Source organism: Scatophagus argus, chromosome 12 (genome assembly GCF_020382885.2).
Source record: "Scatophagus argus isolate fScaArg1 chromosome 12, fScaArg1.pri, whole genome shotgun sequence".
NCBI classification, from domain to species: domain Eukaryota; kingdom Metazoa; phylum Chordata; class Actinopteri; family Scatophagidae; genus Scatophagus; species Scatophagus argus.
This window is the reverse complement of record NC_058504.1, coordinates 16923390-16995114: the sequence shown is the minus strand read 5'-3', so window position 1 is coordinate 16995114 and position 71725 is coordinate 16923390. Positions and strand designations below refer to the sequence as shown.

Below are 71725 nucleotides of genomic sequence, written 5' to 3'. Positions count from 1 at the left end.
ATCAGCTGATCGCACGTTAACGAGCCACGCGCCGACTTTGTTCAGGACGAAAACAAAGTTTGTTAACTTTTTCACCGGTGATTTTCTCCGCTGCCGCCGAGAGATCAACACTCCGCATCATCAGAATAACGGACCGCCAGCATCCCGCCGAGGACGACGCTGCGAACGTTTAAGCGGATCATTATTTCAAACTCCGAATGATCGGAGCAACGCAACGTAAGAGGCTTATGTCTGGGCAGAGATAGTGTAACGTAGGGTTGTTTACACATGATTTCTGTAACTTTTAAGTGCTGCATTCATTGATTTTAGTTTCCGGTCGGTCATTTCCGCCGTTTCAGCGAGACCGCGCGTCACCAGTTAAAGGACCAATAGCTGAGCAGATAAGCTCCGGTTTACTGACTCCGCTATTGTGTGGTGACACGCGAGTTTCTAAAGAATTAGAGTGGATTATTTTATTGGGTTGTGTTTTCTTGTATTTTCATTTCTATCTTTCCTCACACTCTTCTTTCTGAACGGTGAAGCGAAAGTCCGAGCACGCGATCACGAACCGTAACCAAGGGGTACGTGGCGCTCAAAGGCTTCCGCCCATCGTTCCCTTCTGTGACCACATAAGCAACATCACGTTGGTTATCACCATCTTGGCTCTGAATAATACGGCCGGCGTATTCTTCGGTAGTCATTTGAAGTTTTGCTGAGTCATCACATGCGTGTGACTAGTTTTGTTTGCTGAGTCATCCTTCATGTGGTTGTTCATCCTGGTGTGCTGACCCCTCCTCATGTAGTCCTCCACCATTTTGGTTGTAGTTTCCCCACTCGCCATTCTGGTTGTAGCTCCTCCCCTCATGTGGCCATCCGCCATCTTAATTGTAGTCAGCCACTAGCTTGTTGTTAGCTGCTATCTTGTTAGCTGCTATCTTGCTAACCGCCATTTTGTTTGTTTTTAGCCTGTAGCTTGTTAGCCACCCTCTGGCTAGCTTGCTAACCGCCATCTTGTTTGTTTTTAGCCACTAGCTTGTTAGCCGCTGCCTGGCTAGCTTGTTAGCCTCCATACTATTATCATCTCTCTCTCTCACACACACCCACACACACACACACACACACACTCCTGTATATAGATATACTCTTGTTGCTGTACCTGTGTTATCTTTAGTTAATAGTTAATGTGTGTTGATAAAACTTAGATTATAATAGTGTTTATTATAAAGTGATACTTATCTATGGATGGTTGTTGCTGTTTAATAAATCCTGTTATAGTTTAACCTGTCGTTGTCTGTGGTTATTGTGTATGTACTTGTGATAACAGCTGAATTCATGACAGCCAGTGCTCGGATTCATCCTTCACAATTTTAAGAGACTGTTTTTCCTATTAATTAATTTGGCTATTGGTCCCTGGTGACAGGGTGGTGCCCCGATATTTATGTGTATTAAGCATACACTGATTTTACTTTAATGATTATTTCCCATAATCATTGACTCTTTGCCAATAACCAAATTGCTCCTACTAAGTCGCACAACACATCAGAACAGCAATTCTTTTCTGACAAGCTTTTGATGCGAAAATTGTGCTAAAACTTAAATCAAGTCGCTTTTCTCCAGTGTTAGAAAAGAGACTTTGTAGGCAGCCTGGGAAAAGGTGATATAATGCTTGAGAACGTCCCTCCACCTAACCTTTATCTCCGCCAGGCTACCCCTCACTGACCCTGTTCTTCTGGGGGAGGATGATAAACGGGAAGCACTAGCCTATATTCTCCTGACAGCACATGATAGAGACTTTGGCACTGCGGGACACTGGTTTCATTAATAACTCTTTATCAGCAGCAAACGTCTCTCTTTAAAACTTATTGAACCTGCTGAACTCTCTTATTTACAGTGAAACAGGCTTTGGTATTTGTACCCTTCTGCTTGATTCCTGTCAAAAGAACATCCGATATAAAATTAAGTAATCTAAGAGTTACTGATTGTAGTGTGAATCAATTAACTGATTAATCAACTGTCTTTAGAGGAAAGTGCCACTGTTTGGCATTTCACACTGGAGATCAAATATACGATGTGTGGATGGACGCAAGGCCATTTAATAGAGATGCTGAATGCACTCACTGACAAATCTCTCATATAAAAGGACAGAGGTGATACTGAATAATTGGCAATTATTCAATGTGACATGTGAAAATTGAGTTTTTATTTGTGCACTTAGCAGACATGAGGAAGTCCTTGCTTGGCCCTTGCTATCTGGCTCATTTGGATTCAGTAAGATGCGTCTACACAAGGGGCATTGCAACAAGCGTACACTCTGCTGCATCATCTGAATCTGCACCGAAAAGCTCAGAGAGGCAGCTTTCAGTCATTTTAAATGTTTCTATGCGTGTAGTAATGCCGCTGCAGCAAATACTATGGGACACATTAGACCCTGGCCAATCCTTTTAAAAGCACCTGGCTTTTAAAGGGAGGTGTCACTGTGATTGGTTTAATTCATGTTACGCCCGAAACACACACATAAATAATTAAGGGACTAAATGTAACCCCTCTGTGCCTTGTGCCTTAATTTGTGTGCAAATTATGTGGTTATTAACTATCAAAAGGGACTGAGACATGCCCTGTATGTACTTTCGCCCTGCACTTTAGACCAGCGCAATAGATCATTTAAATATGGTCCTTTAGGCTTGTTTTATGACAAGCACTGGTGGTGCAGTGGCGGCTGAAAGTTTAGAGATACAAGCTCATGACTGAGGTCACTGGTTCAATCCCACTGAAGAATAAATCTGGCTTTAGAAACCTTGGAGGGACGTTTTAAAAGCTTGGCCCCTCCCTAATTATCACCACTGACATGCCTGTGAGGAAGGCCCAACTGCTCTAGTGTTCAGTGACCCAGTAGATCAGACTGTGGTTGTGTGCAGCAGCGTAAAGTTTACACGTTAAATTTAAAGATAGACATAGCATATTTTAGCGAAAGAGTGATTCAGTAAAGAACAACCAGTTAAATGGCACAGAGTTCTGTCCTGAGTCTCTGAGAGTGTTCAGTCTGGGATCAAAATACCCGAGGAATGAATGGGAATCTGCCTTCTAGTCAAGCCTCCTCTGACTTTCAGAATAGTTCACAATGCTGGAAATTCCTCACTCGACAGTTTGACTTTATTGTTATGAAAACAGTCAATCTGGTCTCGAAGTTATAAGCACTTCTGCTAAGAGGAATATTAAGAGCATAAGCCAGTTGGAGAAACATCCATGAATCTGTGTATCCTTATAAAAGTCAGTGAGTCTCAATATTACCCACAATATTTTATAAGAGATTCCAAAGTGAACATGCATAAACACAGACACACACAAACCAGCAAAGCGGGCAACAGTCTCAGCAGGGAGGTTCAGACTGTCCTGTCCCTGGCTACTTCCACCAGCTTGTCTTGAGGGGGGGCACTGAGGCATTCCCAGCCCAGGCAAGAGACACAGTCCCTCCATCGTGTCCTGGTTCAGCCGTGGGGTCCTCTCCCAGATGGACATGCCTGAAACACCTCTGAAGGGAGACGTCCAGGAGGCATCCTTACCAGATGCCACCTCAACATCCGCCTGTCATTCTCCCACTGCATTCTACCTTCACTCGTGAACAAGACCCTGAGATACTTGAACTCCTCCTCCTGAGGCAGCAACTCTCCTCTGCCCCGGAGTTGGCAATCTGTCCTTTTCCGGCTGAGAACCATAGCCTCGGATTTAGAGGTAATGATCTTCATCCCAGCCATCTCACACTCGCCTGCAAGCAGTTCCAGTGCGAGCTGGAGGTCAATGCTCGATGAAACCAACAGAACGATGTCATCTCCAAAGAGCAGGGACAGAATCCTAAGGTCAAACCTGACACCCACTGCCACTTAACTGCACCTACAAATTCTGTCCATAAAGATTAAACAAATCAGTGACAAATGGCAGCCCTGGCAGAGTCCAACCCCAACTGCCCATACTGAAAATCTGCTGTTGCTAAAATGAGCTGTAGATGAGGGCACAGAATCCTGTACATTGTATAGTATGACATGAGCTCTCTCTATATCTATCTATCTATCTGTCTATCTCTCTGTTAGTGTCACACACACACATTACATCATTACTTTCTTTTCTCCTTTTTGTTTTTCTCCTTTCCATCCCTCACACAGATGAGATCATTGCACTGATTTCATTCCAGCTGTTACAGTTTGGGGGCATCTGGTAGAAATTCCAGCGCAGAGCCACAGATCACAAGACCATGCAGAGCATCTTGTCCAGCCGTGTAATTCTCAACAGCTGCAGAACATCGAGTTATAACACTTGAGCACAAACACCAGCCACACTCAATTAAATCTGAAGCAATGTGCTGCAGCGCGTGTGATGTAATTATTTTTTTTAGACTGTGTTGGCTGCATAACTGACCAAACCACATGGATTTAACACATGGAATTTCTTAAGTATTACTTCAACTGAAAAGCAAGGCTCCCATTTCAAATGGAAACTGCTATGAAGAAAAAGACTTAGGTACAGCAGACACCTGTAACCCTCTGAGGACATCTAGTGGTCAGACAGAAATACTAATATTAATATATTCATATATACATATATATATATACATTTTTAATTTTATTTACTTTATTAATCCCAAGCTGGGAAATTACTTCTCTGCATTTAACCCATCAGTGATTGAAACACGCACACATGCAACATGCAGTAAAAATACACAGGAGCAGTGGCCTGCAACTATCAAGTGCCCGGGGAGCAAATTGGGGGTTAAGTGCCTTGCTCAAAGGCACATCAGTCAGCTGGCTAATGGGGGGCCATTTTTACATATATATATGTGTGTGTGTGTGTGTGTGTGTGTGTGTGTGTGTGTGTGTGTATATGTATATATACACACACATGCACACACACACACAGAACTAATTCATTTTCTCTAAAGGACTTTAATAGTTCAGTGTTAAATGGGATTGTTCTTGGGCTGACTGACTGACCCCTAGACTTCATACAACAAAACCTCATGTGATCTTCTGTAAGATTATTATATTCAGCCCAAGATATGCTATGCCAACAGGGAATAGGAGGAGACGAAAGCAGTAATGAGTTTATGTTCAAGCCAGCCATAAACAGTAGAGATTATGACTAAAACTGAATGTTTCACTTCTGCACATTTATGATGTTGCCTGACATTACATACACTAAAATATACAACAGGTCATCACTGATCCTTGGCCATAATCAACTGGTTGTTTGTGTTTACAGTGTTGTGTCATGACTATGTTGAGAGTGAAGAGGTACTGGCCTACACTGGGAAGTACACAGAAAAAGAGAGAAACTGCTTGCTTTTGAACTTGTATCACTCAAAACCAGATTTGTCCAGTGGACACAAAGCAGACATTGATTTGGGAGACCACCATGAAACCAAAGGGAACCGGAGAAAATTTCTTCATTTTTCAGTTTTTATTATATATCCTGTTTTGTATCCACCTGTCAATCATTAAACCTCTCATTTCTGCAAACTGTCTATGTATACTGGCTGATTTCTTCAATTACTTCTGCAGTTTTATAAATTTTCAGTTGTGCTGCGCTGTTTGCCTAACTTTGTAAGGAACTAACTTTTGCCTTTCTACCTATTTGGATAAAGTCCCACCATCTGACCTGCTTCTGTTTTTTTTTGTTTGTTTGTTTTGTTTTCCATTTTTCATTTCTCAATCTCTTTGTCCTATTTGTCATCTGCTTTACAATTTTATCATAAATCTGCCTTGTTATCAGCCCTCTGGGAGCAGTATTGTTCTTTCACATCATTTGTTTTCTTCCCTTCCCTGAGTTCTCATACAGTTGTCATGAATGGGGTAATTACCTATAAAATGAGAAACTTTTTTTTTTTTTTGTACCAGACTGTAAACATCTTTATTTCTACTCTAAAGTGGATTCAGTGGGGACTGACTTGCTTTTGGAGCCAGCTTCAAGTGTTTGAACTACTTGCCTAACCCTAACCTTAACTAAATCCCAGCATTAACCACTGAGTAAAAATATACTGAAACATCATTGATGAGGCTGGCCAGTGTTTGTTGTTGTTATGTTAGTGTACGGCAGGGGGCCCATTGTGACCAGAGCATCTGTACTGTATGAGAACAGTATGGGCAGACAAACCATGATTAAGTTTTTCATTCAACTATATTACATGAGGAAAACATTAAAAGCCTGCATAAGAAAAAAAATGATTTTAATTTTTCTTTTTTATCATTTAGATTTGTAAACTGAACATAAAGAATGCTTTAGGGCACAAATTATGCAGTTTTGCGGCAAAAGATAGTCTTGTAGAAATAGCCTTTTATTCTGTAGGATTTGGGCCTGATTTCTTAATGCTGGTGAGAACAAACAATTAAAGATCCACCTTATTTCACAGGAAAATGCTAGGTTTTCTTGGGAGAACACAAATATTGTGTCACAGAAGGTGAAAGTAGATTTTTTTTTTTCTTCCAGTCATAACAATAAGTTTTGTGAAAGCCAGCTTCCACCAATGTGATGAAACAAATTGTGTAGGTCGTCATGATGAAGAACGTTCTTGAAATACTGACTTAGTATCACAAAATAATAACTTACCTCACTATTTCAGAATAAGATACCAAGTAATTATTTTGAGAAATGCTCTTAATTTGAGATATTAAGTCCTTATTTGACAAAGTTTCTTATGCTAAGTCGTTATTTTCAGATGCTAAGTCGTTATTCCCAGAAGATTTCTCAGTGTCATAACTTAACTTTTGTTAGTTTGAACCTTGCTCTCATACAATAATGTGACAACCTGAAACAATGTCGTCACGGGGAGCCCCGCGTGCTGGGGACAGTTCATAGAGTCTATCAGAAACTTCGGAAGGCTTGGCACTGAACAGGTAGCCTGTCGGTCGCAGCTAATGGGTTTTTGGCAGCCAGTGAAACCGAAAAGTGAAATGTGAAACCTGCCAGCCTGAAAGCGAACAAACAGGTTAGTGCTAATACAAGCTGCGGCTACCAAACGACGTAAACATTAAAGAGTCCAGATATCCACGAATACGCCTATCTATACTTAGACTGTGCAGACCTTTAAGGGCAATGAGGAAGAACTGCTGCATCATCAGCGCGGCACATGAAGTGGAAGTGAGAAAAAGGTGGCTGAATACCTCTGCTCAGTTAGAGGTCTGGTTGGAAAGCGAAGTTCCTCTGGACTTTTTTGTACTCGAGGCGATGTGGGGAAATTCGTCCCTGAGGTGTCTCACATGTCACTCGCATAAAGCTCGCTCACCATCGCGATGATCGCCATTATGCCCGGAAATTAATGTCAAGGTAAGATGCCTGATTTGTTAAACCTATTTGTCTGGAAATTAATTGATAGAAAAGCTGTGAGATGGATCCAACCAGGCAGGGATTCAACAGTGTGGAGCTACATGATAACCATATGTGATCATATCCAAGTAGGATTAATGAAAACTTATATTGTTAATAAATGTAGTTTATTTGTTGTTACATAATTTTTTTCTTTTTTTCTTTTTGAGGTGATTAAACACAGATAAGTTTTATTCTGCACTTTTCGTCAGTGATTCAGTGTTGTTTTGCTGAATTTATTGAGTTACTGTTTAGATAATTCCCGTGTATTTTGTTGTTGTATTTATGAACTCAAATTATCCTATTAACTAATGACAACAGCAGTTTTATGGATTTTGTGTGTGTTATTACCTCAGTATGTCTTTGGGCGAGTGTTCAACAGTCACATCTGTACTAATTTTGTTATTCATCTTGTTCTGTTTTTTTTTCTTCTCAATTTCCTTTCTTAATGTGTGTGCTTCATATTAATATCCCCACCCCTCTTTCTCCCTCTCTGTTTTCTCTTTGTTGCTCAGATGAAGTTATTTATTTTCAGCATTGTCTGTGCGTTTCTACAAGTCAGTCAGCAAAATCCCAAGAGCCACTGGACACTGCTGCCACACAGTATGTTGGATCTCTTTCAAATCACAAAACTCACTCCAAATTGGAAAACAAAACTAACTTCCTTAACCTCTTTCAATTCCAATGTTTCCTCTGGTTAGTTTTGGTTGCGGAAGTGGATGGCACTTTGGGCCAGCTGCCCCTGAGCTGCTGGGCGCAGGAAGAGGAGCTTAAAAGGAGAAGCAACAATAGTCAGGACATTTTTTGGAAGAAGAATGGAGAGGAGGAAGCACAAAGAGGAAACTCATTCTTAGTGAAGCTGGAAGAAAGCTTAGGAGGGGGCAACTACACCTGCCACAGCAAAGACGGATCACTCCTCAATCATACTGTGGTCCTGATCCAGGAGGATGAAACAAAGAGGAGGAAGATTCTTGTGAAAAATGACGAAGGTACGATGTGATTTAAGACTTTGCTCTGTCAATGTCATACAGCAGCTAGAATTGGGGAAGTAAAAAAATATATATAGTTCAACTGATAAAGGACCGCTTGTTTGTTTTTTGGGTTTTTGTGTGTGTGTGTGTGTGTGTGTGTGTGTGTTCCCATCTCTGTGTTTTTTCTGCCTTTTTCTAATTAGGAGATTATCTGAGGTGCTCTGCTCAAAATTTCAACGGAAAGTTCTCCTGCTCTTGGACCTGGCACAGCAGTCGAGTTGGCAAAGTAGCATTCGTCAAAGCTCGACGGTACGTTCACAAACTGCTGATATGTCTTCTCTTTTGCTCTCCAATAATAGAACAGTGTTCAGACTCATGTCAGAGCCAAGGCAACACAGTGGTACCCACAAATACTTCCTCATGAAAGGAAATACTGCAGTGTACTTTTTTAAATGTCAAATCAGTGTGTCATCTGAATAAAAACACACATTTTTATGCTATTTTCTGCAGCACTTCAGATGACAGTGTCACCCACTGTTCTGTGGATGCCAGTGGCAGGCACTGGACATGCTCTGCAGGTCAGAGTAACTTGGTCTGTTCAGTGGACGACGTTGGATTCAGGATCTCGTGCGTGGACAAACAGCACTGTCCCTACGCCGAGGAGAGCCAGCAGATCCACATCACCATCTACGTGAGGACTCAGCACTTCCTGGTGGAGAACTACTCTCTGCGCTTTTTCCTGTCAGAGATAGGTGAGACGTCTCTGGGACTATGAGACATTTTCTCCTCTTTAATCTGTTTATCGTTCTTCTTCTTTCTGTCTTTGTTTCTATTTTACTGTATCTTTTGCTTTTACCCTTTATAGTGAAACCTGACAAGGTGAGGATCAGTAAAGTCAACACTACGATGATAGAGTGGAGTTACCCAAGCTCCTGGAGCAGTCCCTTCTCCTACTTCCCCCTCAGTTTCCAAATTGCACTACTCAAAGGGCGATGCACAAGATGTGACAGTCCATGCACAGACTCAAAATCCACAAAGGTTAGAGGACCCTGTTTACTGTAATGTAATTCTAAAGCTGAGTCTAAATGAATCAGATTGCAGCAAAATATTTGTGTCGAATGACAGGAAATCCATAGCCATAAAAAAAGTACACACAAAAAAAAATCACAAGAAAAGGGTAAATGTTGCATAATTACTTTTTTTTTTTTTCTTAGACCTTGACAGTCCACTCCCCAAACATTTGTCAGTTTGAAGTCAAGCACAATACTAGAGCCGTCTGTGTCCGAGCTCAGGATGCCTTCTGCAACTCACAGTGGAGCGAGTGGAGCCACTTCAGGTCAGTGGTTTTACAATCAAAGACATTTCACTGCTCCCTTAAAACTGTCTGTCTGTCTGTCTGTCTGTCTATCTGTCTATGACAGTAGTGAAATAATGTTTGATTTGATGTGATCGCAATAAGGTGTACGTGTTAGATGTGATGCTTACTTATTTGACTTGGTTGCCTTCTTGACAGCATCAAACTAGATCTCAGGAACATACATACAACTTTTCAAAGGTTGCAGTATGAAGATACTGATCTTTCATAGAATAAGATGGAAAAATATTTTAATTATATGTCAGATTAATATCCTTATTTGAATTCCATTGCAGATTGAGAAGAGGCAAGAAGAACAAGAAGAACAAAAAGAACCAACGTCTGCAAAATGGAGAATGAGCCTAACGGGGGCAGAGACGATGCCTCAAAAAATGTCATGTTTGTTACATTCTTTTATGTATATGTATTAATCTTATATCATGGGGTGTGTAATGATAAGTGAAGAAATAAAATGAAATTTAACAGTCTTTCTTGGTTCATGGCTAATGTTGGACATCAATGCTGGCCTTTCGTTTGTTTCACAGGTACAATGAACAGCTTCTCCTTGTCCCAATCACAATTTAAAGAAGTATTAAAAAACCTGAACAGGACCGTTGTCAAAGTCTTTCCTAAAGTCTTTGTGGAAATTTTGTGCAAATTTTTTATAGTACCGCATTTCTGTATTTCCTCCAGCATATCCTGAAATGCGTATACATACAAACACCAGACCCTGTACCTCTTTAGTAGGGAACAGAAACCTCTCTTGTTGTTTCTATTTGACCAATAAAAAAGGTTTTCAGCTGCTCTGAGTGTTCTGGCCCTTCCCTAACCAGTTAGGTGAGAATTTGGCTCTGCTCCTCACACTGCCACAAATAACAACTGTCGTTCAGCTTGGAGGTGATCTGCCTGCTCTCTGGAAGAAAACGGGGCACGCACGGTATTTCCTCGGTTACAAGCCAAGAAAAGCATGTCGGTTTTGTTTCGCGTTCTCCTCGAATCTCTTGCTCTCTCTCGGTTGCCCTGTCCTTCTCTTGGGTGCATCTGCAGATTCATTTGCCAAATCAAGAAGTTCCAATATGCATTTCACATTATCAAACACATTGGAGTAGTGAACACCTACACTGGATCATCTGACAAACAGGCACTAAATAGAGACAGTACAGCAAAAATGAAAATGAGCTTTGAGATGGAGTTCCTCCACATCTGTCTTTTGTCTCAGACATCGCTGGGGAACCTCACATGCATATATTGATGGTTAAGTGTTAACAGCAGCGCACTGACCTCCAAACCACAACAGGGCTGATGTGGTTGCTTTTACTGACCGACACCAGACACTGCTGGCATCTGCAGTGCCAGGAACGTTTCCCTCTGGCAGCAAAGGAATTGTCTTGTGTTACTCAGCCTCATAGGAATAAGAATGCATTTTTTTTTATTTAAGAATGTAGACTTTAGAAAACAAAAAGCAACAAGTTCAGTGAAGGCATAGCAATGATAAATTTGTAACAGCAATATTGCTTTTTGCTGCTCATCGTACAACACTGAGTCACCCTTCACACACTTGAGTATTTCAATTTTACCCTACTTCATACTTTCTACTGACATTTCAGAGGGAAATAATGCATCTTTTTACTGCCTTACATTTATTGGACGAAAGATCAGTTTCAGGTTAATAAGTGATAAGTGAAACATCTGCTTTAAAAAAAACAAAAAAAAACATGCATTGTCGTACATTAGGCTACCCAGCAAACAAGTCAAAATGTGAAATTTGGTAAAATTAGCCCCACGTTGACAGCATTATAGCAAAAGGTCCTGGAAATTATTCTCATGTACACACTGAAAACATTGTGGCTTTTCACTCTGCTAACGTATGAAGACAGAATGCACTGCACTATTATTTTATAGGAACCATAAAAAAAAAGAAATAATACAGATGACCTGAAATTCCAGCACAGTTGCTAACAAATTATATACATAGGTGTATTTACTACTAAAATTCCACATCACATGTACGAAAAGCCCAAACAAACAACATCACGCCTACGGAAGAGCGAGCCAGTCTTTCCAGTATTGGTGTATGGCTGGTCAGGAGTTTGTGGTGAACCTTCACTTCACTTCCCTATCACAAAAAGCAGAAGAGGTCAACTGATGTAAGCGCTTTCAGGGTCCAATATGTTGCTCATGTTAAATGTTAACCCCCTGACCTTTTGATTTTAGTTTTTTGGCCCTGTGTTACGCTGATCATTTGACACATGTTCGGGAAATGTTTCTACTTTTGACCTTCCATTTTCCCCTGTACAAAATGCCAAAGGGAGGAACAACATGATCTACTGTAACTGTTGTCATGCTGTGTTGCACTTCTGAATGGAAAACTTTGAACATTAGATCTCATCAATATCAGTATGTCCACATATGTCACGGTTCAAATCACAGATTAAGCAGGTGGTCAGCATCAGGTCATTTAGCAGTTTGGCTTCTGATGGTAAATACTTAAAACATGTATTAGCAGGAGTACAGATGAGCTGCAACTAATGATTACTTTATTGGTGATTCATCTGTAAATTGTTTTCACTTTTGATCATATAAAATAATTGTCTGTAAACTGTCAGAAAATAGTGGAAAATACCCATTCCAACTCCCCAAGAGCCCAGAGGGTTATATTGAAACTGACTGTTTTATCTGACCAGCAAAACCCAAAGATTTTTAGTTTACTGTCATACAGGGAAAAAAATATAAAAAATTCCCTTACATTTATAAAGCAGGAACCAGCAAGCTTTTGGATTTTGTTTAGAAAAAACAAACATTTTATTAATCAAGTAGTCTTTTCATTTCTGGGTTACAGTATGTTTAAACAGATAACATTAATGAAAAAATGAAAAAAATCCATATTTCACCACACTGATGTGAGCCCATTGTCCATCAAAACTTGTACTATATAGACAAAAGTATTGCCCCCCCTGATCATTACACCAACAGGGACTTTAATGACATCATATTCTAAATACACAGACAGGCCTGGCTCACAATCTCCACCCCAGTTCATCCCAAAGGTGTTGGATGGGGTTGAGGTCAGGACTCTGTGTGGGCCAGTCAAGTTCTTCAACACCAAAATCATCCAACCATGTCTTTATGGAGCTTTGCTTTGTGCACTGGGACACAGTCAGGCTGGAATAGAAAAGGCCCTTCCCAAAAACTGTTGTCACAAAGATGAAAGCATAGCATTGTCCAAAATGTCTTGGTATGCTGAAGCATCAAAATTTCCCTTCACGGGAAGAAAGGGGCCGAGTCCAACCTCTGATAAACAGCCCCATCCCAATACTTTTGTCTATACAATGTAGCTCATCTTGGATCAAACCAAGGGAAGTGATGATGTAATTAAACAGGGGGAAATGAGATCGAACAGACAGTGATGATGATAATTAATTATACATAGTGGTAAATCAGCCATGACTTTGGTTTCATTCTCATTATAATGATGTTTTATGTACAGCTCGTCTCGCGTGAGCCACATAATTTTTGATAGTGGATAAATCAGCGTTTGTTTTATGCAGCCATCACTTCACAGCATGTTCAGTAATCTGAAGATTCACAGTCTTAACATGTGGAGCTCCTCTTGTTGAAGAGTCAAACAGAAGAAATATGAGGTCATTGTGGTCAAACCACAGAACATGAAATTTGGGAGAAATGTTCTAATTACAAGTAACTTTGTTTTAGTACATAAAACGTGGTCAAAAAGAAAAATTCCAGTTTTATGTGTTGTGGGACTGAGCACAACTTCACAGAAAGAAGCTATTAACTCAATAATCATAAAGAACTTGCAAGGCTTCTGAGTACGCTGAGAAGAAATGCTGTGTCTCCATGTTAACAGAACAGCATGGAGAAGGTTAGTTATAACTGTAACTCATGTATCTTCAGAAATAACTGACTTTGTAAATCTGATCAGTCATGGCAAAAAAAAAAAAAAACAACAACACACAAAACAAAACCTATCACTGCTACACTGTTGTGTTCTCTTTTTCAGGTTGTCCTCTAATCTAAACTTTTATTAATTGCTTGATTACTTGGTAAATTTTGGTTTCCTAGGCCTCAAAAATCACTGAATCATTGACAATAGATAATTACCGTAGTCTTTGGCTAAACAAGTTATGTGGAGCTGCAAAACTAGTCCAAATGCAGCGTGTATGAGAGTGTGTGAAGAGTATATGAAATTGTATTCAATAAATGCAAAACCATTTAGGCATTAAGTTTGGACACATAGGGGTCCATTTCATAAGCATTTTGAACTTAAACTCATAGCTGAAAAAAACTGAGAAGATCTAGAAAATTCTACTTTAGCTGATTGAAACTGATTTCACATGATTTATTCCACCAGTTTATCTTCTAATGCCGCCTACAAGATTAATTACATTTACAACTTGTTCTTGAGAATCAAAAGTCTCATTGAACTTGTCCGCATTTGTTGACCAATTAATGGGCACACAAAACAGCAATCTGGGCAGATGGCAATTGTCTGCATTCTATTCACTATGCAAGTGCCACATTTGGGAATGCAAGTTAGTGAGAGACAATATTTTACATTTAGTCGTGCAGTGCTCTTCTACAGCCACTAGATGGCATTATTGGACCAAATACGGTGACGAGGGTTTCCGCGTTACAGGTCTGCAAGTCACCTCGAATAAAGTGAGATACGTTAACAGCAGGAAGTGTCACAGATGTGTCACAGTGAAAGTGGAAAAAGTCATTACAATTTCTCATTGTTTGCCCCTGGTTTCGACTTTAAATTCGGGTTTTTTTCTGTCAGTTTAGCGGCAATGAAAAAATTTCTTTCATGGTTTAGAAACTATTTAAGTCCGCACACTCCTGATAACATTGTTTTTTATGCTGGTATCAATAAATGCTGCTGCTGTCTTGTCTACATACATAAATGGTTAACATCTATATTTGTCTTTTATGTCTACTAGAGAGCATATTGTTAGACATAAGGCTCATGCTCATAAGCATATGCCTGTATTTTTTACAACTAGTCATTTTTATGAGTCTTCAATTCCATCAGGCCATTATTATCATCAGCCCAACCTTTTGATTTACGAGAACATCTGGTGGTTGTACGGGAGGCGGACGGCAGCTCCTACAACTCTTTTCTGATCCGTTACTTCAAAATGTCTAATAGAGTTATAACGTGGAGGGGGTTTAATAGCCTTCCCATATGTGGGCACTTGAATAAAAGTCATACACACACACACATACACACCTTTCCATCGTTTACATGGCGGGCGCATTCCTGCCTGTGCGTAATGGACAAAGATATGTCGCAAACCTTTTATGTCTGGGTGCCATGGAGTTAGTAAATCACCGTATTAACATGACTGGATCATCGGGTCCCAGCTGACAGCTCTGTTTTTGGATAGTGAGACAGTGATATTTGGGCTAACAGTGTGTGTTGGTGCTCGGGGATATAAATACATGCCACCTCAGGGGCCTGGAGTGTTCGCGCTGGTCCGCATGCCGACCAAGGCAGACAGATCGTGGCGAGAGTAGAGACGGTCACAATCAAACAAATGTGCTGAAGGATAACTCTGAACGTGTGTGTGTGTGTGTGTGTGTGTGTCGGTGCGTAAAAGTGAGGTACTGTGAGTGTGAGAGACATTTTATCTCACGTTGCTTTTATTTAGCACTATTTATTATGTCGTGTACTCACGTGGTGGGGTCCTCACATTTCTCCTCCCACAGCAGGAGACATAAATAAACAGCTATAGACAATGACGAGATGATTGCGGAGGTGTGGTGTCAAACCTTGACCGTTTATGGTATTTATTAGACTCCGTCACCGGCTGAGAGTCCTGTGCCTGATTCTGCTGGCTGCACAGTAGGAGGGCATTTATACAGCTGAAAAATGTCACATCATCACTAGGATTAAAATAACAATCGTGTTTTTTTTTTTCTAATTATTCGAATAATAAAAACATAATTATATTCTGCAAAACAGCGCATAGGTTTTGTCAGAATTTCATTTGACCTTTCTTCTCAGGCTCGGAAATGTGCACTAACGTGTCAAACTGATTCATTTCAACAATTCTTGATAAAATCTTAATTTTCAAAGCTGCTCCCTGATAACGATGATAATGATAATAATAAAAACGACTCTCTCGTTCTTTCATTTTCATTATGATAAACCAAACAGTACTTATTGAACAGATGGCCCCCAGACGATTCAATTTGACAATTTAGAATTTTCTCCGTACTGATGGAGGGGAAGCCAGAGCTGATGGGGAACATGAGGAGAGTTGCTGCAAAATCTTTTCACTTCATCATGCAAGCTGTCTTGGCTGTGCAGTTTCACGCTTCTGTGAGCAACCATGCAAATTTTTTAACTTCACTTCGGTTTTATTTTTTACTTTTTTTTTGTTGTTGTTTTTGAGCAGTTATTTTAAACTGTTTGCAATTTTTTGGACAAGGGGACAGAGCGCGCTTTAGCTGTAATCCTCCTATTTATGTTGGATTCAGCACTTAGTCCCGCAAGATTTATGTAATGCATCTAATCAAAGCTAATTTCAAACCATCGGGCTGTAACAGAAAAATGTACGCAGTGGCTGCCAGACTTTTTGGTGAATTGAAACTTTCTTAAGCTCATAATCTGCCCGAGTTGATACTCAGAATGAGCGCTGCTCACCACAGTTGGTTCAGTTCTTTTCTTGTGAGAAAACACAACATTTACGTTTTGAAATCTTCAAATTAAGTCGACTTTTTTTTTTTTGCATTGTTTTTCAGAACAGGTTCATTCAGAAACACCCGTGCACAGTGTTGAAAATGAAAACATGGATGCTCATTTGCTGATGTTGATTTAACTTGACACATACGCAAGGTAAAAAACAAAAAAGCACAATGAATTCTGCACACGAGTGCTGCAACTACTCCTCCAACTGTCTCCTCTCGTTGTGCTGTTGCATGTTTCTGTCACATAATAATGAGACAAATATCTGTTGTATTTGATGCCCGTGGAATAAAATGCCATCGGGTTCTGTTTCGTCTTGTTTTGCACAGACGTGGGCACATTTTGCATAGCTGCAGCTCAAATGACAACGCAGCAAACAGACGTGAGATGTTAAAGCCGCAGCAGTCTCCTCTCCACGCTGCCCTTTAATCTCAGCGGGCAAACTACATGGATAAAACTATAACGTCCTCCCATGAGCTGACGTTTGATAGTCGTGAATTAATCGTCAACTTTAAACACTGGCGCGCGCACGGACACACACACACACACGCACGCGCTGGCACACACAAACACACATCGTGCGCAGCTTCTGGTTAAGTGGCCGGGGCGGGACACTGCGTGGGACGAGGCGGGGACAGCAGGCAGGCGGGCGGACGGCGTGTTGGTCGGGTTGGTGGACAGCTGATTGTCCGTGTTATTAACTTTGCGCTGGGGAAAAGGGGAGGGGGGGCGTTCCTGCTCGCCTTGTAGACCACGCCTCCCTCACCTACTAGTTCTCTCCTGTTTGGCATCCCAGAGATGGTCCAAAGTGATTCCTCAGGGAAGAATAGAGCGCAAATCACCCGAGCAGGAGCTGACGAGGAGCGGAGCTGCTGTTGCCCAGGACTGCCTCTTAATTGCGCGTCATCTCCCGTTTCATTCATCTGAGCAGAGGAGAAGAATTTGCAAAATAAAGACCGGGGCGAACTGGGGTGAAACGTGCTTCATCTTCCTGGTTTTCCCTCTCGCTGTGGACCGTTTGTTGCAGAAACTGACATTTTTGCTTCTGTTTTTGTAAAGCTGCACGTTGCGCCGGCGGTCTGTCGCCAACTCAGTGCAGTTTCTCATCCTGCGCTTCCCCTTTCATCGCTCTCACGTTGTTCATCTTCATAGCTGCTGCTCCCCTCCCCTCCCCACCCCACACACTCCTCTGTTTCTTCTGGAGTCGCTGACATGAGTTGCAGCTAACCCTGGATGCTGACAGCTCCCCTTTTCCTTCCGCATGTCGCATATTTTGTTTACTTTGAGAAACACACGCGCAACTAAACGCCAAGTGAAATAGACCACGCCACTTTGCTCCTCTGACAGCGCGATCAAACGGACGCAAGAGGAGGGGAGGCAGGAGAAAAGGAGGGAGCCAAGGAGAGGAGGATAGAGAGAGAGAGGAGAGAGAGAGAGAGGGTGTGTGTGTGTGTAAGGGAGAGAGAGAGAGAGAGAGACAGCGACAGAGTGAAGGTGCGTTTTGATGTTTGGCATCCACGAGAGCATCCAGAGGAGTGGGAGTAGTATGAAAGAAGAGCCCATGGTGGCCGGGATGAACGCGGTTCGGACATGGATGCAGGGCGCCGGAGTGCTGGACGCCAACACAGCCGCCCAGAGGTGAGCCTGAGGCGGCCTTGGCGCTGCGCTGACACCGGGGGCTCGCGGACCGGGGGGAAGAGCGGTGCTAAAAGACGGAGCGGCCGAATCACTTGGGGCAGCGCGCGTTCCCAGAGGACGTAATTGTTGGATAAACCACCGTTCCTGCTGGCTTTAATTTTAACTCTTAAGTACAACGCGATTAAATACAGCGTGGGGCTCAAGTGCTTGAACATATTTCTGGACGGAAAGCAAATTTAATAAAGCACTTTTAAGGTCGCAGGCGTTGATTGTGAGCTCAGCTTAACTTGCGTGTGTGTGTGTGTGTGTGTGTGTTGCGCGGAAAGTGCTGAGAGTTTGTCTTTAAGATCTTCAGCTGTTTTCGGTGCTTGTCTTTCTTCTTGGTTGTGATGAAGCAGAGTAGGTTACTTTTCATAGACTGCATGCATAAATCGAACTATTTTTAAATGTGGTAGTTTTTCATTAAAAAAAACATAAAAATACATATATTTATTATTAACCAACTTGTTCAAGTTTAAAATAAAAATAGGCCGATCAGTCCTGCCATCATGAAAGTAACTGATATGTTTGTAATATAAATGAATACATTTATTTTTAGACCTTTAGCTCAATATTTTAACTTATTTGTTTCATCACAGCTGATCGAACTACAAAGGCCGTGAGCGCGCGTTAGAAAAGGTGCTAATTAAATTTCTGCCCATGCGGTTAGGAACGGACAGGGACTGCGGCTCGGAGGTTAACAGACAGATCTCTGTTGTTGTTGCTGTTTGTGTTGACTGGATTTATTTTTAATTGCCTTCGTTGTGGCTCGTGCTGGTTTTGTGCTTGTGTCCGCAGCGGAGTGGGTCTCGCTCGGGCACACTTTGAGAAACAGCCGCCCTCCAACCTTCGCAAGTCCAACTTCTTCCACTTCGTGTTGGCCTTATACGACAGGCAGGGTCAGCCCGTGGAAATAGAGAGAACCACCTTCGTGGACTTTGTGGAAAAGGAAAAGGTGAGTTTGCACATTTCACCAAGAAAAGAAAATAATAATGTAAAAATATTTCCACCATATGAGAGTTTTACATAAAATCTGTAAAACAAGCTTATATTGTTGGAGCGTTTAGCGGGCTGCTGCCTGACACAGTGCACTGGACTGTTAAGTCGAAGTCATAAATTACCAGGCGTGTGTTAACAAAGTGGCCAGACGCACACAGCAGGGTCCGTGGGTTCCTGAAGGCTTCCCTGATGTGATTTTTAGTCGTGGTTTCCTGAGAGACGTAAAGACTTCTGATTATTTTTCCTTTTCTTTATAATTACAAAACCTTCGAAATCAGTCTTGGACTGCTTGAATCACTGTTGTCCTCAGCTGCCAATAATAATATTGAATCACATTTTCATACACTTGAGCACAGCGTGTTGCCTGCATACCTGCAGGTTTTGTCAGACAAGATCTTTAATTTTTTAATGAGCATCAATATTGGTGTTTGATGCGTCCATTAAGTGTAATATTGATCTGCTCGCCAGTGGAGTTAAAAGTGTTTTTACAAATGTTTGTTTTATTCATCAGCATTTAGTATCGGCTTGTTTATTATTTATTAGGTACAAATGTCCCTATGCTGTGGCTCAGTATTAATAACTCATTTTAATATAATGCCGATTTATCAAATACAGAAATAATTGATATGTCAATTTATAATTATTTTGAAATTTGATAAATGTGCTAAACAATTTAGGTATAAGTTGATAAAATCGATGACATCCCTATTTGTAAATAAAGTTGTTTTAATACCAGATGATTCATAAGTTGAGTGTGCAAAATATATTTAGTCAGACGACACGAAAAAAAAGTTGTTCAAGTTACAAACAGAGCCTTCTTTCTTTCCTTTGGCTGTGTGGGTGACAGAAGTGCAGTGATTTAAATTTGATCGCAGTTTTGTAAAATGTTAATAATCTAAAAATGTCAAGTTGTGGACCCGCGGGAAAAAGTCCCAGGAGGAGCTGGATTGCTTTCTCTGACCGGGTCTGTTTGGTTTAATTTTCATAGGAAACGACGGGGGAAAAGACCAACAATGGGATCCATTATAGACTTCAGCTCCTCTACAGTAACGGTGAGTTCACTTTAAATATTATTTTATGGAGCAATAACAAAAGCACTGAGTCAATGATACGTTGAACCAAAGTGAAGAAACTCAGAGAAACACGTTTTAGGTCACACCGTTGAACGTCATTTTCGAGTGTCCTGTTATATGTATTTATTTTTGTTCATCGTCAAGGATCAGTGCTTCATGTGATTAATAAAATACGTTAGATGATTATTAGTATTATTATTACGCTTCCTACATTAAAAATATTTTGGCAGCAGTAAATAACCCAAGGCAGCAAGAATAAAATGTTTCCCATCCTCCTTTTAACGTTTAGTTTATTTATTTATCTATTTTAGTCTTTGTGTTTCAATTGAATAATTTAATTACATTGATTAAAATAATAAAAAAATAAACTCCTTTGTGCATTTTCAGTTAAGTTCTTTAATAAATGTTTTTAGAGACAACGTCATTAGGAGCAAACAAAAGTAAATTACATTTTCAGGTCCCAAGCAAACTGACAGCTTGCAACAAATAGTGAAAGTCATTAGTGACACACTCAAACTCATTGTGTTCCCCTCACAGGGGAAGTCAGAATGAATGAAACTTGTGATCTGAAATGTCCCCCGAAATGGGGAAAGCTTTGCCTCAGATGTGATATGAATCCTGCGATCTGTCTCTCTGTCTCTGCAGGGATCAGGACAGAGCAGGACTTGTACGTTCGTCTCATTGACTCCATGACTAAACAGGTGAGATGTTTGCATTAAACTGTCCACGAGTTCAGGTGGCCGTGTTGGTGTAAACGTTGCCTCCGCACCAAATGCCCCCTTCTCCTCCTCCTCCTCCTCCTCCTCCTCCTCCTCCCCCCACTCCCTCACCCCTCTGCATGCCTGTGTCTGAGACCCTCAACTTCAGCGCAGTACAGCCGGTTTGATAAACGACCTGTCTTACCTGTGGAATACATTTACAGAGGCCCAGAAAAGTAGAGGACATGTGTCCTCATACTTTACCTTTGCACAGCAGCCTGTAAGTGGAGTGGTGTGTGTTTTTATATGCGTCAGGCAGTATGTGTGTGTGTGAGGCTGTGTAATGGTGCGCATATAGTGTGTGAATATCTCTGAGGTGCAGAAGCTATTGTGTGTTAGTGTTAGTGTTAGTGTTTGAGAGAGACAGTGATGCATGCCAGCTCACTTTTTGAGGACCTTGACCCTCATTTCCTCAATGTGAAACAGAACAAACTATCCCTGAGTGTGTTATGGCCAATTCAATCACACAAAGAAATACAGAGCAGCACATGTGGGCTGGCACACACTGAGGGAATTCTTCATTTGGATGAATTAGATAACGAAGAAAATAAGCTGTTTCAACGCTGTTTTGATATCAGGTCTTTTGTTTTGCCAATTCTGCCTCTAGTGCCATTAGGCTTGAAGAGAGTTTGCCTTAGAATGAAAGGAGTAGGAGGGGATATTGTTTGTGCGAGTGTGTTTGCATGTTTATTAGTGTGTGTGTGTGTGTGTGTGTGTGCAGGGTGATCACAGCCCTGGAGAGCATGTTGAGTGGGGTTGGAGGGGTAACCAGACTAGAATTTTGGACGCTGTGCTGTATGGACCAGATGGTGCACTATACTCCAGTCTGGCAGTCCAACTGCTCACTGTACACAGCATATAAACATACGTGCACGCACAAACACATATGCACACGCAGGAGTACAGACACGCACAAGCACACACACAAATGCTTTCTCTCTCACTGTCTCTGTCAGAACAGAGCGTTCCTGTTCAGGAGGACTGGATTCCCACGATACACACATTTGCCAGATAGACAACACTACTCCCAGATGAAAGACACACACATTTTTCTGTTTTTTATTTGCCCCTGCAGCAGCAGCTCACTTTTTTTCCTTGCAGTATGCCACATAAAAAAATCACAGTTATTTTAATTTTTTTTGTGATTTATCTTTTTCTTCTTCTATCCTTTAGGCAATTGTCTATGAGGGCCAAGATAAAAACCCAGAGATGTGTCGGGTCCTGTTGACCCACGAGATCATGTGCAGGTAAGACAACAAACACTGTCGGTGTGTTGGTCTGGCCAACGTTTCATAGTCTGCATCGAGATGAACACTGGAGGTGTCGTGTAAAGAGAAGGCAAAGGCATGAGGAGCACTGCTAAATTACAATAGAAATCTTATAATTTTTCTCAAAGTGGGTTGGGGAGATGGGCCCTGGCCTATTTCTGTTGATAGGGATGTGTGTGTGTGTGTTTATGTGTCTGTGTGCATCCCTCTCATGTTCAGCTAATTAGGACAAGGAAAAGCTCATTACTCAAACCCATCCTCCTTAGTCTGTGTAATACATGCAGTTTGCTGTGTCCTGACAGTGAGCTATGTGCAGAGGGGGACAGACTCAAATTACACATAATGTACACACATTCACACACACACACACAGAGTCAAACGTACTAAAGTAAGCACAGATATCGTACATTCAAAAATCGATAAAAGCGTCAAGCAGCATGTGACTGACCCTCACAAACTGCAGCCATTTAGAAATGCATGTAGGGTTACATGCAGAAAAATGGCTAGTGGCAAAGTGTAGCCACTTCCTGGTTATCACACATGGCAATTTAGACCACTTGTTTTCATATGCTGCAGGAAACGGTCGAAATCAGAAATCTGATCTGGCTCTCCAAGCCTCCTGTCCTGAGGGACTCAAGAAAGAAGGGGGGGGAGGGTCAGTCTCGCTCCCCCCTTCTTCCACTCTCTTTTGTGTCTTTCTCCATCTCCCCCCTCTCTCTCTCACTCGCACACACTCACAAACAAACACAGTGGATGCACACAGGTACACGTAGACATGCGTACTGTACACACAGACAAGCAGACAGAGAGGAAAAGGTAGACGGGATGATACTTTTTGGGGGGTACTGGGTGGCGGGGGGTTTTGATGGCACACAACACACTGTTAGATTGTAGTGCAGTCAAATGATTCAGAAAGGACTCGTCACATCAGTATGCAACCCCCTTCTACCCAGCATGCACTACTCCCCAGGTCCAGTGGGACCACTCTGTGACCCACTTCTGAGAGAGAGAAAGAGCGAAAGAGAGAGAGAGAGGCGGGATAGAGGGAGGGGACGAGCACTGAGGAAAAATAGAGAACATAAGATGTCTGGTTGTGTGATGTCTGACAGAAATGGAGCTAACCTGAGCCCTGGAGGCTAATTCAAGTTTGTATCCAGCCACATTCAAGCTCGCTGCTTTTGCACTTCTCCTCCAAACTTTTCCTAAAATCGCCCCGCTGATCTCACCTACCGTAGAGCTAGAGCCTCAGTCTTACGCTGATAAGCCCGACAGAAATCCAATCCACACTGTTTCTTAAACTCTACCAAAATCTCACGCCTTTTACTCCTCTTTCTCTTTCCTGTAACACTCATCTGACTTCCACTCCCTCTCCGTACTGTAACTTATCTTGCTTTCTCTGTTGTTCACACGTCTGTGACTAACTCCTCTTTGTCTCTGCCCCCTCCACCGACCTCCTCCTCTCTCACCTCCCTGCAGTCGATGCTGTGATAAGAAGAGTTGTGGCAACAGGAACGAGACCCCATCAGACCCTGTCATCATCGACAGGTAAGCAAAGTTTGCCCTTTAACCTCGCCCGACATGAACGCAAACGCAAGACACGTCATGTATGGCTGTGTGTGGGTGCAAGCAGGAACCGACAGGCAGTAAATGTGGCAGAAACATACTGTAGATGCAAAAATCATGACCAAATTGAAAAGTAAGCTGATGAATGCTATTACTGACATGTGATTTGGTTGAGAAAATAAAACCTGCAGGCCTAATAAAAGGAGGCCACAGGTTGTTTAAATCTCACAACCATAATCGACTGTGTAAGCAAAACGTGTGAAACAGCAGTAAATAATCTTCCAGTGGTATGTGTGTGAAGTGGAGGAGCAATCACAGAGCAGTGGAGTTCTGCTTCAGCTGTGGTCAAACAGTGTTTGTGTGGTCGGGCTGATGACTTAGCTGATGAGCAGTTAGGGTTACAGCTACAGCCTTGTGTGTGTGTTTCTATGTATAAATCTCACTCTGGGAGCCAAGCATGGCACTGAAGCTCGTCTGCCGCTTTTGACGCTGGTAGACACACTCCTGCACACACTTTTCTTTGAGCGTTCACCTTTCTCCTGCCGTCATAAACCACCTCTGACCGATGCAGCAGCTCTCATGATTTACGGCCAGTCGGAATAAAGAAAAACCCTGTAGATTTATAGGTCAGCCTGCACTGTGTGCGTGCGTGTCGCACACGTGTGGAAGTACAGTGTGAGGGAAATTATTTGTTTATACTTGAGTGATTGTTGGAGCGTGCAGATTTTGTGCAACTTGGGACAGAATGAGAGAAAAAAACTTTTGATGCTGAAGTGATTTTTTCTTTTTTCACCACCTTTTCTGTGATTTGTGATCTATTACATGTCCAGACTGCTGCATTATCAGGTAAAGCAAAATGCATTGCAGTTTAGGGTTTTATGTCCAATTTGAATTTGTCACATTTGAGTGTATTTTTCTGTGTGTTAATGAGGCAATGACCTGTGCTATCTGATGAACACAGCTGTCCCGTTCTCGCTGCTGCTCTGTCAAAAGCTACCTGTGTATGTGTGTGTGTTTGAGTGAGTGAGTTTGTGTCTGTGAACGCCACCTTCGTTCCGCTCCAGTGAAGCAGAAAGCCTCAACTCAGCGCTCCCTAAGACAGCTGCACCCCACCACGTGGCCTCAGACAACACGCCTGCCCATCACTCTGTGCCATATTTCTGATTGTTGTTTTCAAGGGTGTGTACTTGTTGAGTTTCACATCTGTGCACTACGTCACTATGTACCTTTTTTTTGTTTTGTTTTTTTGTTTATTTTTTTTGCTTTTTGTTTGTTGTTGGCACCATCCTGACTTGCTATGGTTAAACTTTCCCTTCAGTTTGCCACAGTTTGAGCAGAGCCACCTTGACGAAACAGGCTGAGCTATGCAGTGAACAGCTTTCTCACACTGAGCATGTGTTGAGGTTGCTCGCTGGCGGTATTCCCCTGACACCCAATGGCTCAGGTGTGAGGGCAGCATTAACGAACAACAAATTAGAACAGGGGGAGGGAAAACAACAGCAGTATCTCCGTTTTCCTCTCCAGCGAGCACTCTTTCTGGACAGGAAAATAGGTCAGGTGAGAGGAGAGCGATTGGGGGGATGTTGGCTTGTTTTAAAGAGGGGGAATAAGGAGAGGAGGATTTATACGTTTGCTCATTTAGTACCAATATATTCTTGGCAGTTGTAATAATCAGGGATTCATAAACAAACAAACAACAGTGAGGGTGAAACTGACTCAATTACCATGAGTTCCCCTCCTTCAAATTCATAAAGAAATACCATCAGCAGCCCCTCTCCACCCTTGAAGTTATTTAGTTCGTTAAATAAGGGCTCGTTAGCCCTCTGCTGTTTCGCAGAGATGATTAGATTTTACAGCCCTAATTAGCTGGGCTAGCTCTAACTCTTCTGGAAGAGTAATGGGTCTGATTGCCTAATTAGCTCTCTCTCGTTAAGATGGGAGAAACAGGCCACTGCAGCAAAACCGCAGGAATGAGGAAAAATAAAGTCAGCTAATGAGAAACTTATTTGATTGTTAGGAGAACAAATCTGGTACAGTGTGGATCGGCAGCGCTCTGGGTACTGTACTCGCTCACTCCCTCACCCCTCTCTTTATCTTGCCTCCTGTTGCAAAGAGAATTTGTTTGGGCTTTAAAGCGCCTACAAGGAGCAATGTGATACAGATTTTAATTATGAAGCGTATTTGTTTGGGCTATGATAGCAAAGAGCATTTAAACATTTCTTAGATTTTCACTGGAGTTGAACAAAACATCCCCCACAACTTCTTTTCATGCTGTTGTGCCATTCAGTCTTACAAGAAGCGTCATCATCTTTAACTGACTCGGACAGATTTCAAAATCCATCTGATCTGCATCAGCCAGTGCTGAAGATGAAGACAACTCATGCCAGATTTTTATGTATCTAGCCTCTCCGATGGTGAGTACAGGAAGACCTTGGCATGACATGTGCTTGTCACTGGGCAAGGGAAGCAGCTGAAAGATGAGAAGCTCTTGTGCACCTCTCTGTGTCTTCCCTGGGAAACATGTGTGGTCCGCCTTGGCCTCTTACAGAGGCAGGATAATATTAGAGGAGCCCTTAACTCCCCCACCTCCACTTCCACCTCTCTCTCCATCATTCTTAGTTGGAGTGGGGTTAATCATATGCAGCCACTGCTTGTCAGTGTAGCCTAGATGGGCCTCAAATCACAAACACATTTCCCTCTCTGCCATGTACACCTTGGCTATCACTCTGCCTTGCTTTTCTTAAACTCAACTCCCACAGACCTGTTTTGGTTAATTTACTTGCTGCATCCATATGATTGTGGCCTAATCTCTCAGTCCTACTCGCTTTGGGGGTATGACTGTCCCTCCGGCCCTAAGTGTCCTCTCTTGTCTCCAACCACCTGTGTCCCATGGCCTTTTCCTGCCCGTCCAGCTCCCCCAAGGCCTACCACCGGGTGTCCCCCAGGCAGGGAGAGCCTCTCTGGAGGGGGGGACTCTCTGTGACCAGAGATAAGGATCCACTGGATAACCCTGCGTATCCCATGAATCCTCTCTCCAGTCACAGCGTGGGGACAGATGGGGCAGTGTCAAGTTTACATGGACAGACGATGTTATTTCAGGTTTATAGCTGTTTTGGAGTGTGTGCTTCTGTGTGTTTGTGTTTGCACACACTCCTGCAGCCTGCCGTTGATGTGGCCCATTTCCTTGCATGCGTGTCTGTGCTTGTGCAGCCACGTCGATGTTGGTTATTTCCCCAGGAGTGTGTATGTGTGTTGATAGAGGCCATTTCCTGGCGAGTGTATGTTGTGTGTGTCTTGAGTGAAGAATGCTGGACAGGAAGTGCTCCTCCCGGGTAGCATGATGTCATGGCCGACAGTTTCCTGTTCTGGAGTGGAATGGACTGACTCTCAGCTTCACAGTGGGTAAGCAGCACTTGTGGACCTGGTTTTGGTTCACCCCTGCCCTGCCTTAGGCCTTCACCTGATTTGATTTTACTCAGGTTAAACTTTGGGGCCAGTGGTGTTTTGAGGAGTGTATTTTCCAAGCTAATGCACGTTGCTGCACAGCTTGTTTGTCACTCTCCCCCTCTTTGTCTCCCTCTGTAGTGGGGAACCCCCTCATTGTTTTGGTTGTTATGTTTGGATGCACTTCCTGGGGGTGAGAGGTCATGTGTTGCCTTGGCTGGGCTAACGTGCGCTAGTGAATAATGTATGCCATTGACTTTATGTCAGCCCTGCCAGCCCCCCAAACCGAGCCCACCCATGTTTAATTCATCCATCTCATTTGTGTGTGTGTGTGCTATTGAATGTGTGTGTGTGTGTGTCATTTAGAGGCCCAGTCTGCACCTGTCCAGCTATTAGCCCCCTTCTCATTTGCATTTGATGCTAATGTGGTTTACTGGCAGGGCCTCTGCTTAGTTTCACTTTCACATCCATGAATGCGTTGGTGAGGATGTGGAAACACACTTACAGTACAGCTTTGTTCGTCTGACTGTATCTGCTGTGTCTGACATCTGAACATTGAGGTCTCCATTAATGTTTTTTTTTCCTTCCCATGTCCTGAGTTCTTCGTTTCCCCCTCTATTTCATTATTTTCCTCACAAACTGGTTTCCCGCTGTGACCACCTATCACTGACTTTATATTTTTCTCCAGGACAACGACAAGCTAAAAACAGATAGTAGCTCTCTTTCTTGATCTTTTGGGAGAAAGGGGATATTCTCACATTGTGCCTTGGCTTTAGGAACAGCCCTTTTCTTTTTGTAAGATTTTAGTTTGGTTATTTTTTCTTGTAGATGTGCTCTTTCTTTTATGCACTGTTAAGGTGTGTGTGTGTGTGTGTGTGTGTGTGTGTGTGTGTGTGTGTGTGTTTAGGGAGGGGGCGTGAGGGGGCAGCTGCATCAGATGTTATGGGAGGCTTTGAAAAGGACTGGCCCTGAGCTGGTTGCGGTGTTTGTGCAGGGCTCAGGGGCAAAGAGGCAGAGTTGCTGGCTCATCGATATGCAGGCAGAACTCCCCTCCCTCAGGTGGTGGCTGCTTCACAAATCTGCCTTTCACACACACACACACACACACACACACAAACACACACAGATGCAGCTCTCACTCTCAGATACACTCATACACAGTACACAAATATATATGCAGACAGACGCATGCGCAGTTTTAAGAATCCACAGGCGTACAAAAATATAACGCGACACACACACACGCACACACACACACACACGCACACTCACACTGACCTGCAGCTCTCTGCATCTGTTTGGCTGTGTTCTTTTTTTTTTCTCCCTGCGGTGGTATCCCCCCCAGGGTTGGAGGAAAGCGCAGCCCCAGGGGATGGACGGCTGCGCTGATTGACAGCAGGGAGTTTGGAGGTCGAGGAGCCTCCAAAACAGTGCTGCATCTCTCTCTCTCTCTCTCTCTCACACACACACAAACACACACATCCAGACCTTCAGCACTCTCAGCCCCAACAACTGGTTTGCTTTCATAGACAAACACCTTAAGAAAAATTAACACACCATTCTCAGAGTAAACCTTTTTTTTTTCTACAATAAGAAAAGTCAAATTAATTCAAGCTGTTTTTGTTTTGTGCTAAGGAAACAATGAGGAACACGCTGCAAATAAGTGTTTTTAATGCTTAAGTTTGAGTGTGTGTTGCATTGTTGGGTTTTAATTCTTTTCCCAATAAACTAACCTGAGCTGCTATAACAATTTATAGGTAGTTATTCTAATGCTTCCCAGCTGAATACAGGTAACAAACAGTTTATTAGGCCGTATAAACTGTAATTTACAATTGTCATAACACTGAAAAGTTCTGGGTTTCATGACATGAGGAGTCTTTTTTTTCTTTTTCTTTTTTTTTTTTTTTTTTGCTAGAACTAAATAGCGTTGTTCTGGCTCTATTTTCTGCTTTGTCATTGCTGCTTGACATTCCCTGCTTGACCTGGCCGCTCTCCTTTTGCCTTTGTGTCAGTGTTTGTTCTGTCCCAGAATGAAAGGGTTTGGCCAGCCAAATCTGACCCAAATGAGTAGCGTCCTACTTCTCTGAGAGCTATTTAAGACATTTTTTGGTGTTGAAAATTGCAGGACGGAGAGATGGAGATAGTAGGGGATTTAAATAGAATGCAGATATATTTACCATATGAAAGGTCTCATGTATGGCGTGTGTGCGTGCGTGTGTTTGTGTGGTACTGCAAGTGAGGAAAGCGTAACGTTTTCCAGGATTCAGTCCCTGACTCGCCCCAGAAGATGCGCTCAATTTGCTTTTCAAATGAGGCGTGAAGAGCGTGTGTGTGTGTGTGAGGGTGTGTGTGTGCGCTCCTGCCTCTTGGTGTGATGCTATACATTCGGACGTGCATGGTTATGTTGGTGCGGCAGGAGCAAGGCTTTGTTTTCTCAGTGCTCTGATGTGTGTGGACAGTCTAGCGCATGGCCCACTAAGTGCACTCTCGCAGTCAATGTGTTACATGGCTGCCTGTGTTGCTGCGCCTAATTGAATAGACCCACCAGCTCCTCTTGGTGAAGGATACTCAAGCCTCCTCTCCCAGCAGTCTTTGCCAGTGTGTCTTTGAGCTGCATAGCTTCCAGCCGCCCTGATCTCAGCCCTCACCAATGATTCATTGTTTACAGATTATTTCTGCTAAGTGAGATCACAGACTGTACTCCTCATGCCAGTTCCATATACCCCCCAGCCTGGAGTCTCACTTCCCATTAGCCAGTATCCGTCCCATCCCCTCTTCTGGAGCTTTACCTCAGCGTCTGAAGCCCAGGATGTAGGTCCAGGTGTCCAGGATGAGTGCTGGTGACCCGCTGTGCCCGAGCAAGATGTATAGTCTGTTGATTGTTTTCCATCAATCTGTCCAGGAAGAATGGATTGCTGGCCAGGCCTTGTGAGTAGCGCTCTCAGTTTCACACGCCACAATAGAAGGAAAACCTGCACGGCAGGGGGAAGACAGGGAGGGAGCGATGTGGGGTGACAGTGCTGGTGGTGGGAGTCTGGAGCATAAGAATGATACTTCATAAATTCTGATTATCCTGTGAGATTTTCCCTTTTTGTTCTGTGGGATGATTTTTAGTGTTCTTTAAAACCATTTAAAAAGCTATATAGGCTACTTAGTGACCATATCATAATTTCCAAGCCTTTTCACAACTATTCCAACAGTATATTAGTTCTGTGACACTGAGCTTGACTAATCTGAGCTGTAATGTTAGGAGACAAAATGAAATCTTCAAGAGAGCGTCTCTGCGATAATTAAATGTAAAGCAGCAACGTCAACATGCGGACAATTATGGTCAACAGTATCGCTGGATCAAAGGGATGATATATTCTTACATTTCCAGTATATTGTTTTTTGTTTTTTTTTACTTTGCATTAATCATCAACAAATGAGACCCAAGCACATGTCACTGTTCCACTTCAAAAAACCGAGCTGAATTTAAAGGCCTTTGTTTGTGTTTATGTAACTGATGAGGGGAGACAAAGTAAGGCGTAGGCAATCGACTGAGACACTTTGTTGTTTTACACTGCCTCACCCCCTTTGTGTGTTTGTGTGTGTGTGTGTGTGTGTGTGCGCTGCTGCTGCTGCTGCTAACGTTGTTTGTTTACCGAGTGGCTTGACCTCGCTGGGAGGAATGTTCACTTGTTTCCTTTTCTTCTGCGTCTACTTGTGTTTGTCTCTCTGATTTTCTCTATCCTTGTGTCTCTTTTCTCTATCTCTCCCTCTCTCTCTTTCTCTCTCTCTCTCTCTCTCTCTCTCTCTCTATCTCTTTCTATCTGCCCCTTTGTCTATGTGTCTTTTTCTTTGGTCCTCCCACTCAAAACTCCAGATTTAACTCTGAAGGGTTTTTTGGTTAATCACACTTGGAATCTTCCCTGCGTTTGAACGCGCTTTCCGCGGCAGCGTGTTCCTTCCTCGATCTCCGTGTGCGGCTCAGGAGAGAGTCACGCTAATTATCCCTGTTATTGGCTTCTTCCAGCGCAGAAGCTGTGATTTACATGAGGTGACATTCAGTTCAAACGTGCAGACCTTCGCAACCTTTTTCTGGAAAACAATTAACAGCGGCGCTTTCTCTCTCTCTCTCATTCTTCCTCCTGTAGCCTTTTTCTCTTGCTACACCACTCCCTCTCTCTCTTCCTCTGGCTATTGTCTTCACACAAACAGTGAAGATTTACTGCCAAAAGAGTGAGGGGTGTGCAAGGAAGTGAAATTGTGGTGTTTTATTTTTCTTTTCTGTGGCAAGTGATTACTTGCTTGTTAATTAACTTATTTTTCTTGGTGGTAGGACCTCAGGGGGAGAAGTTTGGACTGAAGCTGACTTAACTGGGATTGCAGATGATTGAAATCATTATATTTTATAGTTCACACTGTGTTTCTGTGACTGACCCCTGAAATTTCAAGAAACACACACTTCTGTGGACAGACGTATAGCCTACACGTGCATGTTCAAACAGCAAGACAAACTTAGGAGCGTGGCGTTAATGAAGCGTGTGTCTCTTCTGTCATGACGCCCGTGTTAGCATGACAAGATGTTTACACGCACAATCACGGCCGCGCCTCTGATGTGGGCCGAGATGAAAGAGAGATGAGAGGCGAGGAAAAAGAGGAGGCAGAGACGTGACGGTGAGCGTCTGCTGCGGACTGCTTTTCTCTGTTTGACAGGAGGACAGTTGTAACAGTAGGTATCCCACTGAGAGCTGAGAGAGAGAGAGAGAGACATGGAGAGATAGACAGACACATAGATAAGACAATAGAATGAGAGAAAGATGAACCTGGAGGAAAATGTTCTGAAAAGGGAAATACGCTTTTTTTTCTCTTCCCTTCTGAACTCAACCACATTCTTCAATCCAAAGGAAAACAATTAGATCCACCCGCTTCCCCTTGTCCCGCAGTGTAGATTACAAATGAGCAAACCTGGCATTTATCACATCACTACAAACATTTATTAAAGCCGGTTCCCCTCTAAAGCTGCAGAGATAACAGTGGGTAATTGCAGAGACTGGCTCTATTAGTTAAGTATGCCTAATGTCACTGCCTCAGAGCATTAATGGACGCCGTAGTATTATGTTCCTGCGCTCATTACCACCCCACTACCCTTCAAAAAGATACACACACGCGCACACACACCCCCCCCAAACACACACATACACACACACCCATTGACCCTGCAGCAGGAGTCTGTGCCACTCTAATGAGAAATGGAAAACACTGCTCCACAAGCTCCAAGACACACACACACACACGCACACACTCGGCGGGAGCCATTACAAAGGGACAGAGGGGTACAACAGTATAATCACACACGCCCAGGGAAACAATTGTGCTGTTATCAGAGTGATCACATTATAAAAGTTTAATAAACACCAAACGGCCTAATGGTGAATTAGCCTGCATCTGCCCTGTGTTGTGCCAGGCTATAATTAGTGATTTAACAGAGACAAACAAATGTTTTTAGCCAGAACTTTTCACAGTCAACAGATTTTCAATTGGACATAAATTATTCGTGTCCAGAATTAAAAGAAAACTCACTGGCTGGAGTGATTTGTGAGGGTTTTTTTTTTTTCTGTGATCTTGACTCCCAATAAGTTGGGGGGGGGACTCTCCTCCTTCTCTCTAGGGCCAAATGAGCAGTTGTGTGTCTATTTTGATACTTGTGTGCGTGTGTGTGTGTGACTTTGCATGTGTGCGTACGCGGAAATTGACGTTAAAATCGATGACAATGTATAATTTACAATCACAAAGACCTATCACTTTTTATAGGGCCTCCATCTTCGCTCATCAATATTACATCAGGGACTCAGACTCTCAGTGTAAAGGAGCAGAAGGTGAGAAAACGGCTGAGGAGAGAGAATATGGCTTCAGTCCCGTGTGTGTGTGTGTGTGTGTGTGTATGTGTGTGTGTGTAGACTGTGGTGTGGGCAGAGGGAGGGAGGAGGAGGGCATCTGCTGAGGTTGTAGAAAACATCGCTTCCAGCATACACAAATGTGCAAACGCATAGCCTACCTTGCATGCGCGCGTATGTGTGTCTGCATCTGTCCAATGGCTGAGTGCGTGCATGCGTGCGTGCCAGCTGAGTGACAGTTTGGTATTGATCTGTGGGAGGCCCTGGTGTCATTAGACCCAGTATGGACCAGCAGGCACACGTGGAGGTCAGGGCACAGAGTTTGTATCTGTGTGTGTGTGTGTGTGTGTGTGTGTGTGAGGAGGAGTGGGGGACCAAGTGTTCAGTAGTGACAGGCTCAAGCCTCTGAAAGAAAATCAATCGTGTCATAAGAGGAAGGTTTCCTCCAGCCCCCCACCCCACTCTCCCTCCACCTCCTCTCATCCTTTCTCCTGTTTTCTCCCCTTCTCTCCTTTTTTTATTCTCACTCCCTTTAGCTGGGGGGATCATCAACAGACCCTCCATTTATGTCCACCACTCCTTCTTCTCTGTCTCTCTTTCGTCTTTGAGCATCTCTGTTTTTCTGCCAAACACACACACACACAGAAGCTAGCACTCCTGGGTCAGGATGGGGGATGCATGTGTGATGCGTGGATCAATTCGAGGGGTTATCCTGGCAAAAAGGAGCCATTAGTGACAGAACTGATCCTGGATCAGTCCTCATTAACTAAAAGGGCACAGGGGCTGTTTGTCCAGATAAAAGAAATGACCCCAAACCAGGGCCAATTAACTCAGAGGGCAGAGACTGGTTGAATTGATGGCATGCATTGTTTTGTTTAATGGAAGTTTGATTCGCGAAGAAACTGATTAGACTTTGTTTTATTGTCAATTTAAGCTGTCCCTCAGTTATTTATTATTAAGCCTGAGCACACACACACACACACACACACACACACTCACAGGGCAAGCCTCCACCTGTTCTCCTCTCTCCTTTCTCGCCTGAGGGGACTAGTATGGTAGATAACAGTTTGAGTGGGCCTGCTGCAAAACACTAATCAGACCTAACACTGCCTAATTAGCACAGAGTCCGCTGATTGGCTTACAGCAATAATTAACACAGGTGAGAATAATTAGCTCCCCATAGACCTGTTTGTGCCTGTGTGTGTGTGTGTGTGTGTGTGTGTGTGTGTGTGTGTGTGTGTGTGTGTGTGGAGGATGTTATTATGCAGTCTTAGTCCCCAGTGAGACTGAGGAGGCAGAGAGAAGAATCAAACTCATTACTGAAACCAGGCCAACCTGTGTTAGGTGCTCTGCTTTCCCACACCCAGAGAATTAGCCACAGAGATCCACCTCCCATCTCTCTCTCTCTCCCTCTCTCTCTCTCTCTCTCCCCCCTTCTATCTATCTATCTATCTATCTATCTATCTATCTATCTATGTTTGTGCTTACTTTCTTTTCTTTCTCTTTCTCTTTCTTTCTCTTTCCCTTCATTTCTCCTTGCTGATGACTGAAGGTGTGTTTGAGGAATCTCACCGCTAGGTGAACCTGCTAAGATAAGATGAAACATAGACACGGGGCATCTTTCTATCATGTTCTGTCTCTGCGGTGGTCTGCTTCTCTCTTTTATCCCCCGCCCAGCCCTCTTTCGATCTCTCTTCAGTATAGTAAGAATGAAACAGGGGGAAAACATGGTGAGCTCTGTCATCCTCTCCATATAAAAAGCTTTAGCATATAGCCTCTTCTACTCCATAAAATTGCATACTGTACACTCCTTGAACTACTGTTTAATGCATGTCTGTATGTAGAAGATATTGAATCATGCTCAGCATACAGCATCACGTTGCCTCTCCGAGAGAAAGGCGGAGATAATGAGAGAGACTGAGGAGAGACAAAGAAAAGGGGGACAGTGTTTTGCAGAGAGACTGGCCGTCGTTCATCACTCTGTAAGCAGCATGGTGTCCTCCAACTCACTCTCCCTGGTTATTTTTGCCAAAGTGCTGCTTCTTTGATCATGCCAACATCACAGAGAGGAAGATGGGCACGCAGACATTGAGAAGGGGTTAATATTGGAACGCAATTGACGGCTTGTCACTTTTAGCTTCCAGGCAGCAACATCGCATCAGAGTAGTTAGTTAGGTGCCAGAGAGGGACATAAGGGGGGGTAACACACACACAACACACACCTCTGAGAGCTTTTTGAGTGCTAAATAAATAACAAGCAACAATGTAAATTGGTGTTTTCCTGGAGTGTGTGGCTGCTTCTGGGATGTATTTTTCATGTCAGGACATTTTAAATAGGCTTTGGAGTGCAAGATCTGCGGATAATGAATTTAAACTCCCCCACTACCTTCCCAAAATGTGCACAAACACTCAGTTTTGCTCGCAGACACTCACACATGGGAAAGGAGTCAAATGTTCACCTGACCACAGGTGCATCGCAGCATTTGTGAAAGGCACATTAAGGCTTACACTCTCCCTCTCTTCACTATTGTTCACTCCCTCACCGCAGGGCCCAGGGAGGTGCCAGGGGTGACATCAGCCTAAAACCGTACACTATAGCAGAGAGACGATGAAAGCTTGTTGTTGACTGACTGATCTCCAGTTTTGTGTTGACAAGCTTCCCATGTTCACTAGACCTTTTTTTTTTATTGCTCCTGGTAAACACTTTCCTCTCAAAACAGGCAGCTACTACCCCTGTCACAGCGATCACACTGAGGCTGTCTACACAAGACTCGCCCGCGCTATACTCCACATCACACTGAGCTGCATGACGCACAGACACTCGCAGAGATGCATGTGCAAGCTAAATGGATATACTCAAAGGAAGCCTAAATGCATATGAGAGCTGTTAAAGTGGTGTTTACAGAAGACATTTGCATAGTGTTCATAGCACTTTCTGATTCCCATCTCCTTCCCATATGCACACACTCATGAGCTGCACTTTTCCCCCTTGAATACCCTCAACAGGCTTTCCTAACTGAAGAAACAAATGAAAAAATGTTGATTGAGGCAAAACAAGGAAGGTTGTTTTTTTTTTTCTTATTTCCGGTTTCAATAATTAATATGCATGAGTTTTATGGCCGCTTAAGATGCGATCAATTATTCATTAACAGCATGTTAATTGCATCCACAGTCGTGAATATTTAACCAAACACTAAATCAATGGGGTCGAATGAGCAGCAATATGGACATTTTATAAGCTTTGCCAAAATTAGGTTAGGCTTTAATGAAAATGGCAGGGAACAGACTGAAAAGGGACAAACGTGAAGAAAAAAACAACTTTGCGACAGGATGGAAGCTTATGTCTGGAAGGCAGACAATGAATAAATGCAAGGTTGTTGACTCGTAATAGTGTAGTCAGTGACTCTTAGCCTTTTCTTCTGCTTTGTCTCTTTATTCTCATCTCCTCTTTTTTTAAATGGAAAGGATGTAATCTCTTCATCTCTGCCCACTGTAGCCAGCCTTTTTGCTCTCAAAGACTCCAGACTCCATTGTCCTGGATCTTTGTGTACTTGTGCGTCTGTGCAGCTCTTGTTTGTGTTGCGTGCGTGCATGTGTGTGTGTGTGTGTGTGTGTCACAGCGGTGTCTGGACGTTGACATTTCTCTGCTTGGATAACCATCGCGCCCTCTGTCCCTCTGTCCCTCCAGCCATGACGCAGGGTAATGTCACCTGTCAGTCTCAAACTCCTACTTACAACCACTACCCCCCACCCCCACCCCTTCCCTCATCACCACCACCCAACCCACATGGAACACCACCAGCGGTCTGCCACCCTCTCACCCCGAGCCAAAGGAACGGCAACACCCTTGGACCCCACCTAGGAGGCAAAACCCTCAAGGTCTCCCCATTTCCCACTCCTTTTGTCTTCATCTCCAGTACCTCATATGACTCCATATCCTCATGCTCTTTCACTGCCTTATAATCAAATGGCAGCCCACCCCTGCCTCCCCCTTATGTTTGCCCTCAGGACTCCAGAATATGAAAAGAGAAGACAGCACGTATAGTGAATGGTTAAAGTTGGTATGGGAAGTTGACTTTTTGTCTGGACCCCGGTGCATTCTGTGCCTGTTTTCAATTACTCTCCCAGCACAGGCAGGGTGGAGGTTTATATGTTATATGGGAATGTAATTGACTATAACTGCCCTCTTAACATTAACCAGGTGTACTAGCTGAGTGTGTGAGATTAGGCCCCGGGTCTTGGCCGTTATGGTGTGTGGACTGTCTATGTGTGCGTGTTGTTGTTGATGTATTTATACCCTGCCCCAGTGAGGTGCTGCCCATTAGCACCACATTTAAATCCGCCATTTTTTCCTGTGCGTTTCTATGCATGTGTGTTTCTGCATGTGCATACACCCTCCTGCTTGTCTCTGTGTGTAGGATTCATCATTCATTTGCCTGTGTGTGCATAAGAATGAAAGGGAAAGTAAGAAAGAGGCAGGATACAGATCCAGCCTGCTTCAAGGGGGGCCTGACTTTACAAGGACAAAGTCAAAATGGGCCCATTCACAAGGCTGACACACTGTGATTTGTATGTATAGTGCTGTGCAGCCTGCGGCGCGCTAGCCCAGGGGCTATCACTGACACCCAGACCAGTGCACGAGCAGGGGGAGGTGGTGCAGCCGAACAGGGAAAGCGCGTGCGAGTGTGCGTGTGTGCGTGGAAGGAGAGAGAAGCATCAACGGGGTGTCAATCAAACCCTGACCACAGCCTGTCACTCCTCGCCAGAGCTCGTCCAGGAGAGAATGGGACTCCATGGGACCCTGAGAGGAGAAAGGAGGAGGAGAAGGTGGAGGGAGGGGAGGTGGAGGAAGCAGGGAGGAGATGACTGACTGTCTGTCTGAGTGACTCGGGCTTGATTTGATATTTGATACCGAGCAAGTGGCATTTGAATGCAAATCTATTTTGATTGTCTCACCGTCTGATAGGGTTAAGAGGAATCTATAGGGGATATGTATGTGTATCAGAGAGAGTTGGTGTGGAGACACATATACAAAATGAGAGAGAATTATTCAGATGTATTATATTACTCACCAATTCACTTGCATTACGCTTTTCCTCTCTAAAAGCAATATAAAGATATTTAATCAGAATAAATATATAAGATTACTGGTCAAGGGTTACAAAAAATAACAGACTCTTCTCTTGGTTAAAGTAGCATTATTTATATGTGCAGTGTGTGTATACTTCAATTACTGTGTTTAGGTGAGCATTTGAAAGTTTGAACATTTGCAGGATAATTATTTTCCCTGTGTGCATGTGGAGAATTGTGTTTAAAAGCAAGCACGCCAAGTAGGTAGACAGACAGACAGACAGATAAGCGGGTGGATAAAGCTGGTATCACTGCAGTATGGAAATGTGAGGCTCAGTTCCCTCCCAATTAGAGCAGTGACTTCTGAAATGCCGTAATACCCATTAATTAGCAGGCTGCTATTTTCTCAGTGATATGGCTAATTAGTCTGCTAGGCTCTACGCTATCTGGACCATTATTATTGGGTTGAAGCCATACAAACACGTTCACGTACACACACTTGTGTTCGTGTTGGTGTGCAAACACCAGCTTGCTTCATATAAATACCGTCCAAGAGAAAGAAATACACATGCAGTGCACATTACAACAATTTCCCACAGCTGAGTGACCCTAATTTAAGTGACACCATTATATGCTTCAGTGGCAGCACAGCACAACATGAGAGAGTTAATGGTGAAGGAGGGGATATTTATATTGAACAGTTACTGATTGGTCACCCTCTTCTTCAACTATATGCTCCTCATGACATGTTATTATGGACTGATGAAAACAGCAGCACTGCCCATCCCCCTGTGGGAAACATTAGGGAAATGTTTCAACCCCCTGTGAGACTTGGCATGTGTGTGTGCGCGTTGCTTCCTCTGCCTCGACAGTCCATCAGTGTCTCTCACTGGACAGACAGGCCACTGACACAGCACCACAAGGCCAGGAAGCCTTTTCAATCACTTCCTCACTTTTCCCGCTCCGTCAGGTGGCAGAAAGGCGTGATTGATCTGTTGTTTCTCCACAGCGGTAAATGAGTAGAAAGAAGTTGTGCTGGTTAAAAAAAAGGTCTGGCATGTGTGACAACCACTTTCATAAGTTTATTAATCATCTTCATCAATAATGCAGCCCTTGGCCTACCGTTGGTTGTCATGCAACTTGTCTGTGTGTGTGTGTATGTTTGCATGCATGCGTGCAAGAGTGTGTTCATACTCCTCGCAGCCCAATGAACTTCATAAGTGTCCCATCACCACTTTAATCAAATTACTTATGAACCAAAATTGACAGTTTTCATTAATTATAAAGGATTATTCTAATTGCAATTCAAATTTATTCATTTAGAACAGACGGCATTCAGTAATGTTTCAGGAAATTTGCATATTAAATGGAGAGGAGAGGCTATTAGCTATGCTAATGTATGCATGATTCCTTATTTTGTGATTGGTGGGCCATATGTAGCAGGCTGGGGGTGTGCAGGTGAGGAATCTAGAAGGAGCTGTAATATGTTTGATAAACACAGAGGGATGCGCAGGCCAAAACACACAAGTGCACATCCAAACGCACACACGCACTGTAGGAAGCCATACGTCTCTGTTCAGTATCAATCTCCCTCTTTCTTTCCCTCTTGACACACACACACACTCTCTGTCTCACATTTTCTTAGTCTCTCCCACTCTCTGCTTCCATATTCCTCCCTTAAGACCCATTGGAGGGAACAACTTTTCACCTGAGAACAAACGCGGCACACTAATTAAGTTTCTGATTTCTGATCCTGCTGCATTTAGAAACATAACCTTGAGCCTGTGTACAGTCACAGTCATAGTTATGATTTAATACAGTGCTTAAATGGAACAAAAAGAAAGAATTTTTGCAAGCAGCACATTCATCCCCGCAATGTATGGGGCTGGTCCTGGGCTGACACAATGCTCTTTATCAAGCTATATATAGTCGATGCATTATGCATTAAGTTTAACATGTGCTTAAATCAACACTATTCAATATGAATACATCAGTCTCCAACTAAAGTAGAGGGGAGAACAGTTAGGGTAAATGACTGCACGGGGAGGCACACAGGCGGGCATAAGCACGCGGTCACACACACACACATGCGGTCACATACACCCCTCGGCTGTGCGGCAGCATCTGAACAGGCTGATGACAGGGCCATTATTCACTGGTCAGTCCCACGAGGGCAGGGTTTGGGCTGGACAGGGTAGCAGAGCGTCCCAGCATGGCAGGACAGCGCTGAGGTGAGAGGGACCAGGACCCTTCATTAGTCCTGTAGTCTGGGGGCCTGGAGATTTTCTCTCTCTCTCTTTCTCTCTCTCTCTCTCTGTCTCTGTCTCCATCAGATTAATGGGCCAGGCCATGACAGAGGAAGTGTTTCAATCAGCACCGCCTGCCAGGCTTGTCCATCACCCAGACAGCCTCTTATTCATCATGGCTTTCACACACACACACACACATACGATCATGCACAGATGTTTATTTGGTTGCATTTTGCTCCCTGGTGCTCTGGTGTAAAGCCAGGCCACAGGTAGTGATGTTATCAGGCTACAAGTTGTTGAACCAAGCATACTTTCTCCTGTACTCTTACCACATAGGAGAGATCGCATTGCCTGTCTTTCAGTGCTCCCCGCACGATTTCTCAGTTGAATTTTGAATGATCCTTTTCAGATGAAATGGATGAAACACAATCGGTTAAGTGTCTCTGGGACTTCTGTCCCCAAGCTGGGACTGGAGCTTCAGCTCTGGGGGAAGCGAGGAGCGATCTTTCCCAAGTGGGGCTTCTCCCTGAGCGGTGAAGGCACAGCGCAGATCGTCCCTGACCCACCGTCTCCCTCCTCCAGGGTCCATTTGTTCTGAGAAATATTTAACAACGGGGCAAACTCAGCTGACATGACATGCACACACATCGAGCAGATAGAGACGAGGAGGAGGAGGATGGAACGATGCACAGAGCGAGCTGGAAATGAATTTTTCAGTGCAGTGAGATGTTCTATTTGAATAAATCATGACACTTAAGATAGACATGAGGGCAATATAGAGGTGCCCGCTGCTACTTTGAGTCGTGGCACTCCAAAGGAATGGAACGAAGCATGTGTGTATTTGTGTGTTTGTGTGTGCATGTGTAATAGTCTCTTTTTGTGTGTCAACCAACGTGCTCAATATGTGTTGTTTTCTTTTGTGTTTTGTCGTTCTTAGTTGAGGTAGCTAGCTATCTGATATTATTATGACATGAACTGGATGTTTCGCTCCCAGTAAACTGGGCCACTGCAGCCTGTTACAGCCTGGTGTCCGAGGCCCAGGGCCAGGCCCAGAGACAGACCTGGTTCTGGATTATTAATGTTCCCCCCTGTGGAGACAGGCCCCCTCCCACACCCAATGCCCCCCTACACCCCTGGGGTCAGCCTGTATGGCTCCTGGTGCAAGGCCCCCCTCATAAATCTCCCTAAATTAGTGTGTGTTAGAGTGTGTGTGTGTGTGTGTGTGTGTGTGTGTGTGTGTGCCTTAAACATATACTGCAGGCAGGGAGACAGGTCACCATGAAAACAAGCCAGTCAGGCTCTTGGTTGAAGTGTCAGTGATGCATGGCGGAAAGCGTGAAAGAAAGAGTTGCAGAGAAAAGAAAGGATACGAGGAATGAAGGACAAGGGGAGGGAAAGAAAATACGGGAGTTAAGAAAGATATCTGGTTCTCAGAGAGCACCAGGCTTCACATTCAGTTTGGTGGCTTATTTGTCCCTCCTTTTTTCCCTTGTAACATTATATTTGCTTACAAATATTCACACTTAATTTGAACTTGCCTCTAACTTCATTAGGATCGATTTCCTGAACAAATCTTAATGCTTAATTGCTGAAGTGCAGCATCCTCCATTCCTCTACGTTTCTAGATTAGTTCAACATGTCCCACAGTGGTAACAGACATGGGGAAGTGCTGTTGTGTCACTTAGTTAACCCCCGAGACAAATGGCTCCCCTCCGGAGCACAGTGAATTACACACCTCATGAAGCATATTAGGAGCCAGACACAGTGCTTTTCTTCTGGAGATGATCTCTATGGCAGAAATGGATGGAGGGAGAGGAAGAGAGGAGAGGGCTGAGTTATGGCATCACCCACAGCCATTTTTGCAGCACATCGGCATCAGAACAAAACAGAGAGAGCAGAGGGAGGAGGGGCACACAATAAAGAAATAACAAGTGTAACAAAAGGCTAAAAAGATGGATAAACTAGAACTACTGAGGAAGATAAAACCACACACTTCTAAAGTTATCCATGTTAAATTTGACAAGGAAAACAACTCTTTACCTCATTTGTGGCTAATGTAGGAAAATTATTAGAAAATATAAGAGAATTGTCCCTCGGAGGCTTCCTTGCTGTTAGCTAATCGCTTAGACAATCTTTATCACCACAGTAATAATATTTAGATGCTACAGGGATTACTTAAAAGTTGTGTTATAATTGCTTTCCTTGTTTTGTTTTTTATGGGCAGAGGGTGATTTTGTGCTTAATTGCTCCAAAGTGACAAATAATGTGCGTTATGATATGATGAAAGTGTGAGATCATTAAATTACTATGGCGACCGGCTGCATGTGTTTATTTGTTCGTTTTCGTTGTTACAAATTTATGCCATGAGGCTTTAAGAGGCCAAGCAGTTATTTACACAAATTCACTTCCACAGCCATTCCTGGATTTGGGGGTAATTACGTGAGAGCAAAATGGTTTTATTTCATTTAATCCGGCCGCCACAGCAATTTGCACTGGTAATATTTGTAGCTGTGGAGCGTGCACAGTAAAACAGCTCGAAACCAGCAAGAGTCTGGAATACAAACAGGGTAGAGTGGGCAGTAATTTATACAGGACACAACACTGTCTATAGACCAACTAAAAATGAATGCTTGAGATGAATACACTTTAAGTTTTGCAACATTATCTGTAAGAATTTGAAACTGTGTGCTGGGTTGTAGCAGGGACACTAAGTATACTGAAGAGTCTAAATGCCCGCCCATATAAAGCTATTGAGATCTTTAACTATTTATGAGTTGAATGTACACAGTTCGTCACAAGGTGGTTAACATCCTCATACAGTCTCCTATTCTCTGAATCCTGAGAAAAACTACTGAAATATTACTTTGGCAAGGAACATCCTTCCTGATTCACCATTTTCTGCTGGACTGAACTGAATTTGTACCATTGTTTAAAGCTGTTGCCAGGCTGCTGCATGGGAAGTTTGTGGAGTAGCTAATCTAAGCAAAAAATAATTTAAAAAAGACATTTATTGACAAAATAACCAGTTAGCTGCCCACTAGTACATACCTGCCACCACTCTCCATCAGTTATGCTGCTATTAAGACTCCATGAAATCAAGTTACAAAGTAAGTAGAGAAGTAGAAGTAGCTAAAATGGATGAAGAGAATTTAAAATCTTATGAGGAAAATATTGCTTACTAAAAATATTACTTAATGTTAAATTTAAAATCAATTGAAATGAACAGTGTTGGAACATGATGGGTGTTGCTGAGCGCTTGAGCCCGTTCTGTAGGGAGTGTGGGCTTTACTTCTGACAAAAACAGCTGGGCACCACTGATATAAAGTCAAACAGAGAAACAATTGTGAAGCAATAAATTATCTTTTTCATTGATTAAAAAGCGAGCAAAACATGATAATGGGGAGCTTAGCTGATCAAATGAGAGAATTATAGGCTATCATCAGCTATCTGTCCATATTTACTGGTCAGCTGTCAATCAGATTATACATAAATCCTCATGGTAATCTCTTTTCTATTGCATGTCAACACACACTGCACTTTATCCACCCTCCACCCCAACCACCACACACCCACTGTCTGTTGAGCCATGTAGCGACTCTCATCGTCTGGCTTCCAGGCAGACAGGGAGATAGAGAGCCTAAAGAGTCAGCATGCTACAGTTTTGTAATGTTTCTGTGCTGCTGACTCCCGACACCTTTAGTCATGTAAATAATGAATCAGATGATCCATGAGTGCAGGGGATCGAAGGGACAAGCTGACATATGGCAATGCGAATGAGGCCTTCTTATTCTCTTTTCTTCCACCATGACCTCCTCCTCCTCCTCCTCCTCCTCCTCCTCCTCTCTCCAATCCAAACTCTAATATTTGACCTCCATATCTGGTTACTTCTGGCTCTGACAACCCTAACTTTCCTGTACCCACTTATCCATCATCCATCCATCATGAATATCTGAGAGGAGCATGAGCAGGAGAAGGACGCATGGGGAAATGAATGGACTCAATGAATTAAACAGGAGGTGCAGTGAGGAAGGTGGACTGCGCTGGACAAGTGGATGTGGTCCACAGCTGTCTGCGAGGCTGCTCTCTGACCTAGAGGAGATAAGGAAGTCGGGAGACCCTCAGCCTTTGGGGTCCAACAGTCACTGTAAAAAAAATCCATCTCTCCGCTTCATGAATTATTGAGATATTGGCCTACAGCCTCTAAAATATACAGGAGGGTGGTCTGGGTCTCCTTTTGGATTTCACATACTCCCTACTACGTCCTTCTGTCTATCTTTCTATCATTTTCTCCTCTCACTTTTTCACTTTCTACCTCCCTCCTTCTCACTTTCTGTCTTTCATTCAGATTCAGGCCAGCTAGATTGTAAATCAGAACACAAACAAAGCAGCAGAAGAAGAAAAAAAACAGAAAAGAAGAGAAGAGACATTTTGTTATTCAGATCATACAAGTCTTTTTCTTCCCTACTTGAAGAAAAGGGTCTACCACTAACCAGCTGTCATGCATTTAAAAGTTGTCAGGGATAAATTCACTAGTTCTTGTGTTACATCAGAAGCTTGTAATGCCCACAGCAGTAGGCTGGCCCTTGAAATGAGACACAACTCTGGTCTGTCCATTTATCTTCTTTGCTTTCTTGTTCTTTTTTTTTTTTTTTTTACTAGATGAACCAATTGGCCAAGGCGCGCTGCTGCTTACTGTGTTTCTCTTGACATGTCTGTGCGTGTGTGTGTGTGTGTGTGTGAGATGCGTTTGCTCGTGCATGATTATATCTAAGGCAGTTGGCTCCAAACGCGCTGCCCAGTGCAGAATCCTAGCCATAACAAATGAACAGAGGGTAGAAAATAAGACATATGAAAGAAAAGCTGAGCAAAGGAGTGATTCTCTCTCTGGCTGGTGGAGATCTGTATTGTAAGCAGTTTCAGCTGTCAGCACTTCTTTGAGCTACCTCAAAGGGAGGAGGAGGAGGAGAAGGGGAGGCGGGATGTTGTAGTTTTATTTTCCCCTTTTTGAGGGTTCCTGTTTATTTGTACACGGCGCTGTTTATTTTCACAATTCATTTGATATACTTTTTTTTTTTTAAGAGAGGGAGGTTCTTTTTAGAGAGACAGGCAGGCGATGCAGGAGGGAGAGTGGAAGAGATGTACAGCGCTGTAGTGTCAGTTAAAGAAGAAGTTGTCCGGCTTCGAGCCTTGGGGTGGGGCAAGGGAATAAATTGTCAGCCGTCCCCTTTCTGCTTTTCAGGCCTTCGCTGCCTCCCCCCGTCCCCTTTACTCCTTCGACCCTCCCTCCTCCCTCCCTCATTAAGTATTGATGTGGGTAGCCATACTTGCCATCTCAGCCTATTAATAATGCATGGCAGGTGCTGTTGATGTGGTCTCTCACACTGAGATTGAGAGAGGCAGGAATGGCAACACTGTGGTGCATAGTAGCTACAGCACAACCTCCGTCACACGGCTCTGCAGCTGGGGGGGCTTGCGTCTGCCCCAGTGAGTTTATGGCAAGCTGTGACAGCAACTCGGAGATGGATATACAAGGTAGCATCTTACTCAATATCCCGGAGCTGTTTTTACATAGAAAACTGCATTTGTCATAAACAACTGATGGATGAGAGTGGGATAGTATATGAGCCTTGTCTGCCACCGCTGTTTTATTTGTTTTATTTGTATTTTTGTTTTGTTGAAAGTATCTCATGCTGTAATTTCAGCGGCAGACAGCTGCTCTTTCACCACCTCATTTGTTTCTCTCTTGCCGTCTCTCCCTCTCTGTATATGCAGGTTCTTCCTCAAGTTCTTCCTGAAGTGTAACCAGAACTGCCTGAAGAATGCAGGGAACCCTCGGGACATGAGGCGTTTTCAGGTGAGACGCAGCCGTCTGCGTATGCATTGCTTCATGGACAGGGACTACACCTCCTGGGACTGACTTTCAGAATTTTTTTTTGCAAAGCACCAGACAAGTGCATCCTGCAGTTGAAGACTAACAAGGCATTTACAGGGTCTCTCTCACATTAAAGCTCTATGTGTTTTCTCAGGGATAAGTCAGAGGAAAAATATCCTGCTGTACAAAAATATCCTAACATTACAAAAATACAGATAAAATTACCATAAAATAACAACATTCATTATTTCAATTTTTATGTCAACTTTTACAATAAAAAAATATCCATGCATTAACATACATGCCAGTAGAGAAACAAAGCATTCACAAGGTCTTTCTTTCTTGCATAAATGTTCTCTCTGCTTCTGTAAGACCACGAGCTGCAGTTATGAAATGCCCCATATTCATCAACATGGTCCCAACATTTTACTGTAGAGTTAAAAGCTCCACAGGAGCCTTGCAGTAAGATTGCCTCAGCAAACTTCTAGTTAGCTGATGCATGCATGAAAATAAAATATACTTTGCCTTCAAAATGTTCAATTGTCTGTATATTAACTTTACAATTATTTAAAGAAACTATAGTTGATATTTTTATCACCATAATGTGTCCATTAACTGCGTGAAACGTCAAAGGGATCACTTGCAGTGAATAGAATAGCACAGAATATTATCAGCCAGCTTTCAATTCAGCTCTATAAAGCTGCCCGTAAAGCTCTATAAATTGTTCTGATTTTTCTGCTTGGAACTTTTCTATTTCAGTTCACTCTTACAGTCACTTCAGGCTGCAGCAGGCAGTTGTTTTTACTCAAACTCTAAAAAGTTAAATGCACACTTCCTGCCCATCATCAAACAGCAGACAGCCAAAGGTAGTGACCAGCAGGCAAATATAGTGGAGCATTTTGCAACTTAAGACAAATATTTCCTTCAAGAGCCTATGTAGGGCAAAAACATAGCTAAAAGAAGAGTGAATATTATACAACATATTAATACTATAATTTATGGAAACAACACACACACTACAACATATGCAATTTGCAGGTGTCTGCATCAAAGTGAGGCTTATTATAGTTTCCTGTCTTCTCAGGTGGTTGTGTCGACCACGGTGAGCGTGGAGGGTCACGTCCTTTCGGTGTCCGACAACATGTTCGTGCACAACAACTCCAAACACGGGCGCCGAGCTCGAAGACTGGATCCCTCGGAAGGAACGCCATCCTACCTGGAACACGGTATTAAAAACTGGAACAAAACACCCGGGCTCTCTCACCAATCGCTCTTTGTCCTCTTCACTTTCTTTCTGTTCTGTTCAACTCCTTTCCCCTACTCTCCTCACCACCCCCACCCCCCTCGTCTGGCTCTGCACTCAACCCCTCCCCTGTCTCCACTCTACCCCTCTCAAACCTGCTCTCTTGCCTTCTTTCTTATCTCTCTCATGCTTCCTCCCAGATTCTCACTTTCCTCTCTTGTAGGGTTTCTAAGTCAAGCTAAGAGAGGAGAGAGTGGTAGCTAGTGAGTCTCTTGTCTCTCCCTAGTGGCTTGCTCCCCTCAGGTCTCTGCCTCTGGGCCTTCTACTCTGCCTCGCATAAGCACTATGTGTCTTATGAGGTCTGTTCTGCTTAAAGCCAACACTGGCTTTATTTCCTCGGAGACCTGCTTTTATCCTCCAGCCCTCCATCACTCCCCATCCCTCAGGTTTTCAAACACACCCATACACACAAAAAAAGAGTCCACGTGCACACATACACACCCACGCATGCACAGTCAGTCCCAAACCTTTAATACTTCATAATGACATGTGCACATGATTTAGGAGCCCGCACTGATTCCCAAGTCCCTAATCCAGTTATTTTCTCATTTCGATTTCCCAGACATTGAATAAGAGAAACATATTTTTTTCTTTGAGGAAAGTCAACCTCAGGGATGATAATGACAAAAAAACTAAGAAGGGATTTACATGATGGCCTACAGTAGATTGCATTAAGATTGAATGTTATGGTTAAGTCTTCCTAATAATTATTCTCCAGAGTTAAGGTGGACCACTTGTCTCTGCCACTGGTCTCACAGACGATTAGAAAAGTTCACAAAGACGAGACATATTGGAGACGTCAGAAAGACTTGGATCTTACATAGAAAGAAGAGTACACACAGTGCACTAACAGATGTTCCCTGTGTCAGAGAGATTTGTTTGGGAATTTCCTCTTCTCTGATTTTCTATTCTCCTGATGACTGTGGTTGGAAGGAAGAAGAAGAGCACGGGTGAAAGAACAAGATGGGGGAGGGTGATGGAGAGACGTAGTCACAGTGAGAGTAAGGGGGAAAAGTGCATGACAGTATAAAGAAAGGATGAAATGATGACAAAAGAGACAGCGGTTTCTTTCTTGTTTTGAGCATGTGTTGAGATTGTGTGCAGGACACACAACTTTGGGGGCCCATTTCAGGCGGTAATAGATGAGCAGCGCATAGAGTTGAACAGATGGCGCCAAGGAACACCCCAAAGTATAATCCTATCACATGGATTCACGTTCCACCATCTGGTTAATCCACACACACAAACACACATCCACACATGCACATGGAGCACACATAATATCAGCGGCTGTGAAAAAGGAGGCATCTTAGGCCATGATTATGGCCACAGATTGCCGCTTGGTGAACGCTGATCTCTGCAGGCGTATCGGGGGGCTAAATATCATTCCAGCTTGTTGGGGAGGATCAACAGAACAGGGAGTCAGGCAAAGAGCAAAGGCTAGGCTTCAGGGGAAAAAAGTCAGCCTAGTCTAAAGTGGATTATGCCGCTTTACAGAATTACAGCATGTCTGACAAGCTGCATATCTGTTAAGGAGAGGAGATTTAGCTTGTATAAACATGTATTTTCCCAATGCTGTTCTTTTCTTCAATCACATCCAGTAATCTCCAAGTCCATAAAACCAACAGATAAGGTCAAAAAGCACACTGAATACCAGTTATTGAAATGCAGTTTATTGTTGTTATTCCATGTACTTTGTCTGGTAAGACATGAAGAATATGCTGAAAGGGAAAACACTGAAAGCTTACAAAACGCATTACAAATATCCAGGCCGGATCTGAAATAACCCTGTGCGGTCATGTGCTCAGTGGACAGGGATTTAGACAGCTACACAGATATATATGAAACAGGCAGCTGAGCAAGAGCTAAGTGTTTGGTTAATGAAGGCGGTGTATTCAGAGGGCAGAGCTACTGTTGGCTCTGCTCTGCTCCCCGGTCGCATGGCCTTTGATCAGACACTCAGCACACCTGACATTTACACGCCTGCACGCTTTGCCACGTGTCATAAAACAAGCGCACCGCTGCTGCCCTCATACACAGGGCAGGGGTGATGTTTAATAACAGGGTGCGTATAATCACTCTGATTAGTATTCCTCACTTGCGCCCGACCCCTGGGAGTGAGGAGAGAGGTGATGTGTGTGTGTCTGTGTGTGTGAGACAGAGAGAGAGACATGGGAAGAAAAAGAAGAGGGGACTGTACAAGGTGCAAATAGCAAAGACCTTTATGGGTCGTCTTTAGGTTATTTCGTGTTTAATCTATTTTTTCTGTGAACCTTGTAGCAACCCCCAGCATCAAAGCCATCAGCCCGAGTGAAGGCTGGACCACAGGAGGCGCCACTGTCATCATCATCGGGGACAACTTTTTTGACGGCCTGCAGGTCATCTTCGGAACCATGCTGGTCTGGAGTGAGGTGAGTGTATGTGCGGATGTGTGCACTCTGACCATAGAATATTTAACAGAAATCTGTCAGCTATAAACCATTGGTCCCCAACATTTCTTGCCATTTAAAGGGACAATAGGGAAGTCCTTGTCACTGGTTACGTAGGCAGTTTAACCAAGTAGTGTTTTATTTTCCTTCTCAGATTCATCCAAGGGCTTTTCAGATGTAAAAGCAGATGAGCAGTATGTTATATTTCACATGGACAAAACAAAAATGAGAGAAAAGTCAAGATTTTTTACTTGTTCAGACAAACTAAAGGCATCACAGTGGTCTCTATAAATTTGCTCTTTGACAATCTTTTTATTTTACGGACTAAAATAATTTATCAGGTAATAAAAAAAATAAATAAATAGATTAGTTAGCAATTATAACACTCTTTAATTGCAGTCCTACTGTAAACCCATATCAAAAATGTTTTCTGCTTTCTCATTTCTCTCAGTAGCAGGTCTTATTTCATATTTCCTTTCAGCTCCCTTCCTGTCTGTTATTATATTAGTATCAGCCTTCTTGGAACATGTGCGCTGCCATTCAATATGAATCTCTTTGTAAGGAGCATCTGCCACATGACTAAAATGTAAATGTAGTGTATGTGAGAAAGTGAAGGTCAGCGAGCGCCGCAGCTAAACAGCTTTCTCTTTAGTAAAGGAATAATTCTATAAAAAGCTCTTATATTATCTTGCTGCAAGGTGAGTGGGGCCAGACAATGGTAGAATAAAAGCGTAGCTAAGTGAGCAATGAAAGGGACAGTTAGAATAACACACACGCACATACACAAGGCGCTGGCGGCAGCATTGATAGCTTTTGAGCGCTGCTAGTATGCTATAGTGTGCAGAAAACAAGCACTCAGTGAGGTCTCATCTGTGTTTTGTCTTGTTACCGTTTTCCTTCAAAGACCCTTCAGCACACACACACACGCACACACACACACACACAGACATACATGACGAGTAGGCTCATCAACCACACTAAGTGAGCCTGTTTAAGACACAGTGGTGCTTTAATGTGGCTAACAGCAGCTAGACATCCTCAGCTGACAGACACAGAGACAGGGGCAGCAGAGACAAGCACATTATACGTTTACTTATACTGTGTAATAGACGTATGCAGAGGAAGGTGTGTTTTATTCATAAACAGATAACTGCTTTTGAACCCCTCTCACACAGCCCATGTCAGCACTGATAACCATCCTAAGCCTCACAGTGGCATTGCCTTGGGCTATGAGGCCACCTGAGGGCTTTAGCACTAACACATAATTTTGAGGCTGATTATACAAAGAAAGAAAGTCAAAAGCTGCAAAGGAAAAGGTCTGAGGAGAGCCGAGAATGGTCCCCTGGGCACATGTTTGGATATGAAGTTTCACTGCATTAATCTTTTTGCCCTCTCTCCCTGTAGCTGATCACCCCCCATGCCATTCGTGTGCAAACTCCACCCAGACACATCCCCGGGGTGGTGGAGGTCACGCTGTCCTACAAATCCAAACAGTTCTGCAAAGGCACACCTGGCCGCTTCATCTACACAGGTATTACCTACCCACTAACATTTACTGATGATATTCATTTACTGTGCAATCTAAGGTGATAATGAAGCCAACAAACTACTTATTTTCTCATGCAATTTTACTCCTCAATTCTCTAATTTTCCACAAACAGCAACTTGCCTTTAAAGTAATGTGAAAAATCTATAGTTGCACAAATAAAATGGCAAATAGCGCCTTTAAGTTTCATTGGGACTGTATTTGCAGTATCTGCTAAAAGCCTTTTTCTTGATACAGTTTCTGGAGAAAAATGTGCATGCTAAACAATTTAAAATTCAATAACACAACTCAATAATTCAGTGAAAAAAGCCTACTGGTCTGAGGAGGAAACATGTTTGCCCTCTTTTATGAAGCAGGTGAAGGTCAGGAGGGAGGTTTAACCTTTTGATTAGTGGGATTATTGAGATTTAACCCTATTGAAGGCGTAATTCACAAAGGAAGAGGTCCATAAGCAGAGTGTGATTTTTGACGATGAGTGCAGGGGCTTGAATAGCTTGAGTGTTACATCAGAGCGTATCGATGTAGAGTTATAGCCATGCAGCGGGGAGAGTGAATGTGAAGCGGTGATTAACCAATGCAAGGCCGCAGGTCCCCAGGGAGAATGTGAATCACATAAATCTGTCCATAATCTCAACCACTGATAGACTTAGGCTGTAAGCCCCGGCTGGAATTGCCAACATTTGACAAAATCACAATCGAGAGAGAGAGAGAACATGTGCGTCACGTCACCGCCTGCATTTTCTGCATCTCGTGTGTGTTCTAATTACTGTGCATGGACAGAATCCATGTCCAAGGGTCATAATTATGACTCTGTGTTTGTTTACGTACGGGAAAGGCTGCTATAGGCTGCCTCTGTTTGTTTATGAGCATGTGTGAATGTACTCCAAGCACATACATGCACACTGACAAGTAACTGCATTACTAAGACAGAGGGCAGATGGGTGGGGAGCCTTTGCCATGCCAGAGCTGTCCAACAGCCCACACTCTGCCAAACCCAGAGGTCTGTGCGTATATAAGTGTGTGTAGGTGTGTGTACAGCCTTTTAATGTGCCAGACATGTGGGAAGCATATGCATAAACGTCCTATCTCTTCCCAGCCCTCCACTCTTTCCCCTTGTCACTTTCACTTATTCAAAACTTGTTTCTTTGGATGAATTCATCCTCTCTCTCTCTCTCTCTCTGTCTCTCTGCCTCTTGGCTTCTATGGAGGCACATAGAAGAATCTCAACAGGTGAGAAGTAGCAAGAGGTCATCCACTGGGAGCTGAACACACACACACACACACACACACACACACACTGTGCTGCTGCTTGCCAAGCGCTGGCACCTTCACGGTGACACAGTCAACCGTGTCGAGGCATAGATCCCAGCTCTATTCTTCACACACTTCGCTTCAGTCACTGCTCTGTACCCTCAGCGGGTATTTGTACATGTCCCATAGCTCTTTTATCAATACCCTTTTGAAAAAATAATGATAATAATTTTGTGTTCTTCTAATGAGGAAGAACTTTCTGACATTTGGTGTCTTGAATGAAAGGCAGAGAAAAACGAGAGCATGAACAGAGCATGTGAAGCAAAAAAAAAGCAATTGATGAGAGTTGAGAGTGGTGGATGAGAAGGGTAAGAGAATAGAAGGATGGGAGAGATGGATGGAGGATTACCATGGGCCATGTTGCCCTCCTGGGTCTGTTTGGCACCAGTTTGAGCCCAGTTGCCAGTGGGTACTAATCATGGAGGATTGGCAGCACTGCGTGGCAGCTGGCAGCTAGCGCATATACACGCACACACACACACACACACATCAACACAGCACCACACTCGCAGACATGCATATACTCACATATTACTTGTGTACGCACGATCACACACACAGGCGCACAGTGAATTACATTGGGGACAGCTGGCATTGCTAATCAACTTCAGCTGAGGAGAGGAAAGCGAGCAGCTCACAGACCTAATTAAGTCACCACATACCCAATACTGCTGCTACTGCTACTTTGCAAATATACCCAACACATACACATAATCTTTCTATAGGTTTACTGCCCCCACCCTCCGGTGATCGTTGACGCTCCGCAACTGCCCACTGATGAATGGAAAAATTTCAGCTGTAGTTCAGGACAGGGGATTTTTTGGTGCAGAGGAGATTCAGAGAGAAGCTATTACAGTAATGTGTCCTCTGTCGTCTCTGAGGACTCCTCTGCCATTAGACTTCAGAAAGCTCCAATTAGACTCATCAAAGGCAATTAAGCTCTTCACTGATAAGAATAAAAGAATGTTTTTTTCTGCTCTTCCTCTGTCTTTTTTATCCCCTTATCCCCCTTCTGTTCCTCACTCTGCCCTCTGCCTTACCCACCTCTGGGGCTGAGAGCTCTCCCTAATCTCTTTCCCTCCCTCCCTCCCTCTCTCTCTCTCTCTCTCTCTCATTATCAGGTCATTGCCCACCTCCTCCCTCCTCTACCCCTGTACAAATGCATCTCCATGTTTGGTTGTGTATCACCTTTTACTGGATAGCTGTCTTTGTAACATCCATCACAGAACCTCTCCCTTTTCTTTTCTCCGTGCAATATAGAGTGTTAATGCTCACTGTCACTAGAGCCCAGGTGTGTGTGTGTGTGTGTGACACAAGGATGCTGGTTGTAGATTGGGGGAGTTGATGAATCACCCTTGTCGTTCAAAAGGCAATCCCTCCCTCCTCAGTATGCAGCCTTGTCTGCTTAGTGCTTCCGCTACAGCTTCTGCTGATATTAAAAGGCTCTGCTGGCTCACATTAAGGCCGGCACTATGCGCACTGACACACATCCGCACACACGCAGGCACAAACATTAGGGGTAGTTTTTCAGCACTGAGTGCAGATTAGGTGTGTAGGAAACATCACTCAGTTGCAGCAAACAGCAAGAGAAAAGACAAAAGTCAAGAACAGAATTTAAACCAGCCGGGAAGCTGCTGACATTTCTCTCCGTCTTTCTCTGCCTGCCTCTGTGGTCCAAATTAGTTTTAGAAGTAGAGGAAGGACTGTCAGCTGTCTGTCGTTTTACACACTACAGACAAAGGAGTGAAACACAGATGATGCCACTGAAAGTGTCACAAGCATTAACATGCAAGTTCTGATTTATTTTAGCCTGAATTAAACAGTTCACACCCGCTGACGATGGTGTTCTGAATACTTCAGGATACTAATATATCTGATGCTGGTTGTGTTGGCATCATGATGTTGGTGCAGTTTGCCAGAGAATCAACGAGAAAATCTTTTGCCTATGTTTTACTGATACCGATACACTCTGCATTCATATGCACATGTGATACACCTTCGCTCTCGCATCAGCACATTCACACATTCACATATCAGAGACGCACAAATGCAGCATGTAGTCATCTGGCAATAAATGTGGGGTGCAACCACGAGCTGGTCAATTACTCGTCTTGCTCCCATTTGTGAATGCTGTCTTTTATTGAGCTTGGTTGGAGGCCTGCTGCTGATTAAAACGGCTGGTCTCCAGCTGGAGGCAGGGCCAGCTGAGATAGCTGTGCACACTCACATTTACTGCGCACAATTCTTAACAGTGAGGAAATTCACACCTCTATTTGAGATTGAGATTAATTTTCTGCACCATGTGGCTTGTCTTGCCTCTTTAGCATGCTCCGTTCTTATTACAAGAGCATCTGGTCCATGATGATGATGTAAATGAATTTCGAACGTAGATTATTTTATACCCCGCCGAAATGAGCTGCATTCACTGGGGGGAATGATTTTCTTATGTTTTCTTACATCTTAATTCAAGAGTTCACTTTCCTCCAGATTTTCAAAATTTGCATTTTCCCAGTGAGGATCCATGCTGTCAGGTATTGTTAACTGTCGACATGCACTTTTTGCAGCACATAATTAGAGCTTAGGTTGTAGTAGCATCCACACCTCCATTGATTTGTAGAATCTCTTAGCCCCCCACCACACCCCCCAACCTTCCCTTCATCCTTTCCTCCTCTCTCAGCCTCAGCCTCTCCTTTCCTTTAGGAGCAAAAAGCTCTACTCATCTGTTTTCTGTGTATGAATTTCCAGCCATGCATTAGTCTCCCTGACATGTTCAAGCGATGCTTTATTTAGCTTGTCGGATTCTGCAAATAAACGCAATCTCTGGGTTTATGGAAAAATGGATAAAAATTAGATTGTAAGGTATTGATCTGGATTGTGAGTAGTCAGTGGGGGTGTTGTGTGTGTGTGTGGGTAGTGATGGGAGGGGGGGCAACTCTCATCTGTGTGTGTGGGGTTGGGGGGGAGAAATGAAGCCGTAATTCAGGGCTATTGAACCCCCTGCCACTGGCGGCATCGATCGCCAGGCAGCGCTTATGAGATCACACCTGAGCACTGGAGACTGCAGAGGGGAGGGATAGAGGGGGGAAGGTGAGAGGGATGTGAGGAGGGAGAGGGGAAACGAAGGAGTAAAGAGTGAAAAAGAGAGAGAGAGAAACAGAGGGTTGTGATATGATCAGCTCCTTACCCACTGTCTGAGGGCCTGTTAAGGTGTTAACATTGAGCCTCAGAGCCAATTACCTCACCCTGCAAGTACACTCGGTGCACTCCCCCCTCCACACAAACACACACACACAGTGTTGTGACACAGGAAGAGACAGCCCTACTGGACACTTACTGTAGTTTCCCCTCCTCCTCTCTTGTGTTTCCAGGACGACTCCACCATACTGACCTCTCAATTATCCTTCACTCCCCCCCATACCTACTCTATGCGCCCCAAACACCCTCCCAATTCCTCCCCTTTATTCCGCCCATATCTCCAGCACCCCTCCACCCGAGCCACTTTTCCTCCTTCTCCTAGCCCCTCACCCCTTCATACACACTCCCCTGCGGATCTGTGGGTTATTATAGTGAAATATGAAGCGGTGTGGATTCTAGGCTTCATGAAATTTCCATGAGCATTGATCTGATCTGATGTGGGTGATTGCTAGGTGAATCCCTCCAGTCCAGGGTTGTTGCTCATCTATTCATTTATTTATGGCAGTTATGTTTTACTGGCTTTGATTTGCTCTTCTGGAGAGCGACAGCTAAGGATTATAAATATACCTGTATAGGAGAGTGTGCTTTGAATCCTGGAGCGTACCTGCACACCACTTCTCTTTCGAGGCAGTAGAGGTTTTTTTTTCTTTCTTCCAGTACTAATTCTTGTTGTGAAATGTGAGATATTGAGCATAGATATAAACGCATAAAACACCAAGATAATCCCCAAAGAGAAACAGCCAGGTAGTTAGTGGTGTGCATTGTCCCCAACATACTCCTCTTCTGGTTTATGGTCCTTGAAAATGAGCAGAGACAATATCACTTCCTCTCTCAATTACCAAAATTGTCTCTTTATTTGTAATAGGGGGTGTCTCTGTATGTCTTGGGGTTTTTATGCTATTGTTCACTCGAGGCTCATTTGGCACATTGTGGAGAACTGATAAAAAATTCATCATAAAAACAAAAGCCTTTGAGACGAAAAGAGTGGATGTTGTCGGAACAATCCCCTCCTCAGACTGCAGGCCTAATCCAGGGCAAATCCTCCTTAAGGCTTTAGAGAGATCAGAGAATAGGGAAGTAATGTCAAATATTTGTCCTCAGAAATAATTCATACTTTATTTGTTGCATGTGATCATCTCATTGTTTGGGCTTATTTTATCAGCAGACCAGCTGGCTCAAATGTGTGTCATTCTTCAGAAGTTGAGCCTGCCTTTGGCATCTTCTACTGATTTTTTTTTTCCCTCTGCAGTGTCTTTGCTTCTAGCTATTCACCTTTCCTTTCTTTCACTCTCATGGATTACTGAAATGGTCCACTGGGAGAGCTGTCCAAATACGTTTGTGTTGCCAAAACAGAGCATTGCCGATTCTCGCTCCTTTGCTCTCTTTTGGTTCGTGTGTCTGAGCGAGCTGCTCAGGAGGAGCCATGGTGAAGTCACTAGAGGTCCAGCAAGACAGCTTGTACTCATAGCCTCTAGGGGCCTTTTTTTCTGGAGGCCGCCTAGTCAGCCTGGCTGCTCAGATGTGAGGCGAGCAGGGCATCAGCCCTCAGGAAACGTCCAAGCTGCGACCCACGGGGGAAACAGACGGACGGCATGGACACATACAGACAATCCTCAGACATAATGGCGCCTTCTCTTTCACTTTTTGCACACATACAAGTACAAAAACGTTGTACTACCAAAACAGCATCTTATAGGTTGTAGGTCAGAAAAGAAGTCAGAACTGTTATCCATGTATGTTCATTGACTCCCCAGGCAACCCACAAAGAGACATGGGAGGGTAAAAGACAGAGAAGAGTAAGAAAGAGAGTACATTAGGAATGAATTACGAGGAGAGAGCACTTATCCAACAATCCTCCTCTGAAGTGTTTGTACTATAAGCCTCAGATCTTCATTGTATTTATTCTAATGTTTAAATATTCATGGTAAATCTTCTCATATTCAATTACCGTAGCACGACCACAGCATACTGAGAGAGTGCTTTCTCCCTGCTGCCTGGATGATCTGACTGTGTGTGTGTGTTTGTGTGTGTGTGTGTGTGTGTGCACACTCGCATCAGAGTGTATGCGTCTGTTTCTACGTGTGTGTGTGTGTGTGTGTGTGTTTAGCTTGTTCCCCGGAGCGATCAAGCCTTTGTTATATTGGAACCAGGCTCTGTAATTGCTTATATTAGTCGCTGATCAACGCAAGACCACAGGACACACACACACATGCACACATACACTCTGCCAGATTCCTGACAGTCTTTTTATTAACCACCAAAGCAGGCGACAGAGAGAGATTCATTACATCACAGGCAAACAAAGACACACACCAGACTTAATAGAGAACACCCACATTTTCAGCATGTTTAGTTTAATGTTGAAATATTCATGTAAAACCGTGTTTAATTCAGTCATTTCTGCAGTAGAAGAGAGTCACTCGTTTCTTCTGCTGTATCTCTCGGTTGCTGTTGAAAAGTAGGTGTTTTCATTAGTGAGAATCGAGCATTAAATGTTTCTTTTTTTTTCCTGTCTCTCTTTCTGTTTGTGCCTAGCGCTAAACGAGCCAACCATAGACTATGGCTTCCAGAGGTTACAGAAGGTCATCCCCAGACATCCCGGAGACCAAGAGAGATTGCCCAAGGTACAGTGCCTCCACTCCTGTCATGTGTACGTGATCATGCCGGTTGCCACATGCAGTTATTTTATCCAGATTTTTCTTGGTAACACTGGTACAGAGAGGTATTGACAACTTCTAAGGTTTCATAGCATATATAGATATACATGGCACAAGGGCAGCATGACCTCACATACAGAGGAATGACTGTGCTGTAGACAGGAGGCTATACATGACACTATATGGCACGCATGTAAACATTATATCATATGTTCATGGTCATTTTCTGCTCAAACAAACACTTTATTTGCATAGCAGACACACAAGCAACTCTATTCATCCTTCTCCTGAGTATAAGGTCATTTGGACTGCCAAAGTGGGAGAGGAAAGGGATGGATGGAGGGAGGAAAAGAGTGAGAGAGCGAGGAAAGGAGGTTGAGGGGAGAGAGGAAGAGAGAGGCAGAAGCAGGTTAGGTGATCCATCATAGCTGTCCAGTCTTACCTCCTGCTGGGTCAGTGGATCGAAGTCAACCCCGGGTGGACTTTATTACTTCCAGCACACACGTACATGTACGCATACCAACACACACATACACACACACACACACACGTAGCCTGTAAGTGCACGCACACAAACACTCCATGGAAAGAAGCCACCATGAGGCAGAGATGGAGAGTCCAGGTAGATGCACAAGGAAGATAGAGAAATGACTTGTCCTCACTGTGTGTCATGTCTGGTGGATGCAAGACTTGTCCTGGTGAGTTCTGGTCTTTAGCCTATCAACCCCCTGTATCTCTCTAAATATCTTTGTATCCATCCATCTCCTCTCCTCCTCTTCCTCACTTACACCGTAGTGTCTCTTTCTCTTCTAAATGAACAGCGGTAGCTGGCAGGCCCGGTTGTTCATTTCAGCTCTATTGATTTGTGCCTTTATTGAGGTAATAACAGTTTGTTGACCACACTTCTCTCAACTGTTGGCCTCAATCATCAGAGAGAGGGGCAGGAGAGGGGCATAGACTGGTAAAGTCTTGTGCTACAAATGTCCATTCATGACTCATTCACTGGCAAAGCCTCTGTGTTTTTTTTCTTCTCCTTCTTCTTCTTCATTCAGTTTTTAATCATGATTAAATTGATTGGGATTATAATGTGTTCCATTCTAGAGGTACCTTATTTGAGAGGATTCTTAATGAACCCGCACATACACACACTGAGCAGAGAATAAGCAGGGTATCTGTCAATGCCCATTCTATCTGTGTATATTGTGGTAATGATCCAGTGTCCAGCTGAAAACATCCCTCATACTGTGCTGTGGCTAATAGTCAGGCAGTCAGAGCACGGAGGGAGTGCTGGGTAGCTCAGACACAGCCAGACTGCAGGGTGTTTAGCTAAGGCTGTGGTGTAGCTGGGGGTCTGGGGCCAGCTAATGAGTGACCGCCCTGCCAGACGAGGCCAGGCTCTGCTCTGGATCAGGTTCCCCTTCCTGTTGACGTCTCTGTGGGCCTGACTTTACGGGAAGAGACCCTGCGCCCAGGAAATGGTCTCCCCTTACAGCGGCAGAGCTGGGGAGGCAGCACAGCGCTAACCACATTTATCTGTTTATCAGAACGACTCTGGAGCGCTGCCTAATCGCGTTTAGCTACTGGACAGATCCCTTTGCTAACGAGAGACTGATAGGTACAGACAGGGCACAGGACCACGAGAGAGTGATTAATAGAGAGAATGGAAAAGAAGAGGAGGGGAAGGAGGGAAGGAGAGAGAGACAAGAGAAAGTAGTTTGGAGAGGCAGGTGAAGAGAGAGAGAGGACATTAGAGATGGAGATGCACAGACAGAAAGGAGAATAGATCTGAAAGAAAAAAAGTTGAGAGGCTATGAGACCCAGGCGAAAAATATTTTAGATGAAGTGACTAAGGTTTCACGTGTCTTCCCTGAACACCGTTACACTCCAGCTGCTGATCTGTTTGTGTCCTAATGCCTCACTCTTCCCTCATTTCCCCTCCTCCCCTCCCTCCTGTCATCCATCCATCTACCTATCTAGCAATCCCTGGGAGGCATGGTGAGTCGAGGAAAAGCTGAGAGAAGGAAGCGAGAAGCAGTGCATACATACTAAAGAACCACTTACCTTCCTAGGGCCTCTACATTTCTCAATCACCTCGAGCCGGCCTCCTCTCTGGTCTCCATCTCTCCCCCTTTTCCACCCACGCCTCCCTCTCTGCCTCCCCCAGATAGTGCTAGTAATGGGAGGTTAACACAGAGGCAGCGCTCCCATTATTGAGTGAATTTAGCACCTCGGACAGCGCTCTACAATCTTTATTGCTTTGCTGACCCTCTCGTCATGTCCCGGGCGTGCTCGACAGCCTCCACATGTGCGTGGCTGAGTGTGCGGTTTCGCCTCTGTGTGTGATATGAGGTCTGATTGAAAGGCGGTGTGTCACGGAACAGAGAGCACACATGCTCCAGGGCTTGTTCACAGCGAGGGATACACTCAGGAGGGTATAGCGCACAGCGTGTGTGTGCGCCAGTGGAAGAGAAGGAGGGAGAGAAAGAAACGAGAGGAAGGTTGGAGGGGAGGGGGGCTGCAATTTTCTGGTTGTCGCGCCTCCAGCATATATCCTGGCCCCGGCACATTAACTTTTAAAAAGGGTTTTGTAGGGCTGTAGGTGTCTACATCACACACACATATAACGACTGCCTGGAGTCACACACTCATACACTCGGAGAGGGAAAAGAATAGAGCAGAGAGAGGAGAGAAAGGAAGGTAAGTGGAAGAAAATGAGTGTGTAGTAACAGCAACACTACGGAAGGATAAATGTTTGATGTGGGAAATTCCACTCGGCGGTTTTCACCTGAGCAATGATGTTCTACATTTATCACACAAAGTGAATGCAGGACCATTCACTTGGATCATTACCAGGGTTAATGCAGGGCAGGAGACGGGTGTGTCCCAGCTGACGAGGACAGTTGTATAGCCGTCAAACTGATGATGTGTTGTGTTAAATGAGATTGATGTGTGATCATGTGCAGTAGATTCATGATCCGGCAGTGACAGTGAGAGGAGACATAGAAGATGGTTGACTGATAAAGAGATACAGGCTCATGTTTTATTCACAGATAACAGTATCTTACCTCTGCTCTCCCCAACTGCCCTGCAAGTAACATAGTGCCGAGACAGGGCCATTTCTCTTTCTCTTGCTTCGTCCGTCTGCCTCCTGCCTCTCTTGCACTCTTTTCAAGAGAGGAAGGTCTGCATTCACAGCATAATGCAAGATGAGCAATGTAATAAAAGTGACTGAACTCTTTGAGCCATAATACTCATGATTCCCCGCCTTTTCTCTTTTCTGTGATTAATTGTAGGAGGTCATCTTAAAGAGAGCAGCAGACCTGGTAGAGGCTTTGTATGGGATGCCTCACAATAACCAGGTAAGTACTCACATGACAAAGCATGCGCACAAATGTCAATATTTGTCCCCAGATGAAATTATATTTTGGGGGGTTTTGACCCTTGACAGCATCAAAAGCACATCTCCACCAGCCCCGCAGCACCGTGCTGTGTTCAGGCAAGATCTCGGACCAACAAACGCACACGGGAATAAGCTGATGCTTATATCAGCTCATGTGTTGAGGAGGCAAGGAGGGGAAGTACAATGGAAACTAAATGTAGTGGGAGGAGAGGAGAATGGGAAGATGAGGAGGAGAAGAGTATGGAAACATGAAGCAGGGAGGAAAAGGCTGGCTAAAGATTTGATGAGTCTGTTAATGAGGCTTTCCTCCATTTACTGGAACCAATCCCACCACTCCCAGTGACCACTGATAAAAACCACTCAGCCTTCTAGGTTTACATTCACCATATCTCAAGTGGAGATCTAGCATTCTTGTGAGACCATAAAGCCTGCGTCTTCTCTTCTCTTCTCTTCTCTTCTCTTCTCTTCTCTTCTCTTCTGCCTTTGTCGCTGACCACAGCTCTTTTTTTCCTTCTTCATTGTCAGGAGATGATTCTGAAACGAGCAGCAGATATTGCAGAGGCCCTCTACACAACAGTGCCACGGGGGCACAACCAGCTAGCCAGTCTTGGCAGCGGCTCCGTCCATGCTGGCATGATGGCCGTAAACTCCTTCACTGGGTCAGACGTGGCACAGACAGCCAATCAGGGTGAGCAAATTTAACAGGAAACAATTAGAGTCTATAATCATGGGAAATGTGGGAAGGATTTTTTTTTTAATTTTTTTGGAAAGAGGGATGCATAGTGAAGATTAATAGTGTGATGAGACATTTTATTTTTCATGTGGGAAATGCAGAAAGGGTGATTTAAGTGCAGGGAGAAAATAAAAAAGATTCTGAAAAAGGAGGACAGGAGGAGGGGAGGCAGCAGTGAGAAGTAGGGAAAACTTGAGACGAGGAAAGAACGAAGGTAAGAGAGTGAAGAATGGAGAAAAAGAGAGCCAGGAATGGAGTGCGATGGAGAAATATGAGTGGGTCCTACGGGTGTGTATATTAGGCTGGGGTTGGCCCCTGTCTGACAGAGAGAGATGTGGGTGCAGTCAGTGGTGATTCATCACATGTATCAGGGGAAAGGAGAGGAGAGTGGATGGACCAGCCTCTGGATATGTCTCAATACTTACAATGTGCTTCCTCGCCTCTTGCTGTGTCCTTCATCTATATCTGAATACATGTTCAGATGTGAAGAAAACGCAGACATCAGCTGCGTGACTTCTGGCCTACAGTTTCCATCTCATCTCAACAGATGAGGATGGGGAATTGGCAGTACCTAATAATCAAGTCAGTGATTATTACAGTGGAAAAGTGCAGCCCTTGTTGTGCTGGAGAGAAGAAATTCCTGATATTCAGTTCCAGCTGTTTTTTTTTTCCCTCTCCAGTGTCAGCATGTTGGACCTGAGATGTATATGTGCAGTCTTCTTTCCATATTGTCCTCTTTTGGTTCACTGGCCCTGTAAAGAATAAAGGAAAAAAAGGCCCTGTCAGAAATACTGGCTTCATTCTTTATAAATTACAAGATAGCTGCAGAGGCCTTTTAGTGTTAATTGCCTTATCAATATATCTAATTTTGGAGAGGAGCCAGTAAGGTTAAAGGCCTCTTGTTTTACTGGTTGGATTGCAGCAGGTTCTCTTTCATATCATTCTTTCTGCGCCCTGTTCATTGCTTTCTTGCTCTGCCATATGCTATCTAAGATTTGTTGAAAATTTCTTTGGGCTTTTATTGCATTGTCCATTAGCTGTGTGGGAAAAAGAGCATTTGGCAGCATTGCATGTAGGCTTTCTCGTTTGGATTTGTCTGCCATCTGCTGTGCTCCTAACACCTATTTTCTTATTCACCTATTCTCTTTATCTCCCTCTCTTTCCCTGTCCCTAGGTTTCAGTAGGAGTACAAGCAGTGTGTCCCCTCATGGTTATGTCCCCAGCTCCACTCCTCAGCAGAGTAGCTACAGCTCTGTCTCCACTAGCATGAATGGCTACGCTAACTCTGGCATGGCAACCTTGGGCACCTCGCCCAACTTCCTCAATGGATCTGCAGGCAATTCGCCCTATGCTAGTGAGTAAATACACCACATCCTAGATCTGAAACCAAGAGGGGATGACAAAATCAAGGTACACAAAGAAAAAAGACTGACTCTTTGTCTTTTGAAGATAAAAGAATAGGGATTTGACAGGATTTGAGAACAGGAGGTGGAAATAATAAGTGACACCCAAGGAGAAAGTCATGCAGTTCAGCTGGCTCATCTGTTTCTTTAAGAACAGAGTCGAACGCAAATCCCCACTTTATTGGCCAAGGGCGCAGATCACCTAGAACCCCCACCCCAACACACCACCCACTACCCCTGTTCACACTCACACTCATTCACCCTCCACATTAAAGACCCTTGATTAAATCAATAAACTAATTGCTAGAGAAGCAATTCCATTTCAGCGCTTTGATTCCTGGGTGTTAACAAGTATTTTAACAGGCTCATCGGCCCCACACAGACACTTTCAATCAATGGCCCCTCGGTCTGCCTTTGTAGGTCCAATTTTCATTAATTGATTAGTTAGGCCCCTTCATAAATGGATTATGACTTTATTGCGAGGATTTGTCAGGAAGAGCCATAAAAGCTAAGTGTTGGATAATAACAACAATAAAGGCAGAAGCAGATATCAGAGTGCAGGTGAAATACGACTTGGTTGATTGTAAAATCACTGAGGGGGAAAATGCTCTTAGCGTATTAGCAGACAAAAGACAAATGTAGAAGAAGTGGATGGATAGGATGATATCAGAAGAAGACAGGATTTTGGTTGGGAAAATAACCCTCTTGTCAGTTTTGTCTGTGGATAAGCCTTAAGATTTCGATTGTGACAGTAGTCATCAACTTTTCCAGATAAAATCTATGTTGCACAAAGCCTATTTCTGGTTGGAGCTTCTTTCAGACTGCTACATTGCTGTCTTATGTGTAGATTAATGGAATCATGGTTATCAGTAGAGTTTGGAGAACTTTTTGGCCATTGACAAATATCAAGCCATCTTGACAATGCTGACCTTTGATGGAACAAGTAGTCAAATAATGCACAATGGAGAGCTATCAGCTTATTATCCATTTAATTCAACTTTTATGTTGGAGTAGACATACATTCTTCACAACAAAAACATGTTTTACAGACAACTATGAGACAGGAGTTAAGGACCTACCTAAGTCTTTAAAAAAGTGTGTGACAAGTGTTTTTATTAGCTAACTGTAAGTGAGCATATGTAGAGCTTTGTCCTGTGTCTTTCTTGAATGAAATGTGGTATGATGCTGAAAACAAATCACCTAGAGTCAGCATGTTCCTACTGCCCAGCTGAGTTAGCGCTTAGCTCCTAGTTAGCTGACTAGGTACAGTAGTTCACCCTTTGAATAGCCCCTACAACAGTAAGCTTCTACAGCCATGTCTTCACACAGATGAATTTCATCGCAGGCTTTAGATTATAACACTGATTAGAAGGCTACATATGATCAGGAGCCATGCTAAACTATGCTCAAGACGGCAATAACTACATAAAGAATTGATTGCTGGCAACTAGATGTTGTCAGCTCATGTGTTGAAATTTATTGAAATCACTTGCTCTGGATGTTTTTTAAAATCCCTTACATGATTTGTGAAAAAAGGCTTTTTTTAAGTCCCCCCCCCCCCCCCGCAAAAAAAAAATAAGGGTACAGCACCTTGAGTTGACGGGAAGTTGTTTATCAAGCTGTTGCGCCCTTTGAAAAACAGGATGAGTCATCAAAACAGACTGATCAGAGGGGAAAAATGCTTTGGGCTGTTTTCGATGTAAGTTTCCAACTAAACACATTTTTGTCTTAGCTATGGAATAACTAATTGCCATGTGATTGCTTAACAAAAAAAAGAGGTTGCCAAAAAAAAGTCTGAGCCAGTTGATCTGAGACCAAAATATTATCCCTCCTGCCATCATCCATTGACCAGTCCCTTTCTGTTCCTCCCGTCTGCCCGTCCTCTGCCCTCGGCCCTCTCTCTAACCTCATCACTCCCCTCTCCGTCTTCATCTTTCCTCCCTGCCATTCTTCCCTGACGTGCACCCCATGACCCCCTTAACCCCCCTGTCCTACCCGTCTCTCTTCTCTCAGTTGTCCCATCAAGCCCCACGATGGCCTCGTCGACCAGCCTGCCCTCCAACTGCAGCAGCTCCTCCGGCATCTTCTCCTTCTCCCCGGCCAACATGGTGTCTGCCGCCGTCAAGCAGAAGAGCGCATTCGCCCCTGTTGTGCGACCCCAGAACTCCCCTCCACCCACATGCACCAGCGCTAATGCTAACAGCCTGCAAGGTAAGCCGCTAAACAAGTGGCGTTTAATTACATGGTATCTCACGAATTCAAAGGTACTGTTCCATGTGTTTATATGTGGAAAAAACTTCCAAGATAACGTTCCTTTCTATATCTTTCCATCAAGCTTTAATCCTGCTTTTCTTCACCTCCTTATAATAAAAATTTCTCACTTTTACTCCTACTTCTCCCTCCAATTTTCCTTCTTCCTCTTCACTCCCCGTTTTTCCTTTCTTTTCCCTCCTTGAACACCTCCACTCTCCTTCCCTGCCGTAGATCAGTCTTTTGTGGACTCTAGCAAGTACTCATCAGCCAACGCTCTGCAGGGCCTGGCCTTCTCCTGAAGTATGTTATGCCTCTTTTTCATTTTACTTTTTCTCCATTTCTTTCCTTGCCACACTATCCCACAATGCTCATTTGCACCACCATCTCATCCTGCCCTACCCTTCCTTCTCTTCTGTTTTTATTTCTCACTCTTGACTTGTCAGAGAGACAGCATGCCACGCCATATGTGTCCCCTTTCCTGTTTTCACTTCCTGCTTCCTGCCTGTGGTCCAGTGGGTGTCTCTGTTGGGAGGTGGTTGAGGGGGGCTGTTATGCCACCACAGGTCATTCTGTTCTTCCATTTCCATTCAGTGCAGTGCGAGATCTGTCCGTCTAGGCAGGATGTTGTATGGTGCTGAGATCCTGAGAGAGAGAAATGATGGATGGGAATCTTTATCAGAGCCCCAAGCTAAGCACTTCCTCACTTCCTCTGTCGGCGTTGATGAGCGCTGACCATGGTGACCCAAAGGCCACTGGCCACTGTGCACTGATCACACTGACACACACACACACACACACACACACACACAGTCAGAGACACTTAGGAAATAACCAGGGAATTAGTGAATTGAAGAGAGTGGAGGATCAATGGGGAGCCAATATGTTATATGAAAAATTCCTCCCTGTGATGAAGGCAGTGTAAAAAGGGGGGAAGGGAAAGGGATGAGGGGTTTGTGGGAGTGAGGAAGTGAAAATGAAGGAGCTAGAGGAAAAAGCACGCTATAGGAAGGCAAAAACGTGACTAAAGCTCACCATAAAATGGATTCCATTTCCATGTTCAAGTGTTGAGTGTAATTTCATCACCTCTGTCATCCCATGTCACTGCATCTCGCCTTCAGCTTTGAATTATGCTCCATGATGCACAATGGGCTCACACTAACTGCTAACAATTAACAGTGGCAGATCTTGCACGAAGCTATTCAGAAAGCCTGCAAAAAGTTGAATGATGCCGTCGGTGGCACAGCAGAGGAAAATGTTTTGATTTTGGGGCCTCGGAATGAAGAGATAATGAGGGAGAGTCGTCTTTGTTCGCCAGATGCTGGAGCACATTTCTGTTATGTGACTGTTGTGATGACAGATGAAACCCAGCAATCACATGACTGACCTCTCTCTTTTGCTCTCTCTCTCTCTCTCTCTCTCTCTCTCTCTCTCTCTCTCTCTGTCGCTCTCTCTCTCTCTCTCTCTCTCCCCCCCCCCCCCCCCCCCCCCCCCCCCCTCTTTTCCCACAAAGCAGCGATTCCTGGGATGATCGTTCCGCCCATGTAGAGGATCTGGGATAGCTGGAGATTTGGGAATGTTGAGAGGAAAAGACACAGTAGCAGAGTCTGGCGAGCCTCTGTTAAGCTCCGGAGCTCAAGATAAGACGCAGGACTCTGTTAAACTCAGGCCTTTCCATTGGGATTTCATCTGAAGGGATATGGGAGGAGAAAAAGGGGACAATACAAACCTTTCTGATGTAATTTCCCTCTTGGTTGAATTAGTGTAGCTTCTCTGACACCTTTGGACGGAGTGTATAGAGACTGATAGTTTACCCAGAGTGTGACACTGACCTCATGAAAAGAGCATTTATTTATCTTTATGTTTATGCCTGTAAGGTTTGGGTTTGATTACTGGAGGCCCCACGCCGTCTTGCAATCTGTAACTCGCGCAAACAACGGGGAAGTGTTGGTTTGGCCGTGAAGTTTACGTAACCTCTGTCACAATAGAAGACCCTTTCTGTAGCTCAGCTTGCTCACTAAAACCACATAAGAACACGCTGGCCAAATGGAACTAAGGTCAACAACTCAAAAAAGCAAAGAAATAAAGAAAAAAACAAAATCAACCCTCAGTTGTGCTGCTAATTATCCCATAAATCTAAAAGTGGTATAACGAAATCACCCTATGCTAATACAACATCAGAAAACATGCCTTTCTTTTTTTTTTTTTTTTTTTTTTTTTTTTTTTTTTTGGTTTGTTTATTTGAACTTTAATAAAACTGTGAGGTTTGAGCTGTTTGCAATATGCTTCTCTGCTTGTCGTGCGAAGAAAAATCTGATGATTTAGCCAAAATTGACATTTTGTCTGAGATTTTAGGGAAGACTTGAAAAGCCAGAGGATGTGTGCGTCCAGCCAGCACTGTTCTGAAGGAGTCTAGTAAATATCAAATTAGAATAATTGCGTGATATATGTGATATATTTTTGTATATAAGAAAAATGTTGAGTTTTCATTTGACATTGCTTTTCTTTTTTGCGATAGCTATAGTTTGAAATGTAAACATTAAATGTCTTAAGGCAGCTTCTCAGTACAGAAGATAGATTTACTGTGTGTTGTCAATATCTCTTCTGCTAAACACGAGAAACTTGGATTTGGATACAAAAAGGGGATTCCTGTAAAATATCCTATAAATAATGTATTTATCCCTTGTATTTGTACATTGCCTCTCACCCTTGTTTAACTGTGTTGTGTAAGTTCAATACAGTAAGTGAACATATTTCACAGTGTTTTGTTTCATTATTTACTATTGTCTCTCACTATTTAAATGTGACCCTTTTTTTTATCTTATTTGTTTTGTATGTTGATTGTTTTGCATTGGTATACCATGGTTTCATTTGTTGATTCAAAAACATGCCATTGTCTATTTTTGTATTATTTGTAAGTTAATAAAAAAAATTTCAGTTTTTTTCCTTATGAAAATGTTTATTGTATGGCAAAAAAAGTAGCATCTTATTAAGAGTATTTGGTTGAAGTAGATTTTTTAAGAATATATACACACATTAATATATACTGTAAATCTATATCTTTTTGTTTGAACTCTTTGAGGCTTTCAGATTGATACTGTTCTTGAGCTGATAATATGCATGGGTTCTTCTCTTGACTGACACTTTGTTTTTTCGTGTGCTGAAACCGAGAGAACTAAGAAATTGCTCTGTGTTTTTCTTTCTTTGAGTTCCTCTTTCCCCCCCCCTCTGTTTTTTTTACTTTTCCTATGTTATTTATGCCTGCTTACATACTGTATCTATATACTCTTTCTTTTTTTCTGTCACTGTAATCTTTACCAGCAGTCTAGATGCCTTAACAATGCAAACCCATTCTTCATTCAATCACGTGTACAGTTTTCTACCCTCACCACAATTGTCCATTGCCACAGAGGAATTCATGGGAACTTGGGGACGAAGCACAAACCCACTCTGTTTGGTTGTGAAGCCAGACTAGAAGACAAAGAGCCATAATTCAACAATCACACACACCCCGATGTACTATAATACCATGGCAATGGCACACTTTGAAGGACAGTCGTCACTGAAAGGCCTGTCCCAGCTGTGCTCATTGCACTTTAGTGTTCACAGAAACACTTTGTGTCTTTTTTGTAGCTATTATGTAGCTTTTTTTTTAAATTAATGAAAAAATTTCGACTGCATGCTGGTAATATTTCTCATTAACCACAGGATCACAACAGTATGACAACACAGAGCTGTGTTAATTGTAGTACAACGGGGAGCACAGTGAAGACAAGCACTGTCACAGCACAATTTTAATCCAACACATGGAGTCGTAGGGCTGACTCCAATATTTGACAGTTGATCCCCCAGTCCCTCTCTCCCTTTATTAGCCTTTGGACAATACAGCTTCATTACAAGTTAACAGAACAAGAACAAGTGAGGAAGCATGAAAGGGAGCTCCTTTGGCCCCTTAGCCATTTCTATAGTCTTTTCTTTGTGTCTGCCGTGTGTCTTCAAGCTGTTGCTGGACAGAGAATAGGGCTTTTCTCTCTGCTTTTCTTTTCTAGAGCCTGGTTTTGTTAAGTGGATAGAAAGGACGTTTTAACAGAGGCGCCTGCTGACAGACGAGTGTTTTTCAGGCACTTGTGTGCCTGTGCTGGTTGGGCCGAGGTGGGAGGGGCTGCACCATATCTGTTTCAAATGAACTACAGAGGTCTGTTGTCATACAATGGCTTCTTTGTAAGCATAAGTCCCATCCTGATTATGAATATTGGTACTGGGTGACAAAGTTTTGTATTTAGGTAACAAACAAAAAAAAAAAAAAAAAAAGATGCAAACCAAATAGCTGGTGTCTATTTTTCCTCAGTTTTGTCTTTGACTGCAAATACACTGAACAGCTCTATGATATAAGGGAAGAAAAAAAATTCTACTGTATAGATTGTTATTGTTTTTGATGAAAATTGAGCTGTAAGATAACTTTTGGACTCTCACAATGTTGAATTAAAGTTACCTCTTGTCTGTGATTTTGTCAGTTGTCATTTTGTTATTTTTAAATATGTTGTGTTTCAGGTGACTGTACAATCAATGTAGCACAAATTCAACTTATGAAAGATTGAAAAAGATGGGGTTTTTGACTTAAAATATATCATCTCCAAATAAGTGACAGGCCACTGACTAAGAATAGAGAACTGTTTAAGACTAATTCCACAGGTCAGAAACAGGCCTGCGTCCCCTCCCCAGCTAGGCTCCTTTCTCTAATGAATCTAATTCATTAATGCATTACTGATGGCATGGTGAACATGGTTAGCCTGACAAGTTTCCTCCTAAACACATTAGTTAATGATGATTCCAAGGTTATTAATTGCAAACGCACCAGCCCACCATAATTGAGTCATCATTTGCATACCCGGTCATCAGCAGAAAATTAATTTCTTTTTTATTTTTTGCATATCTAATTTAGGGAGCTGCGATTGGATTAGCTTGTGAAAATAGCGGATCCCAGGATTCTGCTGACCTCAAAGTGTTCCAGGGCCTCAGCGGTAACTGGAGGCTTCCGTAACGCCGAGGGGGGGACAGCAGATGACCTGGAAGTACTGATGAAATAAGGACTCATAAAGAGTGTGTGTGCTTGTGTGTGTGTGTGTGTGTTTGCCTCCTCCTTAATTGCCCATATGTTTGTGACTGCACGGGGTGTTTTTCTCCCATATATCTAATAACCGAGTTGATAGTTTGCTGACAAACAGTAAAGTAGGTTGTAGTGTGTACGATTTAGCGGTAAGAGGTGGGATATTGAATTATGGA

General features: G+C 43.5%; 2 protein-coding genes across 6 annotated transcripts in view; both read left to right on the top strand.

Moving 5' to 3' along the window:
- il12ba (interleukin 12Ba) overlaps nt 1-10260 on the top strand; it is an 11993-nt gene extending 1733 nt beyond the window's left edge. The window contains exons 1-8 of one of the 2 annotated variants that reach the window (XM_046406869.1): nt 6699-7290; nt 7845-7932; nt 8031-8318; nt 8504-8609; nt 8811-9052; nt 9166-9338; nt 9515-9636; nt 9951-10260. In XM_046406869.1, the coding sequence (XP_046262825.1) occupies nt 7845-7932; nt 8031-8318; nt 8504-8609; nt 8811-9052; nt 9166-9338; nt 9515-9636; nt 9951-10014 (1083 nt within the window). In that variant the 5' untranslated portion in view covers nt 6699-7290 and the 3' untranslated portion in view covers nt 10015-10260. Of the gene's footprint in view, nt 1-6698; nt 7291-7844; nt 7933-8030; nt 8319-8503; nt 8610-8810; nt 9053-9165; nt 9339-9514; nt 9637-9950 lie in introns of those variants that run through there. The other variant, XM_046406870.1, reaches the window with a different exon arrangement.
- Nucleotides 10261-16581: 6321 nt separating this feature from the next.
- ebf1a (EBF transcription factor 1a) lies at nt 16582-70947 on the top strand. 4 transcript variants are annotated; one of them, XM_046406230.1, is made up of 17 exons: nt 16582-18001; nt 18839-18995; nt 20028-20091; nt 20758-20813; nt 22044-22117; nt 23615-23683; nt 46116-46197; nt 47300-47441; nt 49799-49929; nt 51352-51478; nt 58535-58623; nt 61950-62015; nt 62582-62744; nt 63964-64143; nt 66206-66403; nt 66677-66745; nt 67959-70947. In XM_046406230.1, the coding sequence occupies exons 1-16, from the start codon at nt 17868-17870 to the stop codon at nt 66742-66744; spliced, it is 1800 nt and encodes a 599-aa protein (XP_046262186.1). In that variant the 5' UTR covers nt 16582-17867; the 3' UTR covers nt 66745; nt 67959-70947. The 4 variants fall into 4 exon arrangements, with proteins under 4 accessions (XP_046262186.1, XP_046262187.1, XP_046262188.1 ...); XM_046406231.1 differs by having other exon boundaries at nt 67956-70947; XM_046406232.1 differs by lacking the exon at nt 66677-66745 and having other exon boundaries at nt 16584-18001; nt 67956-70947.
- Nucleotides 70948-71725: the final 778 nt, after the last annotated feature.

What these genes read in the sequence shown, in the direction of transcription:
- ebf1a (XM_046406230.1), top strand. Translation starts at nt 17,868, where the DNA reads ATGTTTGGCATCCACGAGAGCATCCAGAGGAGTGGGAGTAGTATGAAA. An exon ending in TCAGCTCCTCTACAGTAACG is followed by an intron (nt 20,092 to 20,757) that starts GTGAGTTCACTT and finishes CTGTCTCTGCAG; the next exon opens with GGATCAGGACAGAGCAGGAC. An exon ending in TAATGCTAACAGCCTGCAAG is followed by an intron (nt 66,404 to 66,676) that starts GTAAGCCGCTAA and finishes TCCCTGCCGTAG; the next exon opens with ATCAGTCTTTTGTGGACTCT.